This window comes from Seriola aureovittata, chromosome 1, assembly GCF_021018895.1.
Source record: "Seriola aureovittata isolate HTS-2021-v1 ecotype China chromosome 1, ASM2101889v1, whole genome shotgun sequence".
Lineage (NCBI taxonomy): Eukaryota > Metazoa > Chordata > Actinopteri > Carangiformes > Carangidae > Seriola > Seriola aureovittata.
The window spans coordinates 27,248,570-27,319,973 of record NC_079364.1 but is presented as its reverse complement, the minus strand read 5'-3'; the positions used below and the strand labels follow the sequence as shown (position 1 = coordinate 27,319,973).

General features: G+C 40.6%; 4 protein-coding genes and 1 long non-coding RNA gene across 7 annotated transcripts; 4 read left to right on the top strand and 1 right to left on the bottom strand.

The window, feature by feature from the left end:
- Positions 1-5,065: 5,065 nt before the first annotated feature.
- Positions 5,066-19,704, top strand: pnoca (prepronociceptin a). Of its 2 annotated transcripts, none has more exons than XM_056384233.1 (3): positions 5,066-5,204; positions 15,479-15,612; positions 18,009-19,704. In XM_056384233.1, exons 2-3 carry the CDS (start codon positions 15,493-15,495, stop codon positions 18,621-18,623), a joined length of 735 nt encoding a protein of 244 aa, XP_056240208.1. In that variant the 5' UTR covers positions 5,066-5,204; positions 15,479-15,492; the 3' UTR covers positions 18,624-19,704. The 2 variants fall into 2 exon arrangements, with proteins under 2 accessions (XP_056240208.1, XP_056240216.1); XM_056384241.1 differs by having other exon boundaries at positions 5,108-5,204; positions 15,482-15,612.
- A 1,848-nt stretch (positions 19,705-21,552) lies between these two features.
- On the top strand, positions 21,553-34,505 carry pdpr (pyruvate dehydrogenase phosphatase regulatory subunit). The gene is made up of 18 exons (XM_056384136.1): positions 21,553-21,672; positions 22,342-22,615; positions 22,933-23,066; positions 23,586-23,667; positions 24,256-24,419; positions 24,580-24,701; positions 25,125-25,242; positions 25,920-26,069; positions 28,446-28,638; positions 28,870-28,994; positions 29,649-29,804; positions 30,518-30,651; positions 30,769-30,917; positions 31,001-31,113; positions 31,792-31,886; positions 32,084-32,173; positions 32,303-32,485; positions 33,353-34,505. Exons 2-18 carry the CDS (start codon positions 22,353-22,355, stop codon positions 33,758-33,760), a joined length of 2,679 nt encoding a protein of 892 aa, XP_056240111.1. The 5' UTR covers positions 21,553-21,672; positions 22,342-22,352; the 3' UTR covers positions 33,761-34,505.
- Positions 34,506-37,642: 3,137 nt separating this feature from the next.
- Positions 37,643-40,540, bottom strand: mrps11 (mitochondrial ribosomal protein S11). The gene is made up of 6 exons (XM_056384255.1): positions 40,361-40,540; positions 40,073-40,177; positions 39,861-39,959; positions 39,261-39,390; positions 38,376-38,441; positions 37,643-37,825 (listed from the first exon to the last, which is right to left on the bottom strand). Exons 1-6 carry the CDS (start codon positions 40,447-40,449, stop codon positions 37,718-37,720), a joined length of 597 nt encoding a protein of 198 aa, XP_056240230.1. The 5' UTR covers positions 40,450-40,540; the 3' UTR covers positions 37,643-37,717.
- Positions 40,541-41,035: 495 nt separating this feature from the next.
- Positions 41,036-48,786, top strand: mrpl46 (mitochondrial ribosomal protein L46). 2 transcript variants are annotated; one of them, XM_056384210.1, is made up of 4 exons: positions 41,036-41,328; positions 43,060-43,264; positions 43,682-43,852; positions 47,814-48,786. In XM_056384210.1, exons 1-4 carry the CDS (start codon positions 41,068-41,070, stop codon positions 48,059-48,061), a joined length of 885 nt encoding a protein of 294 aa, XP_056240185.1. In that variant the 5' UTR covers positions 41,036-41,067; the 3' UTR covers positions 48,062-48,786. The 2 variants fall into 2 exon arrangements, with proteins under 2 accessions (XP_056240185.1, XP_056240194.1); XM_056384219.1 differs by having other exon boundaries at positions 41,054-41,328; positions 47,817-48,786.
- An 18,300-nt stretch (positions 48,787-67,086) lies between these two features.
- LOC130174447 (uncharacterized) lies at positions 67,087-68,373 on the top strand. The gene is made up of 3 exons (XR_008828594.1): positions 67,087-67,415; positions 67,501-67,628; positions 68,343-68,373. It is a non-coding gene; the product is annotated as an uncharacterized LOC130174447 (long non-coding RNA).
- The last annotated feature ends 3,031 nt before the right edge of the window (positions 68,374-71,404 follow it).

Genomic DNA, 71,404 nt, shown 5'->3' with positions numbered 1-71,404 from the left:
GGCAGGGGGAAACAGCTAGCCTGGCTCTGTTCAAAGGAAACACAAAAGGACGTGTCCCAGTTACAACTACATTTTTAAGAACAGTTGTGTCACAGCAGTGCGACTAGGCTGTCACATTTCAAAGGCTCCTTCAAGTGCCGCCTTCTTCTCCTGGACAACAAGGTTCCAACAGATGGATTTTTTGTGGCTCAACCTATCCCAAGATTCGTTGATCACCTATGATGAAAATAATGTGGCAGCAAACAACGTCAACAGAGAAACCTGTTTTTGTAAAAAAAAAAAAAAAAAAGTTCATACAGTCAAGGTTGCTAGGTGACAGGAGCAGTGAGACGCAACAGTGAGGGCGGCTGCAGGTGGTGACACAAAGCAGAAATCCTCTGAAGGCCAGACCTCTTATTTTGGTTCGACCTTCGTGGTCTATGATGGCAACGAAGACGCGTCCTTTGAAGAATGTGGCCCCTGAATTGGGACACAGCTCCTCTGCCTGGGCAGTTATAGGTTACACTGCTTCTTGAGCAATATTGTTCTGGAGTTTTGCTGGTTGCCTGGCAACCTCACAGTGACGACAAGAGTTGATTTTACACTTTTACAATTGGGTTTTTGTATGGGTGAAACAATTGAGTTATAACATGTTAATTACTGATGACTAACCCTTTACATTTAGACAAGAGTAGGCTAGCTGTTTTCCTCTGTTTCCAGTCTTTGTGCTAAGCTAAGCTAACTGCTTCCTGACTGTTTCTTGCAAGCGGTAGTGAACTTCTCATCTTACTCTCTGCAAGACAGTACATAAGCATTTTTCCAAACAACAAGAAACAAATGTCGTGCGTGTGTGTGTATGTGTGTGTGTGTGTGTGTGCGTGTGCGGGCGGGGGGCAGGTAAGTGTGTGTGTATGTGTGTGTGTGTGCGTGTGCGGGCGGGGGGCAGGTAAGTGTGTGTGTATGTGTGTGTGTGTGCGTGTGCGGGCGGGGGGCAGGTAAGTGTGTGTGTGCAGGTAGACTGAAGAGGCCGAACCACTTGAGTTTTTCGATCCCATCTCACAGAGCCTCTGTTGACTTAAGAAAACAAACATGATGCACACAACCTGAGGCAGGAAATATTCCAGAAATAGTAAACTAAGCCATCAGGTTGACATGAATCCTCATGAGGAATGACCACTTGAAAACCCTATTTTAGGCAGCGCCAGCTCCTCTAACTTGAGCTGTGGGTGAAATCCATGTAGACAGCCCAAAATTCAGAAAAGGTCTGATTGTTGAGCCAGGACAAGAGCATCGTTGACAAAGCTCCATCCTTTTGAAGATTTATGATTGTAGTCCTTTCCATTTCAGTCACATTATGTTTATGAGAACCTGTCCAAGAGGTGATCCCATAGGTACCCTATCTGTCTGAATATTATTGCAGAAGATTATTGTTTTAGTACATGTATCCTAAATGAGCATTTCCAATATTTTTATGTTTTGCTATGGTCTCTCTCCGTGGGCTGTCTAAGTACATTTCACCCACAACTGATTCTTTTGCAATTCCTGCATTTCCTAGAGCGCGATTACAATTACAACACTGAGATCTCCATATTTATTTCACCAGCTTCACATTGTGGAAATACAAAATCTTTTGGATCAGTGGGTTTTTTGTCACAGGCCCCAAAACTCTGCAGTCCCAGTGATTTAAATCAGGAACTGAATCTTATTAAAACACACAACGCCTGGCAGAGATTTCAAAACATAAGATTTCATACGTTATATCTACCAAGGATCCAACACCTGAAGTGTTCTAATATTCTGCTGTATATCACTTCAAGTGTCCTGGTTGTACTGCTGTGTGTAATCTGTCATCATCAGCCTAACTGATGAACCTGAGCAATCAGCTGGCACATCTGGTGTTCACCTGCTGTTGTTTCCTTGTCTCCTCTGCCTGCTCCTGATGATGTTTTTCAAAGTAAAACTGAAAGCATGAGAAAACTGCCTACAGGTCTCTGTCCGGACTCTAACATCCTTAAAACGTGGATTGATGAAAAATCAAAGGAATCACCTGAAAGAATTAGTGGAGAAACATAGTGAATTCTTTGACATCATGCATGAGGGGTCACTGAATGGTTTGATGTGCATGAAAATGATGTAAATCATTTTTTCACAGTCAGACGGTCTCAACCTGGGTGAACACCTATGAGAGACTTTGGAGCGATGTGTTAGATCTTCATCAGAACGCCGAAGAATGTTGTTCATCTCTTCAATAGAGATGCTGAGAGTTGGAGGAGCTGTCCTGAAAGCTTCTGTTGGCCCAACACCTTCAAAGTAACTATTACATTATTGATTTTTCCAACCTTCTAACCCGGCTTTACATTAGCAGAGAATAGAAACAGGCACGTCAAGCTGAACAGATTGATATATATGATGTTTACTGCTAACTGTAAACATGTGTTAGATGGTCAGACTTGCCTGTGATCAACTCAGAGTTTCCTCTGTGTTTTTCATGTAGGCAGTGGTGCCAGTGGTGCTGGTAGTATAATGACAGCATCCCAACACTGTGCCATGCAACACCAGCAGCTGGTTTTATTATTATTTTATTTGTCCCTTTGTGTGAACTGGAACTCAGTCAATATATTTTTAAAATCACAGAACTCAAGTTTTGAATTTTGAACTTTAATTTCAAACTTATAAAAAGACTCAAAAGTGGTCATGCACATTCATCAGGCACTATCAAGTAATTAACAATATGGCGAATATATATAAAGATTTATTATCTCCCCACCTGTTAATAGTGTGAGGAAGATATACAGACTGTGTACATACTGTGAGTATGTTGAAGATGTAATAAAGTTTGGGATGAGTTTGGGAATAAGGTCAGATCAGATATAGATAAAATGTACTGTATTGAGAAGTTTAAATACTCATCATCATCATGAAAATGTCTCTGTACACTTGAATGATAAGTTGCCATTCAAAGACCAAATAGTCAACCAATATTTCTCACTGTCTCGTTGGACTTAATTGAGAAGCTTTATAAAGTGATTACTTAGTATTATCTACCCACTTCAGGAGAAAAACAAAGATCTAAGATATTAAATCTGAATTTTACAGTTCCTTGCAGCTTGTTATTGTGATTTGTATATATAAACATATGAGCTATGTTCATTCATTGTGTAGTAAATTAATTTACTTGTACTCCTTCTCTATTCTAAACATCAAGCTGGAAAAAAATGTGAAATTGCTTCCATTTGCTTGAGGGAAATTAAGTTCATCTTTTTAACTCTTTCAAGACATTCTTTTGTGCATGTAAAGTCAGCTTCTATCCATCCTACTGGCTTAATCTTAAAACTGTGACCATGTAGTTTTAGTTGCTTCTTTAGTTGCCGTCTTCATCCTATTCTCATCTTGGTGTTGGCTCCAACTTCATTAAACAGCAAAATGTTGTATTTCAATTTATTTTTGGTGCTTCCAGTGCATCCAGTTCTTTTATATATTTGGTAAATTACTCCTCAGATGCCACACTTGAATGTGCGCATAATGAGTTTGTTAATTGATTAATTATATTACAGCCACACTTTTCTGTGGTAGTAACATGCGTTTCATTTTGTTTCAGCATCAATAGACACACATGCCTGAAGTAAAGTAACCTTAATCAGAGAGAAACAGGACACATCCTGCTGATAACGAGTGCTGGACAGACTCACAATAAGAAACTCTGGAACACACGCCAGTCGTGATTCTTTTGTTTCCAGCACTGATTTTTGTTTTTGAGCGGAGTGACAGTAATACAGTCCTGCCACTGCCTGAGGAGAGGTTGGAGGACATCTGACTGTTACTCCCACATCATGGCGGAGGCGTGACAGCCAGATGTTCTCCAACCTCTCCTCAAACAATCTACACATTGAATATGACACTTTCTTTGTTTTAATCAGGAGGGAACAGCGCAGTATATACTGTGTGAGTGTATTAACATGCAGAGGAGTAACTGGTTGTATATAGCTTCTGCAAATAATCAGCCTAATGGCACAATTAAGCAAAAAAAAAAAAAAAAGGTTTGTGCAAAACAACATTTGACAAAAGAAATAAATACAGAATCTGTACAAAACATTAAAGTTCCTCTGCACTCAAAGATGTGTTTTGTGTATTGTTACTTCACTTTGGATGTTTGATTTTCACTGTTTGAGGACAGTTTTCACATTTCTCTGTGCTCATAGGGTCGGTGGTTCGATCCCCAGCTCCTCCAGTCTGCGCGTCAAAGTGTCCTAGTGCAAGATACTGATCCCACATTTCCCCCGATGGCTGTTCCGTCAGTGTATGAATGTGTGTATGGGTGTGATGTATGAGTGTGTGAGTGAATGGGTGAATGTGGCAAGACTGAAAAAGTGCTTTATAAGTGCAGTCCATTTACCATTTATCTCAGTTTAAGACATGTAAATACATCACACACATTTGTGACATCACAACATGCTCCAATAGACGTTTACACAAATGGAACCTTGAAACCTCCAGGTCACATAAACTGAGACTGGACTGAGAATCAGTGAAGCAGGAGACATCTTGTGTCCGGTGGTGAAACTTTTCAACTGATCAAATATTTGCATGTTCATAGATTCTGTATTTTCAATGATAATAAAGGAGTAAATCTAATTTTAAGGATTTTAACTGAGGTTAGGTTTTTTTTTGTGTGTAAAAACCATATCAAACACAAATAATTAATCAAAGTATAGAATTTTTCATGTATTTGATTTGTATTTTTTGTATTGTATTTTGTTTTTAACAAAATGTTTATCAGCAAACTCAATCAAAACTAGTCAAAAATTAAAATATGTTGTAGCCAAGCATAACACCCACCAACACAGATAGATATCCTCCCTCCTCTCCTCTTCCCCCACTTTTATTTTTCCACCTCTCCATCTCCGCTCTCTCTTTCTCTCCCTCCCTCCCTCCTTCCTCTTAACTCCCTACCCTTGCTCTCCCCCCATCTCCGTTCTCCTCCCTGATTTCAGTCCCACCCTCCTCCCCTTTCTCTCCGTGATGAAAGAAAGAGTTTTGAGAGAGAGAGAGAGAGAATCAGAGGAGGTTGAAGGGGAGGGGTGGGACCCTATAAGAGCAGCTGACTCCATCCTCCACGTCGCCAGAGAAACCCACACTGAAGCTGAAGGAGGGAAACATAGGCTGACGAACCTCAACCTGCACCCGAGGGACCCTCTATAGGCACCCACTATCTCACGCCAACACAGGTAAGAAGACACTGGGGAGGAGGCAGGAGGGGAAGGAAGAGGGAATGAAATGGCTTGACCTCTGACCTTTGATACAGAACCTTTTGCATTTTTGTCAGATAGATATCTGACATTTTGCTACATTTGTTAAGTCAGGAAACAAAGACCGTGCGTCACTCTCTTCCTTTGCATCCTCTCTAATTGCTTTTAATGTTAGTGATGTTGCACAGCCTGTTAAATAAATGGCTATAACTCAAATGTGAATTCCCGTCAATCTAAATTTGTCAGCCCTGCTAAGAGTAATGCTTATTATCCTCAATCAGTCAGTGTCTCCATCACTCCATCATCCACGACTACTGCTGGATGATAATTGCTGCCGCTATATTGTCACTGAGACCCCCTGACCCTTGTGCTCTTTACAGCTGAGTGCCTGTAACAATGATAATCAAAGAACTTAAGCCTAATCCATAGCTGACCTCGGGGACAGACAGGTGGATGAATCACACAGAGCGGGTTAGGACAATGTCTGGAGTCAGTGTAGTTAACAAACCGCTGATGTGTTTCATAGGGAGCAACTACAGACTGTTACGTCCTGTGATGCCCAAGGTTAAATAGGTGTTTAAACACGTTTGGGTGAAAAACATAAGGCAGCAATGATGTACACATTACGCTCAATCTGCGGATTGTACACATGCAGTTTGCGCGTTGATATTTAACAAAGAGGGAAAGGTCATAAATACATCCTGATTAGTCATTAATCCTCAAGGCCTGGTTTGCTGCTGCGCTTTAGTGCGTTTCATGAATGGAAGGGGAATCTTCTTCAGTGGTATTTGCCTGAGAGGAAGTCAATATTTCGGTGCGCATTGAGACAATTCTCCTGCCAATTTATTCACTGTGGATAAAAAGTCTTAAAGTTAACAAAAAATAAAAAAATCTAAAATATTACACGAATAATAAGTGATATGAGCTTTCATACAACGAGCAGTGACATTCAGAACCTTCCAGGACACCCACAACAGGTAAACGGACGATAGAAAGACAGCAGTGTAAATTGATTTTAATGACCACATATAAAGCATCTGGGAACATCTGGCCCATAATTTTGCTGCAGATCTCTATGCTCTTAATGAACCTGAACTGTTCTGTTCCAAGGCTGGAGACTGAATGTGCGTGATTCAGAATAGGTCAGAGCTTTTATTAAATTTATTAAATCACAATGTTATAAAAGTGTAAAATATTTCTGTCATATTTTCTATATTATAGTTAGTTAATAAAGCAGTAAATAAAAGATAGAAGTTGTGCCAGTATTAGTGGTATTTATGGTGTATAAGCCTATTTCTGTGGTCGTTCTGCTAAAATTATTCTTATGCCCTCAGGCATTTATATGTAAATCTCATTATAAGGAGGTACATGCCTTTTTAAAGCTGTCAGGAAAGATTTATGAAGTAAATAGCAAACCTGAGTGTCACATTTTCATTTATTTATTTATTTTATATTGAATAATTGATGTAATGCTTTTGTTATAGCTTGGGGCTCACTTTTCATTGAAAGAAAGGCACAGTTCAAAATGGATTATGTGAGGTAAGCTGCAACAAAAAAGGCTCTTTAAACGACTATTGATGAGAACTTATTTTGAAAGTGCACATATGTGGCTGTGATTATCTCTATAACAAATCTTCTTGCGTATCATCATAAGGAGGCTGATGTAGGACTACAGATAACGCTCAGACTGAGAAAATGTCCTTTGTAACTGGGAAATCTAGAGGCTGCTTTCTCATTCCTTCGGGCAAACGCTCAAAACATTCCTGTGACTGCAACAGATTTGGGTTTGCTGTGAAATTTAACTCTGATTAGCTCTGGGTCTGATTAGCTTTGAATGATGTTCCAGCACTTCTGTATTGGCTGTCTTTATTGAGGCTGCATGGAGGGAATAGGACCCGGCGAAAATGAACTAGCTTATATCTGAATGGAGATAGAATCTTAAACGGAAATTTAATTGACTGAAAACTGAATGCTCGGACATGCAGCTGATTTTGGGTTTAAAAAACCCTAAGTATTCAGAGACAGGGATGTGGGTGAGATGACTAGATAGACTTGTTTTATATTTTAGCTGGATTGTAAATTGAAGCACAACAGCTGTTGGTGAAGAACGCTCTGTGTTGTTATTTTGTGGGCAATTTCACTGCGTTCCATGTGGATCGCTGGTCAAACAGAGGAGGCGACTGGGACCGAGGGAGAGAGAGAGAGATGAGATTTCAACACCTACTATAACAGAATTTTAAACTGAAAATGTTTGAGATGCCTGCTTTCGTGAACCTTTTGCTGCAAGTCCTTCAGAGAGAAAGGGGCAAAGTCTGTTTCACTGTCAGACTTGAAGATGACTCTCAGAAAGGTCTGTAAAGCAACAAGAAAAGACAAGTTGTGCTTTGAGGAAAGAGTGCCATTTCTTTTCTTTTTTTTTTTACTTACTAGACTTAAAATACCCCGATTCAATTCTGTCCACCTACACGTGAAATAGCTGAATGCATCCGGTTTAACTGACTTTATCTGAGATTTATAAAAACACATTTGGATATCAGCAGAAATGGCTGTCGTCCAACAGTGACGGCAGTTGTGGAGAATACTGATGAAGACCTCATAATTACTAATGAGACTTATGAGCAATGAGAAAAGAAAAGAAAAAGAAAAAAAGAAAATCCAAGAAAAAAGAAAATCCATACTGAATATGTGGTATTACTTGCAACATTAACCTTCAGCTTCAACCAAAAGAGAAGAAAAGAAAAACACCAAACATTAGGAACACGTTACTGAGTTGCAGCCCCATTTCCACAGTTCATGCCTCATGTGTCTTATGGCCTAAAAATCCTGCTTAATCCATCTCCTCCTCTCTTTAGTATTAGTGAATTTGTTGCTTTCCTCCACAACACGCACATCTCATTAGCTTTATGGATAAACTTCACTGACCACGGGAAAACCAGGAAACCCAGGAAACTGTTCTCATGCAAAGGCTGCATGTGGGAAAATAAAGGAAGGATAAGGATAGGTATAGTGCCGGTTGTGAACTTCTCTGGTGGCTGCACCGAAATGGCTGTTAATGTGTGGAGTTAATCCAGGCATACAATGTTCCTAACACAGCAGGGTCCCTGTCCATCCTTTTGTGTTGGGAGGATTTCATAGATTATCCTTCGTGCCTCCTTGCTGCCTCCAGCTTGCTCCTGTTTTCCCCTCATCAAAGGAGACATCCGTCCTATCAGATGCAGTGGCACTCATTTTGATGCTGGGGGGAGAAATGTACATTTCTTATTCTGTTGTCAATTGTCTGAGTAGAAAGGCCCTGACCTTTCTTCAGGCCTCGTAATCTTGGTCATCTAGGAACTGACGCATACGTATTTGATGGCCACACTGGAAGTTATGAGGTGTCAGTTAGGTAAAATGTCCATATATGTCTTGTGTTGAGTCAGTTGTTGCTAGTTGTCCCACTGCTGTTGTATGACAAAGAAATCCCTTGTGGCACATAAAAGCATTTTCCCCATACATACAAAAGTAGCTCATTCAGGCTCTTTCAGTAATGTGAGACTAGCAGTGGTGTTAACCATCGTGGAAGTTTGAAAAGTCCCAAGTAGGAATAACAAGAGATCTTCCTCTTTTCCCCCCATTCTGCTATTTAATGTAGTATAATGTGGATGTGCATTTGGGATGTACGTCTCAGAAGTAAACCAGGAAGACAGAAACTTTTTTGGTAAATGTACTTGGTGAGCAGCTTTCAATTAAATGAATGGGCACCATCTTGTATTCCAGTATTGATGATTTTATGTTAAGATGTAACAGCATCATCAATGGCAAGTTTCTATTAATACACCAGTGGCTAAAACTCATGAGAACACCAACATAATAATAATAATAATAATAATCATGACACTCTTTATAATATTCTTTATAGACATATATACACCTACATATAAAGCACAGGCAAAAACCATTTCTGAGCCATTGTGTCATAACATACCTGAATACCTCTATATTTTAGAAAAATGTAACCATGATTTGGTGGTGTCCAAATGTGTATGATTAGCATAGGTTATAGTGGAGTACACTAAAAGGTTAGCAAGGGATATGCCTGTGTTGTTTATTTGTTCAGTCACACTATTTTTTATTTTTTACTCTCACACAAACTAATGATTACAAATACGATGTCCCGCATGATGCTAAAGACCTTTAGAAAGGTAGGTAGATAATTCAGTGATTATATCTTTATCTCATTTTGACCTGTCACAGGAGAAAAAGCACAAACAAATAACATTGATGGCTCTTTCCATTTAGGTGTGTTGATGAGACAACAACACCTACACATAATGTAACCATTAGTATTTTTATTAGTTACACCTGTGTTCAACAAAGGCCTATCAGCAATGAGTTTGGAAATGTCTGTCCTTGCAGAGTCACTGCTTTGTCTAAATATTGTACCAACATGTGCTTTAGTTCAGCCACAGAGTAATAACTCATATTATAGAAATACAAAGGGGAAAACAGAGGGCAAACAAATAAAGAGAGAGAAGAGAGAGAAAAGTAAAACTATACAGGGCACCACCTCATCTCAGGACATGAACAAAAATCAATATGAAATAAATATGAAATAGATCTGGTAGGCCTGTGTAAGTGTGTGTGAGCACACCTCCCAACCATTAATCGACCTTAGGTGATTAGATACATTGAGATGGGTAATTGATTTAGCTGAGTGTGTCTTCCTGTAATGGCTTCAGCATGTAATCTACTGCCACGTCACACACAGTCTGACTGACAGGGAACATGTTGTGAAAGCACTAAAGGTCTCTTTTAAAGGTTTCTTCTGAATGGAGATATGTCACAACGCCCACTCTGCAGACACGTGTGTGAGCAGACAGGACCTCCAACCAGAGGAGAAGGAGCAGGGTCATAAGAAATAAAGGTTTTGGTAGTAGTTGTGTAGTTGCAATATTACTGCCTGGGCATATTTATGATGTTTTACTCAAATGAATATATGCATAATCACCGAAAATCTGATTTAATAAGAGGTGGCCATTAAGGAAAACTGTTTAATAGACATCTCATATTTTCTGCATATTGATGGGAAATCATTCATTGTTGGAGTTAGCTATCAAGGTTTTGCCAATGGAGTGATTATTAACATCTTGATACAAAAATAAAGGAGACGAAGTAGCAGGGAGAATAATGAGTGTGAAATAACCTTTTTTTTCATGAAATATAATGTAGTTGTTTTAGTGCAGTATTTTGTGTTTGTAATATGAACAGTGGGGCGGTAAGCCCCTTGTGCACTTCAATGCCAATGGTAGTAGTAGTTTTGTCTCGTTTTATATATGTGTGAAAGACAAAGAGTATGACAAGCTGGGGAGAGAAAGAGCTTGAGTGAGTGAGACGTGGTAACGACAGCTCAATCAGTAGGTAGATAATGCACATAGGTAGTGACGGCTGATTAACATATAGATTTGACATTTTTAATCAAACTGATTGGTAGTATAGATTTACTGTCCTGAAAAGTATCAAAAACAATGGCTGCTCTGCCATTTTGCTAGTTAGCTATCAATATTAGAAAAAAACAGCACAATGTAATTTGAGTGGGCCCGGGACAAGTTGTCAATCAAAGTGACTTTTCTGACGGATAAAGAAGTCTGCCATCTGGCTCCAGGCAGAAGACTAAATAACATTTAATTACTTGTCAAACTCTCATCAACTAACAAAGACAACATCATGAATACACTCTAATTATTCAATATTTGATTTTTTTTTCTTTAATATGATGGGCCTCTCTCCGTCAAGGGTTGAATGTTAGTGTTCTTCAGTTTATTTTTACAATTTAAAGCCATTATCTAAAGATGCAGTTTAATAGGTCATCATGTAGTTGTGCACAATAACTTCACGATAATAATAATTATAATAATGATTTAATATTATTTTTAATTTGGTTTTAGTACTTACCTAACTCCTATACCTGAAAATCTATTCAAGTATAATATCACAGTGATCTTTAAGTATGCATAGCCAATACAAAAATAAAGTGCGAACTAAATTTTTTATCATAGTTATTGTATCAACCTGATTTGTCAGGGTAGTCAGGGTTTAAACTACTTTGCACGTTTAAATGAAATTTTATTTAAGTCATGTCAGAGCCCAACTTATAATTGGATGCAAGCACTCTACCACAGAATACAAATAAGGCACTTGTGTGTCAAATGAAGTGATCATGAGGCCACATTGAACATCAATGCACAGAAAATTTCCATTCAATTATTTTTTGCTGTTACACAACTACAGTGTGTCCAGTTGTTCATCATTACAGACGAACCACAAATAAGAAAAGTTCCAGCCAAGGTACATGGTGTGTTGATGTGAGTTTGACATTAGGTGGTTATTACATTTAAGTTACGTATTAATCTGCGGTTCAACTTTTAAAAATAAAGACGAAGTCCACACCGCTCCTCTGTTCAGCCATCCGTGAATAATCCGGCTTTAAGTCGCTCTTCGACTGGAAGTAATTTATTTTGTACTTCCTGTTCTTGATGAGAAAAGGGCAACAATATAGAAAAAATAATGGTGGAAACAGTTGATAACATGGTGTGAGAGAGTTTGAGAACTTTCTGCTCAGAGTGACTTGTTGTTCTAGGACGAGGAGTCCATGAATCAGACAGGAATATTTCATCAACTTTAAACTTTACTTAAATGTAATGACTAGACAAACTTTTTAATCAACAACTTGAAGATGGTTGTGGTATTTAACACTTTCTCCTATTAACAAGGCAAAACGCACGTATAGATACTTTTCTGGGAGACAGACTACAGATTGCTGATGTTCCCACGTAGTTAACTGTCATTTATTATTACACTATAGTTATGTTTCACAGAACATGGATGACACCACATACTATTGCTTTCCTTTGCTAACCTTGAACTGACTTGGTTTAGATGTTTTTCAAGTAACAGAACGGATCAAATGACACAAAATCACCTCATGTAGTCACATGTTGACAGGTAACACATTGAAGCTGGATGAAAAGTATATTTCTGTTGCAGAAGTACTTCACCTCTATGGAGAGGTATTTCCTTTCATCTGAGAGACGGTCTTATTCATCATCTGCTGGAGGGTGAAACTTCCATCAGCAGCACCTCAGCACAGCACAGACAGTAATGACTTAATTAACTGGTTTATTTAGTGGTTAATCAGTTAATTAAAAGCAGGGTAATTGGGTTTTCAAGGCTCAGGAGAGAACGTGGCAGATGTCAGTATAAGACCACAGAAAACACTGGTCATTGAGAAGTAATGTTCAATTTTAGAGAGATTGTGACATCACAGAGTATTTTATGACAAGAGGACAAACAGATACTCAATGGAGTGCAATCTTGTGTGTGAATGTATTTGTGTCTGCACATATCTATATATTACCCTGAGTAAGGCCAGAGTGACTGCTTCCAGGCTTTATTCATTCTATGTTGTTCCGGATAGGACATTAGACATTTTTTCACCAGGAGTTAAGAAATGCCCAGATTTAACTTGGCCACCTGAATGTTTCCTGCATTTACCCCAAGGTGAAGCATTGAGACTGCTCCTTAAACCTCCAATGACAGCTGTCAAAATCTCTTTTGATCATGTTTTTCTAAGTTTTAAAAATCATCCTCAGGGGGATAGACAATGGTCCTGCCCTGCGTGAACCCTTGCAGTAAACATATAGCCTAAACATCTAATGTGATCTGAAAGGACTTGGTGTTCCCTTCCTTTTTCTTCCTCTAGTGCCACCATGAGGTTGACATTTGTGGTTTTGATTGAAATGTCTAAACAACTATTGGATGGATTGCCATGACATTTGATGTATAGTACATTCATGTCTCCCTAAGGATGGATTGTAATAACTTCCCTTAACCTTACATGAAGCCCCATCATCAACATTTTTAATTTCTCCAAACCTTTGGTTTATGGCCAACTACTTGCAATATATTTAATACTATTCCCATCAGCTCCAGCAGTACGTTGTGTTATGTGTTTTAATAAGCAAATGTTAGCATGCTAAACTCAGACAGTGAACATCAGTATGTTAGCATTGTCATTGTGATATTTGTTTAAAACTCTGATGTTAGGATGTAGCTCAAAGCAGTGCTGTGCCTCACAGAGCTGCTGGTGTGGCTGTAGACTCTTATACTTGTTAATAATAATTATTACACTTTGCTTTCGCTTTCACTTTAACTGTCTTCTGTCCTTACTAAATTATAGTGGCACACCAGTGTTTGCATCCTCTGGCCACACCTCAGTTGAGAACAGAGATGTGAAGATGTGGCTCCTTCAAGCATTAGGATGATGGCAGCTCATTTTTAGAGTCACACAGTCACTGACAGGAGGATGGACAATAAGATGCATTATGGCCAAATGAACACACCCAAGCTGTTTGTCTATATCCTCTGCCATCTCCCAGTTGGGTCCCGCCCTCAGCTGTCCTACAATATTTCTGTCTAAAATGGCTTTGCTGCTCTTTTGTCCTTCACTGACAAACACATTCTCTTTCCTACTAAAGTAAAAATTAATTGGACATGACACACACTTTCACTGTTTGCACATAAGAGGACTGATTATTTTTTTTAATTAATTTTGCAGAGTTGCTGTTTTATGGGTAGTTAGTGATTGGAATGAACTGTAGTGCAATTACACTTTTATCAGCCCTTAATTACTTTGAATAAATTCCACATTTCTAAGACATTACAGAGTAATTTTTGATTGAAGGCAAATTAGTTTTACTTTCTGCTATGTCAGTTCAATAGATAATTACAACCAAAAGTCAAAAGAGCAGAGTACTAGTGTGTTTGTATGTGTGAGTGTGAGTGTGTTTAATGTATTGTACAGTCAGCACACGCAGTGTGTACACTAGGCATGTGTAAGAATGCATGTATTTGTATGCATGCATATTTCAGTGCTGTGTAGCTTTGCTTGTCTGAATATTGTGTGTGTTTGGTGCTTGTGAGTTTGAGTGTGTGTTTGTCAGCAACAAACTGTGACTCAGTATGCTGCCAGAGGCAATAATTGAGGCATCAATTAAAGGAGTTAACGAGTTTGTTTAATGAGATGAAAACTCCGGTTGTGTCTCTGACGTCAGGCTCACCAGACTGGGCTGTTCCCTCCAGAATAAGGTCACACAAAAGTCTTTTTTGTCACTTTTTGTATCTGCTTTGCTCACTGTCGCTCCATCTGTCCCCTCGTCTCACTCAGAACTGAGCTTATTGTTTCTCCTTTTTCCATTAGTGTCAGATCCCTCCAACATTTACATATATACATAAAGTACTTCATCCATAGTAACAGATACATTCCCCCACACAATAACACGCAAACACACAGACATAACACAAACACATTTCCACTGAACCACTGAAGTGAAAGATATATGTTACAAATGACTCAGACATCCAATCACTCTCCTTCTGTCATATTGAGTTTTTTGTCTGAGATAATACTGAGTTGAGAAGCTAAGAAGACATGTAATGCTATGCTAACCCTGTACTAATGGGAATTTGACTCTGCACTCAATACCTCACCAAGGTAAACAGCTATTACTACTTTAGTATATTAAAAGTCCTCACTATGAAAAAAAAGCATATTGAAATATACTTTACATGTCACATTTATTTTTTTATCAATAGGAGCTAGCAGGTCTATAAAGAGTAGCCTATTAAAATTTGTATATTCATGAAGAACTTGTCTTTTCCTTTCCATAAATGGCAAATAACCTTAAAGGAGCTACTTGTATGTTTTGCTATTACTACATACCCAGGATTAGCATTAACAGCTGTTTACTGACCAGTCTAGAAGAAACGTTCATCAAACTTCATTCTTTAGCCTTTTTCCAGCAGTGGAAAGCAACACCAGTGTCTCTGTAAACTCTTGACTCTGTCAAGTTAGCATGCTAACTAGCTAGCCCCATCTTGTCACTTTCCAATAGCAGCTCACTGTAGCCTCCATCCAATCTGCCCTGAAGAAGTAGCGCTGCTCAGAGGTTGTATTATGACCTCTTGTCTTGTAGACGCAAGATGTAAACCACATTCAGCGTCAGAAAAAAACGTACAAATAGCCCCTTTAACTTGGTCAAACTTTTTCACATTCTCAGTATTTGTCTGGTGAGATATTGAATACATGTTGACACAATGACCTTCAACGGTGTTCAAAACGACCCACTCAGATACCACTGCATTGTAGGCAGGTAATGAGAAGGGTATCCAAACTGTTGGGCTAAATGTGTGTGTTTGATCTGTCCTGTGTTGTGCAGCAGACGGTGGGACCATGAAGACTGTGGTGGCTCTGCTGCTGCTCTGTCTGTGTGATCCTGGACACAGTGACTGCCAGGGAGACTGCCTGTCCTGCAGCAACATCCTGCCCAAACAGCTCAGTTTCAACACCATGGTGAGAAGTCCACACACGCACACACACACGCACACGCACACACACGCACACACACACACAGACACACACACACACACACACACACACACACACACACACACACACCACACACACACACACACACACACACACACACACACACACACCCACACACACACACACACACACACAGACACACACACACACACACACACACACACACACACACTGCAAGAGTGGAACTCCAACCCAAAACAGAGGGGACAAACTTCCATCGTGTCTTCAGGCATGAAAACAGATCCAAACAAATTTAGAATCTAGAGTACAGGTGTAAATAATAAAACTATAATAAACTATATAATTTTGCTGAATTCCATTCAGCTGCTTCAGTCTCAAGGTCCTGGTCCATCACAATGTCTGATGTGAAAGGCCAGTACAGACTGTTTTGCAGCATACGCGAAATAAGTAAAAAACAAATCATGCTCTTATTAGATAGCAAACGCTCCATCTAGACAAAACTGGACTATTTCCCCTACATAAACATACATACAAACACAATGTGTCCACAGGGCTCTTTTAATTTGGTGATGAAATAAGTGGAAACCCTTCATCCCACCTCCATGAATCTATCCTTTCCTCTCTCCATCCCCCTCACTGTCTCTTACTCAACACATTAGCCTTTTGCCATTTGAGTTTTAATTCGTTGTGGCTAATTGATTCCTGAGGATAGATGTGTGTTTCTCCTATCAGTGCTTATGCCTGCTGGCTGTTTTTCTCTGGTTAAAGACGTTTAAGTGCACATGGCTCAAAACATAAAACTTTGGCGTAGTACTTTAGCATAGGCACTTTTAATTTCAAGGGATTCTGTAAAGACATTTGTCTTAAGGTTGGCACCTCGCTGCATGCCATCTATTGATCTTCCTTTGCTTATTTAAATGGTTTTCTTTTTTATGTCAATCTCATATTTTACTTATAAATCAATGATTGACAAGAGCCTCTATGATTAGCCTGATTCATGTAAACAGTGGCAATCAAAGCAATACAGTACTACATCCATAGTAACAGATACATTCCCCCACACAATAACACACAAACACACAGACATAACACAAACACATTTCCACTGAACCACTTGAAGCGAATGATATATGTTACAAATGACTCAGACATCCAATCACTAGCCTTCTGTCATATTCAGTTTTTTGTCTGAGTTAATACTGAGTTGAGGAGGTTCCACTCAAACAACCCTCACAAGGTGCTTAGAGTAAAACTGTTTCATGTTAATCTTGCATTAATTAAGGTTATTAGTTACACCTGTGCTTTTCCTGTATCAATATGTGTGATTATGTTTGATGTGGAAAAGTGTAGGCCACATTTTCCGCCTCAGATGCAACCATGACTTTCAAAGAGAATTGTGTTACAAATAGTCCTTAAAAATTATTTAAAGGTCTTCGACTTTATTAGTTTAAGTTTTACTAGGAAGGACAAAATATTTGCTTCGTTGAGAGTTGAGTTTTAAATATTTGAAAAAGCAGCTTTAGGTGTGTAAAGCGTTTAAAAGAAAATTGGCCATAAGAAAATTGGGGATGCAGCCTTTGTCAGTTACCGCCCAAAGCTATGGAACACACTATCTATGGATATTAGAGAAGCCAGTTCACTAAGTATTAAGTAGTATTAAAGCTCAAAACTTATTTCTTCACTTAAGCCTTTAACTAGCTCTGAAATTTTGCACTTTGCTCCACATTTATGCACTGATCAGCACTTTTTAAAAAAAGTCTTATTTAATGATTTATTATGTTCATGTTCATTATTTTATATAATTTAACATTAATATTTTTTAATGTTTTTCATTTTAGATCAATGCTTTTTACATGTTTCTATGCTCATTTTATGTCTTTAATGTGAAGCATGCTGTAAAACACTTCTTGCTACATTTCTTTTATGAAAGATGATACAAATAAAGTTTATTATTATTATTATAATTATTATTATATATTATTATTATTATTATTGTTGTTATTATTATTATTATTATTATTATTATTATTATTATTATTATTAGTAGTAGTAGTAGTAGTAGTAGTAGTAGTAGTAGTAGTAGTAGTAGTAGTAGTAGTAGTAAAGTTCACCAAATCACAAAGCACATGTTTTTCTGCTTTCCCTTTGTGGTATCTACCTTTGGCTTTATTGGCCAAATTAGTGACCTACTGTGAGCAAAATGCTAACAATGGCATGCTCGCAATGAAACTGTTAACGTGTTAATGTTTAGCAAGTACAATGTTTACCATGCTCACCATTTTAGTTTAGTGTTAAAAACTGTCTACAGTGAAGTCTGTCTATTTTGCCACATGAATCAACTGATCTGAACTGACTTCAGAAAGGAAATGATGATGATCTCTTGGCTTTGTCTCCGTCAGGTGTGTCTCATTGAGTGTGAAGGAAACATCTCCCCGGCTTTCACCTGGGACCTCTGTCGTAAAGCGTTGTCTTCACCTATTTCCTCCCTCAGTGGTACTATGCGGAAAAGATCTCAGGAGGAGGTGGAGGCCCTGTTTCCTGAGGAGGGAGAGCAGATGGAGGGAGGTCTGTTACTACCCATTGCATTGCAGAGGTTTGATCATGTGACCCGCGCACTTGGAGTGGACGAGAGCGATCTGGGTGGCAAGGGCAACCACCTGAACACTGCCTACAATTCCCAGAATGCTTTGTCTCTTGATGATGAGTATGATGAAGAGGCAGGGCAGGAAGAAGGGGATGCTGATATGGCAGCCGGACAGGGTGATGTAGGGCTGAGCGTCTCCAAGAGGTTTGGCGGTTTCGTCAAAGGGAGGCATGGCTACAGGAAGCTGATGTCTCCAGGAAGATCGTACCAGAAGAGGTATGGTGGCTTCATTGGCATTCGGAAGTCAGCCCGCAAGTGGAACAACCAAAAACGTTTCAGCGAGTTTCTGAAGCAGTATCTGGGAATGAGCACTCGGGCCACTGAGTTCAACAGCGTGTCGGAGGATCTCACCAATCAGAATGAAGTTTAGCACCTTTAAACCACTGCTGTAAAACAATTTCCTGATGTATTTTCACTGATCTTGTTTTGTATTTCAATCACCATGTCAAACTCTAACTGGTGTCACCAAAGTTAACCTATTGAATCTAACTAATTTACCAAAAAGTGAAAATTCCAGTGGAGTAACTAGAAACTTTGGTCCCCCTGAAACTCTGTAACTCCTGGCACCTTCCAGGTTCCCTCCCTGTCCAGGTCTGAGCGTCCTGAATCATTCAGACCTCCCATTTGGTGTCCCCATGGGATGTACCAGTTAAACAATCGTGTTTCATTTGATTAGCTGCCCGTGTACTTCATGACATTTGAAGGAAGCCCCCAAAGTGGGAATCATTGAGAGTCTTGGAGTAGTTTGCAGCAAAATAAATAAAGTGTCATCTACTATATAAGTCAACAATAAAAGTTAGTATAATTATTGCTTTTCTGATCCCCTGTATTATACAGTATATTCTACGTATTAATTTCTGTGCTGGGTCATGTGTAAAAAGTGCTAAATCATCTTACATGGAGGCCTCTGGCTTTGGGGGGTCTTTGAGAAATGTGTAAGAACCTCTGTTATCGAGTCTAGCAGGAAAACTCTCTTTCATACTACCAGCTTTTGGCAAAATGCATAACTCAGTCTTTGTGAAAGAACAATGCCAGTGTTTTTTCATGTTTTGGCATTATGGTTAGGCAATGTCAGCAGTTAAGTAAAGTATACTGTATGTAATTTGTGGTAAATCCGTGAAAACATGCAAAAACAGCTAAAGCTCACTGAGTTATCATTGTGCCAAAACACACCTGAGACATGGCTACTGCAGCAGGTTTAATTAAAAGATCTCACCTTCAGTTTGGTGCAGTGGTGAACATACTACACAACACTCAACATTCATAACGTTATACAAGTGAGAATCATCTCTGACTGGCTCTTGTGTCAAAATGCTAGACTCCTAAATATATACAAACAGTATTTGGTATTTTTGTTTTAACTGTAATGGTCTGAAATGTTTTTGTTGCCTACAATGAGAACTTGTAAATAGCTGAATTTAAACATGTCAATAAAAATAGTTTACTATTTCCATCGTGGCCTGTCATGCAGCAACTGATTCTGTGTCTTGAGGTGTTTTGTTCTCAGTATTTACAGCAAAGCCACTAATGGGGGTGGGTTAAGATAATCTCTTGACTTCTTTAAAGGTCCCATATTTTATGCGTTTTGATCCATAAGAAGATATATTTGTGGTTTTGAGAGCAAAAAAACATCTAAATTAGCCAATCTGATTGGCTGACTTTTTTCTGAGTGATCTAATAAAAACTCAGCAGATTTCAGGTAAAACATTCAAAGAAACAGAGACCAAATCCTGCAAATTTTGATGGTAGGTCTGGGTGAGTGGGGCTTGGGGCATGGCTGTGAGCAGTGGCTGCTTTGTTGTGACATCACAAAGTTACAGAAGTCCTAACGGCTCATTTTAAGGCTCAGTTTCTGAATACGATCTGTGCATTTCTCTGTGGACTGAGTACTACTCAAAGTATTTTTTTAAGTTCTGTTTTTGGGCTGTTTATGTCTTTATTATATTAGCAGTGAGAGAAAGACAGAAAAGTAGGGGAGAGAGAGGATTCAAACATGGGCCGCTGCAGTAAGGACTGAGTCTTAATGATACGCATTCTACCAGGTGAGCCAACGAAGCGCCCCCATACACAGAGTAGTAATATAACACCTAGACCTGCTTTGTAATCAAAAAGGGCATGGAAAACTAAATTTATACAATATGGGACCTTTAAGTTACTTTTAGATGTTATGGAACACCAGTGCTTTGTAGAGCAGTTATAAGCCTTTTATAAGAACAGCAGGTTGTGTAATACTACTTTGATTGATTTGTCTTCATACTATTACGTAATAAGGCAGTTATAAATGTTGGTGATCCATTAATAAATCGAGACTATCTAATTAGCCATCATATTTGCAGTTGTAAATGTTCTTAAGTTGTTAATAAACAACTTATTCCCCTAGGGAATAAATAAAGTATCTATCTATCTATCTATCTATCTATCTATCTATCTATCTATCTATCTATCTATCTATCTATCTATCTATCTATCGATCTATCGATCTATCTATCTATCTATCTATCTATCTATCTATCTATCTATCTATCTATCCAACCTATTTTCAAGAGATCAGACACTCCATTGCAGGAGTCTACATGATGAACTTAAGAGCGAAAAAGACCTATTTTCCTATATTTGTTCGTGTAAATGGGTTATAACTGATCTATAAAGCACCAGTAGCAAGATTTATTAACCATTAATAAAAAAAAAACTCATAACCCCATTAGGAAGTGGAACCAATTGGTAAAATGATCACAGATGATTTGGTAACTGTCTTACAAGTAAAATTAATGCTAAGATACATAGCCTATCTTTACAATTCATCCAGTTTTGAATGCTCGTTTGTCACTCAAAGTTTCATCAAAACGCTGTAACAACCATGCAGACAGTAGGCGCCCCTCAGTGGTCACACCTGTAGCTGCCGGTCTACACATACTACTGCATTTCCCATATGTCTGATATTATGATATTGTCTGATATAACTATGCCTAGTGCTTATGCGTGGTTGTGTTAATAAATCCAAGTTTAACCAGTTAAAATAAAACAAGGGCTCCCATACAACCAAATATTGATCAAGGGATACACAAGCCTTATTTTGAATTCAGTGTTTTCAAAGATGTCTAATGGGTTTTAGCAAATTGGATATAATATATAACCACCTAAAATTATATAACTCTCTCTAATTCTGACGACACCAATCCATTGATTACACGTCCATTAATTAACCGACCGCTTGTTGGGTTATTACTGAAGAGAACACTCAAACAGTCTGGCGGCCTTAATTTTGAAGGTTTAAACCGGAAACGCCGCTTGTTGTTGAAGGTAGTTTGACATAGGACTAACTGCTACTGCACCCAAACAAGACTTTCTGTCTTATCGCCCAGTTACTGGTATTTACTTCTGTCTTAAAAATATAACAGCGTCTGGACTTGGCTGATTCCGTGAGTTTTCTGTTGTCAAAAACAATAAAAGAAGCGTCAGAGGAAAAAGTTTCCCCACACGGTTAACGTTTAGCTGCTGATGTAGCTAAATAATCAACATTAGCTAGCTTTTCGATAGCTTAAGCTACGTTCGCCAGTTACACTACCTCTAATGCTAAACGGTGACTGTAGGACCTCACAAGACTGAAAATATCAGAAAACTTTAATGAAACTGTAATTTACACGTCAGCTGAGCCTTTTTGCATCTAAGCTAAAGTTCCGGTATAATTTGACGTACTGCAAGCTAAAGCTAGCAGTGCTGCTAAATGTATAACTCCAGCGATGTTTGAAAGCTAACATCAGTCTGAAACATAATTGTGACAGCTGAAGGACTATTGAAAGTTAACCTTGCGGGCTTCCCAGGCCCCGTCTTCACCACAGCAAATGTTGAATATTGTATCTAATGTCATGCTGCGTTAGATGAGCTAAACCCAACAACCTGAGGAATACAGTCCGTAGTCTCCTAAAAACTACAACTGATATAGAATAACACTGCACCTTCATGCAACCTTATAGAAATAGGTAGTGACATTTGCAGTGTTGATAGCTCAATTTACCTTTATAGTAACCTTGAATTCTGAATACATGATCTGTATGTAAAGCTGTGTGTTTGTGTATATGTGGTTATAGAAAGCACAGCTATGTGCAGCTGTGTGCGGAGCTCCAGGGCTCTGTCCCCTGTCCTGCTCCCCAGGCTGCTGCTTCCCCACACCGGGTACAGGTTGGCTGGCAGGGGCATCTGGACCTCACCCCACTGCATGGCTGTCAGTGGAGACTCCCAGCTGCTCCCACTGCCCAGCCAGGCCCGAGTGGTGATCTGTGGAGGAGGTATTGTGGGAACATCAGTGGCTTACCACCTTGCCAAACTTGGCTGGACTGATATTGTGCTGCTGGAGCAGGGCAGGTGAGATAAACATCTTTGTGGTTTCATGTGTTGGGAATGTTTGCAGTTTTAGAGGTGCTGGGCAAGGTGTAATGAATTGTAAGGTGGCTCTTCAACTCAATGATCCATGGTTAAGCCCCAGGCTTGGCCAACCTTGAGAAGGTCACTGAATTCCCTCTAGCTGAACAGTTTGTGCTTTGTCCCCAACCCTGATCTCCTAAATCTTTGTGGAGGGGGCAAATAAGACTCTAGTCTCTACTTTAGCAAGCAATAGAGGATTAATGCAAATAGTTGTCGTTTGGATATTGTTCGGTTAATGCTATGTTTCCTGTTGGCAGACTTGGTGCAGGAACAACCAGACTATGTGCTGGCATTGTCAGCGTGGCCAAGCCTATTTCCATTGAGTGTCAAATGGCCAACTACTCCAATAGTCTTTACCAGCAGCTGGAGGAGGAGACAGGGATCAAAACAGGTTAGCCACTTTGACATAGTTTGCTTTCACTCATGTTTAACTAATCCTGATGTTATTCATGCAGACAAAGGTATATGATATGGCTATTACTATCCTCATTTCGGATAAGTTGCCTTAAACATCTAAAGATGAATATAACTACCTTGTCTTTATTTTATTTAATTGTTTTTAATCTATTTTACTGCTATTTAAACATTTATCTCCAAAGGGTTGTGCTGTCTATCCTACTTTTCAGACAGTGAAGCAAACAATTACTGCATATACTACATAGCATTGTGTTTCAGTGTATTCATTTTTATAGCAATGCAGTAATGCAACTAGTAGTGTTTGGCACATGCATGCATCTGTCTCATCATAACACTTCTGTATATTGGCCTTTTCCAAAGCTACAATGATCATTACCCTACAGTTTTGAGTTTATTACAATCACTTTGGCTCTGTATTTGAGTGGGGAAATAATCTTGAGTAGTTTCATACCTGCTGAGTCACATGATATGGGATTTGGTGTGTGTGTTCCAGGCTATGTGAAGACAGGGTCTTTGTGTCTGGCTCAAAATCAGGATCGCTTCATCTCGCTGAAGCGCCTGGCATCCCGACTAAAGTAAGACCCCAAACCTCAAGTCAATATTTAGTAGAGATACCTTTGGCAGAATATGCCTGTTTATGTGGATGAGATAGCTTTGCAGATACGGACACAGAACTTTTTTTTCCACACTTCTTTGCAAAGTTGGTAAGCCACAGATGAACTTTGTGTGAACACCAATTCAAGTCCAGCCTCAATTTCTTGGTTTAATTGAGGTCTTGACTCTGACTTGGCTGGTCCAGGACACAAACTTTGTGCCTGGTGGTAACATGATGCTTCAAGTGGCTTGCTCCAACATATCAACAAACCAGATAACTTTTATTCTTGGACTGGACAATTTTATTTCTGGTATAAAACCATATCTGTACTCAGCTCCCACATCTTCATCCTCTAAATTCAGGTGAATGCTCCTGTCAGTTGGTCTGAAGGTGAAATCAAGGCTCTGTTGCAGCTGTTAGTTTTATGTTTGTGTTACACTGCCCACATTTCTGATTTGTTCAGAGATTCAAATGTTTCAGAGATCTGGGACGAGGCTAGATATGTGGGCCTTTGAAATATAAACTCTGTTATAATATTAAAGCTTTGTCTGTTATTCTCTATTCTCAGGGTAATGGGGATCAGCTGTAACATCATTAAACCTAAGGAGGTGGCCAAACTCCACCCTCTTGTTAACATCCATGACCTGGTAGGGGCACTACACCTCCCTGCTGATGCTGTGGTGTCTCCTCCTGAAGTGAACCATGCCATGGCTGTGGCTGCTGCTGGACAAGGTAACTCAAATTCACAACTTGCAAATTCAAATTCAACTCATTTTACTGTTTTGTCTCCCTCTGCTCATCCTCCTCTTCATTCTCATCTCCTTCCTTCATCCTCATCCTTTTCTCCTTTTTGTCTCCACGTACATCTCCTCATCTTTCTCATCCTATCCAGGGGTTCAGATTCTGGAGCGGACCAGTGTTCAGCAGGTTCTGGTGGAGAAGGGTCATGTGATGGCGGTGGAGACTGACCGGGGCTCCATTGAATGTGAATATTTTGTCAACTGTGCTGGACAGGTAAACCTTGGAGTGGGATTGTGGGATACAAATCAGCATCAATACATCTCAGTGTCAGCCTAAATCAGAGAGTTTATGAGGGAAAGCCTTTGTAAGCGTATAGAAATAACCTTTATTTCTGCATTGATTCAATGTACAACTTGAACTTGATTCTTACCAACATTATACTATAAGATAAACACAATGTGACCAAACATGGGAAGGACTTGCATGACAGTAAATTAATTGTGTATCATTCTTATGACAGTAGTGGAGCCAGTTGCCAGTTAAATGGTGGCAGCTGAAGGGAACCTTAGCCCCTAGTTTTGAGTTTGAGTCCGTACTGTTAATAGTTAATCTTATTTAATAGGTTGTTATGGTCAATATACATGTCTTCTTACCAGCAGATAGATTTATTTTCTCTGTCTGTGTCTCTGTCTCCAGTGGGCTTATGAGCTGGGCCAGGCTAGTGAGATGAAGGTGTCGGTTCCTCTTCACGGCTGTGAACACTTCTACCTCCTCACAAAACCTCTCCAGGACCCACTTCCACCCAGCACGCCAGGTCTCACACATTAACTCACAGGAAAATTAACTTTTTCTTGCAGCAGGCAAAGTTACTAATTGATTTTAAATTCCAGTCACTTACTCTGTTTTACCAGCTAAATACTATGTCTGTAATAGAAAAGAATGTACTGTGCAGTTTAATACTGCAACAAGCATCGCCCAGCCTAAGATGAAGCCCGTAGTTGATACCCAGTGACATAAGGTGAATTTTGATCTGTGATTATATGCAATTACACTGTCAATTTCTACATCCAAACTTATACTTCTATAGCCAACAACTACATTGAATTAGAGGTTTCACCATCATTACAGTGGCGCGTTTGATAGTACCAACAATGTTAAATGCATCTAGTAGGAACTGGAGTAGGAATGCTTTCAGAAATACATATTGAAATGTAAACTCCCTTTATTTGTGTCTCTGGAGATTGTGTGTGTGAGTGTGAGTGAGAGAGAGAGTATAAAGTTTATGTCATTTATCATTTAATTTATTGAATTGAATGTCTCTTGATTCAGCCACTTGACTCTGTGATATTTTACAATATACTCAGAAAATGAAAATCATTATTTACTTTCAAAGTTAAGCTTTCTGCATGTTGATATTCATTACATTAGGTTGCAGGTTGGCTACACACTAGCCCAAGAAGGTGATCTAACCAACTTGTGTCTTGTCTCCAGTGGTGATTGATATGGATGGCAGGATATATGCACGGCCATGGCAGGGAGGCCTTCTGTCAGGAGGCTTTGAGAAGAACCCCAAACCCATCTTCACTGAGGGCCGCAACCAGCTGGAGATCCAGAACATGCAGGAGGACTGGGACCACTTTGGTAAAGAGGAGAGGGAGGGATGGGAGTCCACAATGAGGGGGAGAAAGGGGAGGTACAGACAAATAAAAGGAAAAACCCACATTAAGTATCGTAGTAAGGTATTGGGCCAGATAATGAACACCATTCTTCCAAAAGATGTTTCCTCATTTGGTGTTTTGATGATGAGTGTGGCCTAACACGTCAGTCTGAAACCTCTCATAGTTGTTGTGTGCAATTTGGTTTGAGATGTGGTGACTGTGATGGCCATATCATATGATTCACATCATTTTCATGATCATCAAACCATTCAGTGACCCCTCGTGCCCTATGGATGGGGGAGCTGCCATCCTGGAAGAGACCATCAGGATAGAAATGTTTCATCATAGGATGAAGGTGATCACTCAGAACAACTTTGTGTTGATTTGCAGCGACCCTTCCCCAATGGGGTCAAGAGGACTCAAAGTATGCCATCAAAAGGCGCTGCACAGCATTACAGAGGCAGTGGATCCCCTCAATGTAGGTGTCAGGCTTTCAGGCCTGTACTGTCCTGCTGCTGTACGCCACACATGCACTCGCCCACTTGTGGAGAATATGGTGAAGGGTGACTCCTCTGACCATATCACTCTTTTCCACATCTCTGTAGACCAGTGCCTGTGGTTTTCGCACCACTGAACTCTCAAATGTGCATTAATCTTTGTAATTAAGTTTAATGCACTGCAACCCTAATATTATATCCCTCTCTATGTAATTTTTGACAGACCGTTCTTACTAACAGTCTGATCACGTCCTGCTTTGACATTCTCAATGACCTGAGGGACAGTTGCTCTTCTGTTTTTCTTTACATATCACACTCATGCACAAGCATCACAGTCATCAAATGTGCACTGTCGACCACAATTTCTGACCTTATTTACTGACGTCTTTCATATAGATCTCAATGCAGATGTCACTGTAGTTATTGTTGCTATAGAAAAACGAGGCAGTTGAACAGTGTTTGTGACTGCTTGTGAAGTTCCTGCCCCAATAATGACCCCTCTTTAGATCTTTTCCTCTCTCCATCTTGATGCAAAATCAGAATCAACTGGGTCTGCTCAGCATTTTTACACATGATGCCACAGAGCATGTTGGGAGGTTAAGTGCTTAATTGTACCATGCACAGTGCACACACGTAGAAGCATCTGTATTTGTAATTTTTCTCCACTCATTTATTTGGGTTTTTCCTTTTAATTTGTCTTGCATGATTTGTTGTTTGATAGATAATTGGCCAAATGTAAATGAGATGTCACAATGCCATCTTTTCTAGGCAGCCTCATTTAATACAAAACAGCCAATCTGAGTGAAATGCAAGATCTGTGTGTTTTTATGTCATGCTCTTAATTGGACTTCAACTGTAAACAATGTCCTACATTGGACTCAGTTCAAAGTACACATTTAAACACACACACACACACACACACACACACACACACACACACACACACACACACCTGTCCTTTGGCCTTGGCCTCACGCTAGTAATTTGAGATTTGAGATGAGTAATTCCTTGTGCAGCGTGACAGATTGTCAGAAAGACAGCAGTATATCACCAACCAACTCTGACCTGCAGCAGAGTCACACTGATGTGTACCGGGTCATTCTACAGTTATTTTTCACATTTGCATATTGTATTTTAAAAGTAGTACTTTGAATAAAGTTTCATGAATGTATATGAACAAAAGGTATTTCAGATCATAAATATGTACTACTTTGAAGGTAAGCAAGGAAAGTTCAGTAATGACTGGGAAACAGTAAAAACTCTGTAAATACTGTGTTACAAGTCTGGGATTACATCTAAGAAACAAACTGAAATTGAAACTGAAATGTGTTATATTTTGATATCAAGAGATTGTCAAATTAATTTACGGAATTAGAGTTAACAAAAGAAACGTATAACACGGTGTCTGCTGGCCCTGCACTTTACATTGTTGCCCCTGGGTCAACTGAAAGAAAACCTGCTGGACTGTTTATAGCTCGACATGGGAAGAGGGTGCAGCTCCTGCTGTGCAGCTGGAGCTTTAGCTTGTTGAGGCTCTCGCTGTAGTAAAAGGTTTGGGTTGAGTGTTGGTTGAACAAAAGGCAATTAAAGCCAACCCCAGTATTTATATTTTCATTTATACGAGAGACAGTAAAGAGGGGCAGAAAGACATGTAGCAGCCTCATTTTGTGACAGGAAACAGAGTGCTTTATGGGAAATGTAGCCTGAGTGGCAGTACTGCTGGTATAGTTGCCTTTATCATGGCTTGGTTATGTAGCACTGTATGAAAGTTTCTGATTTGAAAATGCAGTACATGGATGTGGACGTTTTAGGGAATTTCTAAAAAGAAAATGTATATCAACCTTCCTGTCTTCTTCCTCCAGAGCCAATGCTCAGTGCTCTGCTGAGGAGAATGCCTGGTCTAGAGTCAGCGGAGATCCATCAGCTGGTCAACTGTCCGGAGTCCTTCACCCCTGATATGCGATGTCTGATGGGAGAGACGCCGGGTGTCTCAGGCTACTATGTGCTGGCTGGGATGAACTCCTCCGGTCTGGCTTTTGCTGGAGGAGCTGGCAAGTAAGCATGGGTATAAGTGTATTTGCTGGAGGCCTATGGTACTTTCGCGGACAAACATTACCAAATGGTTTTGAAGACTAGACTGAACTGTATTCTGTGCAACTGAAACATGTTTTACCCAGAAAATAATTCAGCCTCAGTTTCATAATGGCAGTGATCAGCACTGTGATGTGTGTTTTGATTTCATTACAATGAAGCACAAATGGCATGTTTGTCTGATTTTGTATCAAGGTACCTGGCAGAGTGGATGACCTATGGTTACCCCACTGCCAACGTCTGGCCACTGGACATCAAACGCTTTGGTAATCTGCAGAGCAGCCGAACCTTCTTGAGACATAGAGTAATGGAAGTCATGCGTGAGTACTAAACTGTGTTGGTGCTTCAGTGCTTGATTGGTCCAGAAAAATGTTGCTCTTTAAATGTCAGCCCTATATAATATATATAATATATATAATATAGCCTTATTGTGACAAGCTGGTTAAGATATTTAAACCATCTTAGTATTTTATTATCTGTTAAAGAAAATAAAAAAATTACACACTGAATGATTGACTCATTCTCTCAAGTCTAACTAGCTTATTAATTACCTGTCATTCATTCATCAAAGGTCATGCCAAGAGAAAATGAGTTTTCCAAATTTCGAAACTTTTTTTCTCAAGCACAAAGCCGGGAATTAAAAAGGGTCAAATTTAGGCCTCTGAGTGGAGAATTCACTGATTTGTTTCAGTTTTTCAGTGGGATTGTCTAATTTTTTTTTACAAACCAAATTTTATGACATCAGAACACTTGAAAGATGTTGAAAGATGCTATAATTATATAAAGATTCTAGTAGAAGAGCCGCACAGAACATTTGGTGATGACATTTGTAGGAGTTGCTACATAGTCATAATTTAGTATTTCCTTAACCTTAAAGGTGCTAATTATTGTATGAATGTGTGTTTGTTTTTCAGTTTTTGCTCTGGTCTGATTACGCCTGTGCTTTCAAAGTGTCTGTCTATGTTTGTGTCCAGCTCTGCTGTATGAACTGAAGGTTCCTCGCTGGGACTTTCAGACTGGGCGTCAGCTAAGGACCAGCCCTCTATATGACCGTCTGGACACCCAGGGAGCACGCTGGATGGAAAAACATGGCTTTGAAAGACCTAAATACTTTGTTCCTCCAGGGAAAGGTACAGAAAAGTCTTTAGTGAACCTCGAAAATAATTTTTTATTACATAAAAATACAAAACATAGTTTTCAGTGCAGTATAGGTCAGTAACTGTAACTCGTCATGCTCAAGTCATACATTCACGGATATTAGGCTACCAGTAGAGTTTACATAAAACCAGTAACAATTAACTAGTATTTTGCAGGTGGCTGCTGATAAATTTCTCTATCACTGTTAACAGCAGTAGTATGTTCTTAAAATACTGGGTGGTGTGGTAAAGTGCAACTGTCATTAGCCATCTTGGCTGAGGAGGAACCAGGTTTTCTTAATAAAAATGGCCAAAAATTTGTATCTTTTACACTCGCACAATCAGTTCCCTCCTGTACAAAACATTGAAATCATATGCTGCTTGGTTGGATTAACACCTTGTAGACCTGTTGATATTGTGCTGAAATGTTGTGCTACATTTTCTTTTTGAAGGATTTAGGAGGGCTCAATTGGAAAAGGCTGCTCACAAACTCTATAAAGGATTTTAAGAGCTCTTTTATTGCAGATTTCATAGTAGGAAGTGGAAAATTTAAATCTAATGAAGCGTAATGAATTAAATCATCTGGTGTAAAAACCTAGTTTCTCAGCCGTCCTCAGCAAAAGATGAACTTTTTTCCCTAAAGCATGCCTGGATTTATGTGTTGTATTTATGTTGTATGTAAGTATTATATATGTATGTGTTTGTAGATCTGCTGTCTCTGGACCAGAGTAAGACCTTCTACAAACCAGACTGGTTCGATATCGTTGGAGCAGAAGTGAAATGCTGCAAAGAGGCTGTCTGTGTCATTGACATGTCCTCCTTCACCAAGTTTGAACTGACTGTGAGTCATGATGCACTATTGATGACTAGGGTTAATCAACACCAAATCACATAGGACAGAAATACATTCGATTGCAAAGTTTTCCAAGTCAAAGTCTGGTCTGTCCTGATGTCCCAGTCCACAGGAGACCATGCCCTGGAGCTGCTGCAACATCTGTGTGCCAATGACCTGGATGTTCCTGTTGGACACATTGTCCACACCGGCATGTTGAATGAGAGGGGAGGGTATGAGAATGACTGCAGTGTGGTCCGCCTCAGCAAGAACAGGTTTGAAGCACCTTGAGAATAAAACTGTAGACATGCAGTTTATAAAGACCTCACATTAACTTACATTTCTGCCCCCTGTCCAGCTTTTTCATCATCTCCCCGACAGACCAGCAGGTTCACTGCTGGTCCTGGATAAAGAAACACATGCCCAATGACCCACACCTCCACCTAGAGGATGTCAGCTGGAAGTACACAGGTAAGCACACAGCACCATTGTTGAGGTCCTGCGGGGATGTCGCCATCTACTGCCCACACAATATTACAGAGTGAAAGCAATCCATCAGCATCACACATCCACTTTTCTGCTCCTAACCCAGTTATTGAAGTGGCCTGATTCTGGTTTTGGTGTTTGTATAATCAGTCACTCATGGGACCATGTGGGTTAATTACACATCAAAAATATAATTTTGTATATTTGTAATGTAATTACCTTAACTGTCGGAAATGTGAGCAACATTAGGCTTAATTAGGCCTCTATTTTTATATATAAGATAAAACATAAACTGGCAATCTATTCTAAATCTTACCCTTAGCACGATACACTGTGTCCTTACCCTAATGATCAAAATACTTTTTATGCTAATTGATATTAATTCCTGACAAAGTTACAAATAGAATAAGCTCAGGTTTTATAAAAATGATGATACACTCATGAAACACTGTTTTCTCAGGTTTTCAGACGTGAATCCTTAACAGCAGTTTAGCTAGAAGGATAGCTAGTGAACACACATGAAGCCATGCTTAGAACAGATTATTGTGAGTTAACATATTAACAGTGGTTGTGTGATCCACGTCAGGAAACGTTAGGGTAAAAGTACCTGACTATGGCTGAGCTCAGTTCATCTGGTGATGAAGTCTGATCTTTTACCCACAGCTTTGAATCTTATTGGACCCCGTGCAATGGATGTTTTGGCTGAGCTGTCCTATGTTTCCATGACGCCCGACCACTTCCCTTCTATGTTCTGTAAGGTAGGAAACAATGGCTAATTACAATAGCAATAGTAGAGTAGCTGAAGTAGCAGCGGCAGTTCTTTAGGTTGCACCTTTGGTTGTAGTTATGGAAATACATATTGCTAATTGCAGCACAGGTAACTCTTTATGACCGGTTATTAACCACAAATTTGCAGCTGTAGTAACTTACCATATGTGTGTATGTATGTTTACAGGAGATGAGTGTGGGCTATGCCAATGGGATCAGAGTGATGAGTATGACTCATACTGGAGAACCAGGCTTCATGCTCTACGTCCCCATAGAGGTGCGACCTGCACACACACAATCATTATCTTGTTACCATTCCACAGGATGGTTTGTAAAATCTTAGAAAGTGCTACTGTATATTTTGTACATCATGTCTAACATAGATATTTTCCTCTGCTCCCTACAGTACGCGCTGCATGTGTACAATGAGGTGATGTCAGTGGGTCAGAAGTACGGGATTCGTAACGCAGGGTACTACGCACTGCGCAGCCTACGGATAGAGAAGTTCTTTGCCTTCTGGGGTCAGGACCTCGATGCTTTCACCACCCCACTGGAGTGTGGACGAGAGTTCAGGGTTAAGTTTGACAAGGTCTGTTTCCAGTGCAGCTGTGTAAACACATCAAACTGCGTGATACCAGCCCACATGGAGTCTGAATTTTGCTTCTAGTTTTAAGTTACAAAAAGCTTTTTATTTGGCCTCATGGTGTTTCAGCAGCAAGTTTCCACTGTTACCATGGTTATTTTGGTGAGGAAGAAATTCAACGATAATATGAGTATTAATGCTTTGTATTCCAGTCAGTCAAATTATTATTGTACATGATGCTCTTTTGAAGGTCTTGGTTTTACTTGACCTTTTTTTTACTTTAAAATGGTTGGAGCACGAGAGAGGAGCAGAATAACAACAGGCTCTGTGCCATCTGCTTTACTGAAACCTTCAACATATGGGTTGTAGTTTTTGACGGGATGGAGAAGAAAATTTGTCACCAGACTGCACCTGCACGCACAACAGGTGGCACTTTATGGTAAAGTTTACCATCTTTTCATTTTGAAAAAAGTGCGCTGTCTGCTGCATACATCCATAATGCCAGCAAAGTATTACTAATGGAGCCCACAGTGTAAAACTGGTTTCACAGATTGCACTCAGAGGAGCAGTCAGCAGCAGAGTCCATGTCTTTATCATGTTTTTGAAAAATGTGTGAAGTTAAGAAGCTGTGGTTCCTGTTGCTCCTGTATTCATCCCAACAGAGCTGTGTCACATCTCAAGATGTTACTTGTTTGTAGGCTAGGCATCTAATGCTCCCTTGTTTCTCTCTTCTCTTCCTCATCTTTTGCCTCCTCTACTTCCTCTCCTTGATGTTTTGTCAATTTCCCACACTCTTCTTTCTTTTTTCTGCCACACCTTCCTTCTCTCCTGTCTTTTCTCTATTCCTCTCTCGTGTCGTCCTTCCTCCACCAGGACACAGACTTCCTGGGTCGTGAGGCGTTGCTGCAGCAGCGTCAGGATGGCGTGTTCCGACGGTTCGTCATGCTGGTTCTTGAGGATCACGACACTGAGCTGGACCTGTGGCCGTGGTGGGGGGAGCCCATCTACCGTAACAATCATCTGGCCGGGACGACCACCAGCAGCGCCTACAGCTACACCCTGGAGCGCCACGTCTGCCTTGGCTTTGTATCTCCGCCACCAGGCCAGGAGGGGCTCCCCACACCCATCACTCCGGACTTCATCAACCGTGGGGACTATGAGGTGGACATTGCTGGCCAGCGCTACCCGGCCAAAGCCAAACTCTACCCCTTCAGCTCCCTCTTCACCCAACAAAAACGCCGCAAGGAAGACATGGAGCTCAGCAACCTCCAGGGGAAGTGATGCAGAGTAATAGCAAACCCTCCGGTAGCCTCAGCAGGGGCTTCTGTGATACTCCTCCAGTTCACCAAATCCACTCCTGCACTTACCCCGCAGTGCCAACCTATCTTCCCTTCTCTGGCTCCTAATCAGAGGGCTGTTTGCACTATCACTCCTTGTTCCCCCAATATTTAACATCCACGTTGCATCGCTCTCTTTCGAAGTGCAATATTTAACAGGCATCAGATGCCTGAGCTATATCAAATACAGTTATTAAAGTCTGCAGTTCCTTTTCAGCCGTGCCCTGCTATACACTGTAAACACACTCCCCACAGTCTCAAAGGCTGCTTTACTGGGACAGTCTATGGTTAAGTGCCTTTGTCAAGGCAACATGAACACTAGCTGTTGAGAACTTATTCACTTTGTTCACTTTAACCCATCCGGAAGGGATTTTGAATGACAATCTTTTCCAGTAGTGCTCCAGTCACTGTGACGCTTCACACTGCACGGTCTGGAAAAGTCTGAAAGAAAGTCAGCGCTGATTTGCAAATGCCTACACAGTCACTGTAGATGTTGACTCTGTTGTCATTTTTCAAATTGTAAATTTGCTGCTGTAAAGAAAATGAGTGATGTGATGTGATGCGTGTCAGCCCCACTACATTATACTTGACAACGAAGGAACATATCCTGGAAAGGCCTGGAAAAGCCATGAGAAAGCATTAATAGGCCTGATATAATCATTAGTAAACCATTGTTTACCCCCCCCCCCCCCCCCCCCCCCCCCCCCCCCCCAGTCACTGCTCTTCCAGTCCTGTTGAAAAGGCTTCCCAGGCTCCTGAAAGCCTGAAAGCCTTTTCCCATTTTTATCATCAACTATCTGATGTTATTTTTGCTGTGAGTCAAGCTTGTGGTAATGTATTTATGGTGATATAATCCAACCTGTTATTTACAATGCAATCAGAAAATACTCAGACCGTCTAATTTTTCACATTTTGTTATGCTGCAGCCTTATGCTAAAAAAGAAATTCCAGCACAAGGCTGCAACATAACAAAATGTCAAAAAGAGTAGGGGTCTAAACACTTTCGGAATGCACTGTGTGTTTGCAGTAGACTCAGCATTGCTATTGTGATGCTAAAGTTTTGTTTTATTAATGTTGTTGAATGTGTGGCTGATGTTAGGTGACCCAAAGATAAGGGAAGCTAGGATGGGAAAGCTGCGACCTTAGCTGTAATCCCAGACCTGTTGGTTGGAGTCCATGATATCTTACATTGGTGATTTGACTTTTACCTGAGTTTAGATGTTTGTGTAAAGCAAGGACTTCATTGCAATTTGAAATAAAGCAATGTATTTTTATATAGCTAGTGCGTATAAAATCTCTATTTTCTGTAATGCACATTTTTTCTACATCTGTTTTAAGTTTAAGAGCAGCAGGCCTTGAGCTGATAGGGTGTGTGGGTCTTTTGATGTCAACAGGCTCTGCACCAAATTGCGTTCTCACCAGATGGGAACTTGCTAAGTCACTGGGCACATACACTGAGTGCCTTGCTTTAGAAGGGTAGAACATGTTAAGATTAAAGGCTGAAGCTTTGATGCAAATGTAAACAAAAGCCCCAGCACCACCAGTCTTGCAATCACTCCCCACCTGATTGAAAGGCGTATGAATACACATCTCAGCAGTGGGCACCGGCCTATCTTTGTTGCTTATTTTCCATTTACAGTGTATTCTCCAACTTTTTGTTTATACCTGTAGATTATTTGTTTGGGAAATTACAGATTAGTCGCATTTGCTCAGTTTAAATACAGTACAAGATTTATTTATTTATTTCCTTTTTCATATCTTGAGTAGCAGCAGCACCGTTCCAGCTTGCATGTTGCAGAAAAGCAGCTGCTATGCTGACAAAACAAGAATATAGAAGGCCTCATTAACTTTTACGCCTCCACGCTGGTGACAGCCCGAGGCATTATGTTTTCTGGTTGTCCATACCATTCTTGTGAACGTGCAATCTCAGTAAGGCTTTCTTCAAATTTGGTACAACCCTTCATTTGGACTCAAAGATTAACTGATTAGATTTTGGTGGTCAAACGTCAAGGACACTATGACCCCACAAAACATGTTTTTGACCATAAGTGAAGCATTTATATACTTCTTATGACACAATTCAAAACAAATAGGATAAAATGTTGAAGTGATGACATGGTATATCCAATCATCAAAGGTCAACTTCACTGTGACATCATATTTATCCTCGTCTTGCCTGGTTGCTGGAGGCATACACTCGAGAGGCAGTGATTCTAGTTGTACTTGTTTTACTTTGACTTGGGTATGAATCCATATGTTCAGTGTACAGTTAAAATTAATGAGCTCTTGCTCTTGAGATTTGACAGGAGCCAGTCTTAACAGTAGGATAACAGTGCAATTCTGTACATTTTACAACATGGCTGCTGCGCAACTGCTGCCTTTGCTTGTACAATGAAACCAGCTGCGAAAGGGAGTCAGATGTTGCTTATAAAGGGCAATTTTTTCTTGATGTGTGTGCTTGTATGTTTGTAAAAAGGCATTAATAAGAAACAAAATATTTGCATGTGAGAGTGCAGTGACCTATTATCCGTCTATGTGTCAGTACAATCTGGATTCAGTCAGTTTCAGGGCTGTCACCATGGTGCTTTGGCTCTTACCTCTATACTGTAGAACCAACAATTCTCTCGCACAGTGGTGCCCTGCTTTGGCTTGATGTGATTCACCTCTTTAACACTAACCTACATTAGACTGGAAGTCTAGTCTAATGATGCAATTTATCATTTCCAAAAATTGTGTCCAGTTCATATCACTACTGTATGAATAAGGCGTCATAAATAAGTTGAAAATAATTCATTAGTTCAACCAAAGCTTGTCCCTTTAAGTTCACGCACTTTAGACAGAGCTCAGCAGCTCTCTGTCTTTTATCATCGCAAAATGCTTCATATCCAAGAGTCCAGTGGTTTGTGGAGAGCACACACTGTTCACTGCAAAAACCACTGCTGTGCTGGACTCATCACATGACCTGTTAGTCATTTCAGCTGTGGTGATTTATTTCTTTAATACTTGCATGGTAAAAGTGAAATGGTCCCAAACATTTGCACTAAACGTAGGGTCACAGGGTTTCTGTACAGGTTTGAAATGATTGATAACAGGAATATTGAATGTATCAGGTTACTTGGATTTCAAAGGTTAAAAAAGTGGAGAGAGCTATGGTCGTATAAGTATAAATATAACATACTGTATATCATAAAGTTTAAAGTATTAAGAGAAATGGTCATAATGGATGTCCAGAATAATATACTACATAAAGAGAAATCGGTTGTGTTGATGACTGACCAGTCAGAGGGTTGTGTTGTCTGTCTGAAATGCAGAAAGCAGTTTGGTGCATGTTTGTCTCCTATCTAATGTTCCCATTTTAACACTTGTCATACTGGACTCATCTGTAAATGCCAGTGTTTGCCCCAGAGCTTTACACTGTTGTACTGATTAAACAGATGTTTGGCTGTCTAATGTAAAATATAAAGAGAACTTTGTTCATACCAGAAGGTTGACTTGGCTTGATGTGTTAATTTCAGGTGTGTGTGTTGCATGCACTCAGGAAGGCTCTAACACAGCCAGATTCAAGGTTTCTGTCCCCATGGCTACCAGCTGTGTAGTGTTGCTGGTGTGAAACCTTGCATTGTTTAATCTTCCTACACGGAGCCATCAGTCTGGTTCTGTGCTGTCTGCAAACATCAGTCTGAACGCCTGCGGTGAGACTGAAGGTTTATTCATGTGTCAACAGTCACAGCAGAGGACTGACACAGCTGTTCTCTGCTCATTAATAACACAATCTCATATTATTCCCACAAATGAATTGTGTAAGATCAGCTCAGAGCCAGGAAAGTTACACAGCAAAACACTTTATTAACATATTACAACACAACAGCTTCCTACTGCAGTGCATTCTGGTTTGTGGAGATCACGTCCTTCTGGCTTTACGCGGGCGGCATCCATTGTGTGGCACAGGGGTGCCGTCCGTGATTGATACCACCTCCAGGCCTCCCATTGTCAAGCCTTTGATTGCAGACTGCACAACAGAGACAAATTGATGTATTCATTAACAAAACTAACCGGAACAAATCACAATGTTTGTGGCTCCATAAACACTTTAAAATGACCCTCGTTGTAACAAGTCTGATATGAAGCTTATTTCTTTATTTGTGCTGACCACTGTTAAAACACACAACAGGGTCAGTAGTGCAAGATACAAAACCTGTTTCTTTCATCCTGTTGTGTTGCGATTCCACTGTGGCCCTTTTTACACTTTCTAAACTTTCACGTGCTTAACTGTAAATTTGAAACATAATAACCAATTTTGCCAATGAAAGGACAGAGTGCGAAATATAAACTGAGTCTCTTTAGGGTTTTTGACTGTTCGACAGACAAAACAAACACTATGAAGAAGTTGGATTGAGAAATGGAAAATCTCTCTTTAATTACATTTTTTAGACTAAGTAATTAACTGAAAAAATAAAATCTGTAGATTAATCTATACGAAAATAATCTGTAGTTGAAGCAGCAACAACTTTCAAGATTCTGCAGATAATGCAGACCCCCAATTTACTCCTTGTACTCACCAAACGTCCAGGACCAAGACCTTTGACCACAACACGAACAAACGTGACTCCCTTCGCTGTGGCTTTCTGTTCAGAGGAAGAAACATTATGAATTAATGTGTATCATCAATCTGACCCTCCTGTTCTAAACAGCAGAGTCAGATTTAGGACTGAAAATCTTTTGGTTGGGGACTGTTGGTCGCACAGACATCACATGGGGCTTTCACAGAAGTTGTGTATAGCATTGTTTCATGACATTTTATAGGCCAAGAAATTAATAATTTACAGAAAAAATAAAAAGATTAATAGGTAATGAAAATACTTGTTTGCTGCAGGCCTAAATTATAGTCAGTAGTGTAGAATAGCTTGAGGTTAACCAGCATTACTTTTAGTGATTTTTTAATTACTAACAAAACAAGAGACACTGTTCTTGTTAAATGTCTTCTTGCCATCTTTTTCATTTTCAGCATGACATGTGAAAACAACAGTTTAAAGGTCAGAATATTTTCACCACTTGACAATATATAAGACTAAGGCAGCCTGATAATCAAACTTAATTTCTCCAGTGTTTACTGCAAGGAAAAAAAACTGTATGACCTTAACTAACTAAATTAAATTAACTAAATGAGCTTTTAAACACCGACTGCTCCACTCTGTCAGAGTCCTTAGAGAGGGCTGCTAATTTACAACACACATTTAATATTCAGACACTACATGTTGTTAAACAGAGCAGAGAAACAGCAGGGCTGATATAACAAGGTGTTCTCACAATTAAAGACTGTCCTTTAACACAAAAGACAAAGCCCCAGCAGTTATGTGGTTGTTGTCCAAATATCCTTGAGAAAGACACTGGCCCTCCAAGCTGCTATCTCACATTAGGTTATGAGTGTCAATGTGAGAACTTACCTTTGCAGCAGAGATGCCTGCAGTCTGAGCAGCGATGGGTGTCGACTTCTTGATGTTCTTGAAGCCTTCTGTTCCGCAGGATGTCCTGACCATCGACTGTCCCGTGCTGTCTGTCAGCTGGATGTGTGTGCTGATACAAGACAGCACAGTTTACTAGGTCACTGATTCACAACTGATTGGCAAGTTTATTTTTTGAATTCTCAAAGCAAGCCTTATGTTCCCCACAACTGATGTGACTGCATCACATAACTGCTAATAAGAGGGCTGTCCTCTGTGAGACCTCTGTGCTTCCTCTGGTTTGAGTTCTGACCCACTCAGCTTGTACTACACTCCTTAACCAACATCTACCATTTGTTTTTATCTCACCTGTTTAGTTAAGAATAACTATTATTTATTAAAGACAAGGTCAATGTAGAAATGTGATTTCACTGTTTACTTTCAATTTGAAGTTTTATTCAATTTTCATTACATTTCATTTTCATGTTCAATTTCTTGAAATAGCAGATTAAAGTGTCCTGAATTCTAAATGTGCAGAAGATGATGCCCAAAATATTTGCACAAATATTCCTGTTTATTATCACTTGCGCAGTTTCCACTTACTTGTTGTATGTGGCTTTAATGTGAAGGATTGGTAACTCATCAAACTTTTTTCCACCCCAGCTCAGTGAACTGTCCTGACCCGGCAGTGGAGGAAAATGGCTGCAGGGTTAAAAAGAATGATCTCATCAGCAGTATTCTACTGCACCGAGAAGTGCATCTACTAACTAAGCAAACTGCACATAACATTAAAATGGAAATACTAGAAATCTGACCTGAAGTCTTTGGAGGTTTTCGCAGAGTCGGTGGCGGATGCTGCGCTCTGCTGAAGTCGGGCAGCACTGCTACATAATGTTCGTTGCAGGCCGCTGCTTCCACATCTATAGACACAAAGTTTCATTAGCAACACCTTCATAAACCAGCGTTCAATTCCTTTAGTTAAAAACTACCCTCTGCTCTGAACATATGTACATTTAAAGACATGTTGCACAACTGTCAGAATTGATCACAACTAGCCGTTAGCTAACAAGGTTGCTAGTAAAACATGTCAATGAAACACTTACAGAGAGCTTCCATTTGCATTTAGACTTGCAGCCAGCTGTCGACATACGTTACTCACAGAACTAACTAATATACAATTGAATTTATACATGTTTGATACGTTTATTAACGGTCAGACATTGAGCTCCTTTCCACACAACAAACGTGACATTGAAGGTGCTTCAATTCCCGATCAGACCAGTAAAAGGTTTATTTTTTCAGGGGTGGTGAAATCATAATAACATTATTTCTTACAATAACAAATACTATTTTTACTTGTAAATTTTATCGTAAAATGTGAGTTTTTAATTAATACACATTAAAATATATGTTTGTAGTACGTATAATGATGTATTTTTGTTTTTAAAAGGCATATTCATTTCATCTTACCCCACTTTTATCAGAATAGACTGTTCGTTTTTCTGCACAGGATTGTGGGTAATAATAGGAAAATGCTGCTTTCATGGACTTCTGTAAACTCTCGCAAAATAATGGTATTACCATGAACATTCACTTGAAGTAAAAATTAGTCTGCTTCACCCTCCAGAGAAATGACAAGAGAACGCATTTTATCAGGCACTAGCGTCAATATTTTATTTATAATTAATTGTTTTGTATTCTGGTGTCGTGAGAGGAGTAATGCGGCTAAAAAATCACGCTTCCATCCTGTTTTCATCAGTAATAGCCAGCGTCTCGATTTTCGCACATACCTTGAACGTAGCAGAAGAAGATGGCTGCACCGTGTGGAAGGATGGCCAGTCGACCCATGTTACAATTTCTGTCTTGTTTTAGCAGGGCAGCGGTTGGAAAGACTGGGTTTCGTCAGTTTTCCGGCACTTCTGTTTGTCGGGCGACTTTGCAGACCAAAAGTGAGACGGAAAGAGCGAGTTCTCCGTGGGCTTTGATGGCGGCGGTGTGTCTGCAGAGGCTGCCGGTCATCTCAGCGGACAGCACTCCGATAGAGCAGCGGTTCAGTGCGATGATACAGCAGGTGCGTTTGTTGGGCTGAAAGAGGAGCAGAGAGCCATGTAGACAGAAACAAAATGCTTTACTATCTATGGTGGACCACAGGTGAGCAAATTCCAGGAAAAAAATACTCACATTTCCCAACCAGGTGATACAAAGAAATGTGTGACCCAACAGGCGAAATTGCATGTAGGAAAACCTGCGAAAACCTGGCATTTGCTCTTATTTACAATTCTGGTTTACCAAAGCAAGCAACTGACGAAGGTCATAGACCGCTAAAACCTAAAGTTACTCCTTCTCATTTTTGCCCACACGATTTGCACATTTGTCAGATATTTGCTCCACTAAAGTAGAATATGAACCATGACGGGTTGTCCACCCTCTTGCCTTGTGTCCCTGGTCTTGGAGAACTACCCTGTGTAGAATGTTAAGACCTTAATAATTTTACTTTAAATTGTGTTAATTTGTTATACAGCTGTGTTTTATCAAATTTCTTGAGTTTTCCTCAGTGAATAATACTACCCTGTGTGTCTTAATTACACAGACGTTAATATTATTCAGAAGAGTACAAGAAGGCATCAACTAACACGTGTTCAGTTATTTCCTTCAATAACCAATTGATTGCTTAGTGTATAAAATGTCAGACAGAAGTGAAAAGTACCAATCATTATTACCTGGCTGAAGCCCAATTAACATATCGTCACCTTCCTAAAATAATGGCCTAAGTCATGTTTTGACAAAAATGTTTTTTTTGCCTAAATCACCCCCTCATGATGCTGGCCACCTCTGGTAAAATCGCCTGAATCCTCAGTTGAGGGGAACATGCAATTCTACCCCCGGTTGTATAATGGCCTATGTCAAAAGTGTGACTCTTTTGTTGAGTTTTTTGTGTTTCCTGAAAAACCTGAAAAAATGACTTAGGCCATTATTTTAAGAGGGTGTCGATATTCAGATGTCGTTTTTTTCTGACCACCAGTCAAATACACAAACATGTTGTGTTTACTGTCATAGAAAACTGTGAAAGTAACCGATGTCAGTATTTCCATTTCAGAAGTTGGTAGAAGTGATTTATCAAATATCAAAATAGTTTCCAATAAATTTACTGGCAACCCACTAATTGATTAATCAACTAATCAGTCCAGCAGTAGTGTATTTCTTGGGGATATAAGAACAGTTTACAACTGGGGACACTAGTGGCACAACAAAATTTTTTCTCCAGGGCCCTGTAGCAGGTTAATCTGACCATAACTCATAACTCATGAAATATGATTCAAACACTTTTCTGAATATTTGCGGAAGTCATTCCAGCACATCACTTTTACCCTCTTCCTTTTGTTGTAATTATATCCTGAAACACTTCAGAGTTTAAATTAGTTGTCGTTTTAAATTAGTGATAAAAGACAAATAAGAGACTGTCTCACACTGGGACATATTAGATATGTTTTATCATGCTTATTATCATTAAAGTCTTTACAGTAAAATCTCATATGCATATGCCTTCAAGTGTCATACTAAATTAATGATGGAGTAATGTAGGATTATCATGCTTCTTATTTTCTCCATATATTTCTGTGATATTATCACTTTATATTGTTGTAGACCATCTATGCTGACAAACTCTGTAATCAACTGTCATAGTTAAATGCTGAGCTTGAATATGGGCAGGGATAAGGGTTCAATGTCAGTCATATTTCTCCACCACAAGAGAAAAATGTCCTGCAGTTTGACATGGAGACCTGCCCTGACTTGATTTCAGATGGAGTTGGAGAAAAGCTTGCTGTCGGATCACGAGCTGCAGCTGCTGGAGGATGCGGAGAGGATGAGTCGCAAGATGGCAGGCGACTACAACTTTGATGAAGATGAAGACGACAACAAGGACCAGAATATCGTGTTGGCTCAGGACAAGGAAGACTCCTGGGAGCAGAAGTTTAGGAACTTCCAGCCAGCACCGAGGGTCAGAGGTCAGTATGAAAATATTAACTCTTTCACCAGTGCAGTATAAGTGAACCAGAATATACACATTCTGAAATATACTTAAATATTATGAATGTGAATGATGAAAAAGCTGATATATTAAAGTATGCATCCTTTGTTTTGTTTCAATCATTAATCAAAGACGAAAGAAAATTGGATGATCTGAAGGCCTGTCACACAGCTGTGTTTAAAGTAGATCACCAGTGAGGGAAGAGACTTGTTTTACTCTCTGCAGGATTCTAATGTTTTTCTGACATTCAGAAAAACTATTTGCTGCAGCTTTTCCAATTTGCCTTATACTCCCTGTGACATTTCAAAAGTTGGTGTAAATTTTGCTCGACAGTCACAGAGAGACATCGCTGCTGTGAAGCAGCTGACGGTTCTGTCTCTTGCCTCCTGTTTAGCTGATGTGGATAAGGACTTGACCTCAGTGGAGCGCTGCCTCGCCGACTCGCTGGTTCTTCTGGCTGAGCAGCAGGTTGGCAGTGCAAAGCTGTGGCTGCTGCCTCAGACTCAGTGGCAGGAAGGAGAGACGCTACGACAGACAGCTGAGAGAGCCCTCGCCTCCCTGCCAGGTAACATGAACATGTTTAAATGAGCTGCTGATATTTTATGCTAGGTTTTATTTTAGTTGCTCAGTGTTTTCCTGTACATTCTGTCAAATCACAGAAAAACAAAACACTGAAATAACTTTTTCAGTGTTTTGTGCAGCTCCTTAATGCAGAGACACTTACCATTAACTTGATTTAAAATGTTGCACTAAAAAGTTAACGTCAGGTTTTCCAGCCTGAAGAAATGTCAGATACTTCAGAGATAGACAACATAGCCCCCATTTTTATAAATTGTTATGTGATTATACTATTATTAAATTACTGTAAATTACTAAAATAGAAGAAGTTTTGAAATCCTACAGACCAATTAACCTTCAATTACAGGCTCATTTAGCATTGATATATACACTGCACTAAAATATAAACGCACTGCTTTAGTTTTTATTCCCATCTTTTGTGAGTTGAAATAAAAGAAAGAAGACTTTTTCCACGCACACAGACGGCCGATTTCTCTTCACAAATGTGTTTAAATCCGTGTTAGTGAGCACTTCTCCTTTAGATCATCCATCCACCTGACAGGTGTGATATATCAAGATGCTGATTACACAGCTTATTGCACAGGTGTGCCTCAGGCTGGTCACAATAAAAGGCCACTCTAAGACATGCAGGTTTATCACACAGCACAACGCCACACACGTTGGGACGTTTTGAGCTTGTGTGCATTTGGCATGTTAAATGAAAAACCAGAGCTGTTTCCTGTGAATGGTCATTTCACAACCATAAACTGTCTTCAATGTTGTGCCTGAGAATTTGGCAATAATGCGTGGTGACGTGTGGTTACAACCGCAGACCACATGTAACCACGCCATCCGACTTCCTCACCTGCTAGATTGACATCTTTGAGACTGGCCACCCAAACAATTTCCGCAAAACTGCCTGAAACCGACTCGGGGAAGCTCATATGCATGATTGTCGTCTCCACCTGGGTCTAGACCTGACTACAGTTTGTCATCGTAACCGACTTGAGTGGGCAAATGCTCAGCTTTGATGGCGTCTGGCACTTCACTGATGAATCCAAGTCTTCCCTGCACCGGGCAGATGGCAGACAGCGTGTATAGCGTCATGTGGGTTAGCAGTTTGATAATACCAGCGAGTGCCCCATGGTGTTGGTGGGGTTATGTTCTGGGCAGTAAACAATAAACACAGGAGCATTTCATTAATGGTAATTTGAATATACAGAGATACTGTGACGAGATCCTGAGGCCCCTTGTCGTGCCGTTCGGTTGCCGCCATCATCTTATCCTGCAGCTTGATGATGTGCGGCCCAGTGTTGCAAGGATCTGTACACAATTCCTGGAGGCTAAAAACTTTGCACCACATGAGGCAAATGGTGGACACACCAGGTACTGATTCGTTTTATGATCCACAACCTTCCCAATCAAAAAAAAAATCTGTAGCCAAAGTCGTCCATAATCCATAGTTCAGTGGCAAATAAATGTTTTTTCAAAATAAAACTGCACATTTTAAAGTTGCCCTTTATTGTGACCAGCCCAAGGCACACCTGTGCAATAACCATGCTGTGTAATCAGCGCCTTGATGTGCCACACCTGTCAGGTGGATGGATGATCTTGGCAAAGGAGAAGTGCTCACGAACCCATTTGTGCGCAAAATCTGAGAGAATGAAGCCTCTTGTGTGTACAGAAAACAACTCGGAGCTTTTATTTCAACACATGAAAAATGGGGGCAAAAACAAAATGTTTATATATTTTATAGAATATGTACACACACAATAGCCTGGTGTCGAGACAGCAGTGAACGCACAACATTATATTAAGTATATCTAACCGAAGAGGCTGATATCCTTCAGCTATTTGTATTGAATTACTAACATTGTCTCTATAATGTAAAGCAAATGGTAATCCATAACGTGTGTATTCACAGAATTATTAAGGTTTACCTTAAAGAGTCATGAGCATGTTTCATTCATTTTTATGAATGAAACATGCTGCAATCGGTGAACATTTTATCCTGAAAACAACTTCAGATTTCACTGCTTTCTGTGAGACCTACCACTTATTAACTCTGGAATATATTCAATTTGACTTTGAATTCATTTATAATGAAAAATGTGAAGAGAGCTTTTTTCTTTAGCTGTGGTCTGTAGAGGTGGGTGACTGGCTGATGTCAGGTTTTTAAAGCCCCCATGCACAGAGCTTTTATGTGATTGTATCTAAATTTATATTCATAACGGTACTTTTAACTCATAGAGCCTTTTTCCAGATTCTCAAACACGTTTGAATCCTATGAAAAGGAGCTTTAATAAAAGGTCTATTTGTCAATGATACATCAGCAAACTGAGCTTTTGTGTCTAAATACAGTTCATAATTCACAAAAATAGAAATAGGGGGCAGGGTGCGCTTTAGAATTCATATTTTTGAAAGAACACCTGCATCATGAACTAAGGGTGTAGGGTTTCAAAGATGAGCACATTTAATAGGTTAGGAGTGTCTGTCCGCTTCCTTTAACTGTTAAACTGTAGTTATTGTTAAAACATGCTGCAATCAGCCATCACACTATCCCTAAAACAAGTTTGTCCAACGTCCACAGCTTTCCATGTAAAACACAGTAAAAAACGTCTGTGAAAGTATTTCCTGTACTGATGCACGTTTATGTCAGTGCATTATATTCTTATTTATTATATCAATGCACTAATGCCACTTAAAATCATATTTAGTGGAACTGACAGAGACCTGATGCTTTATGATAAATAATGTTTTATAAACAACAGCGCTGTTCTTAACTGCCTTACCTTGACTTTATGGTTCTATCCTTTTTTAATTGAACATTAACTGTAATCAAAACACAGAATATTGAAGGAGAGCTTGTGGGAATCGGTTATAGTGTATTTCAGTGAGCCCAAAAATCATTGCTTAGAGCAGGATACCAGGTACTATTCATACAATAAATATCAGCTGTTATAGGTTTTGTTATTGTCAACACGCTTCATTTGCTGCAGTCTTACTGTATCTACATCCTAATCTCTTTTAGCAGTAATGACCCAGTTCTGTCCCACGGATCATTAAAGTTTGATGTGATTTTATCTCGAGCACCTCTGTGGTATTAAAGCACAATCATCTTTTATTATCGACAACAAGAGGGACAAACCATCTTTAAACCTCCAACCTGCAACTCATTTACATACACAGCATTTTTAGACCAATGACATTCCAGTAGTTGTTTCCAGCCTGTCATCTCCACTTAAACCTCTGATGGCTTCAGTTCATGAATCAGCTGCATTATAAGCGACTCATAGGGAGGGAGTTAAAGGTCAGAGGTCACAGCTGGCAAAGGATGGAACAAGTATTATATCCAGTGACCCTGGTGTGTTCCCTCATACAAGATATTTAACCTCAGCTGTGAAACGGGCTGGTTCTTCATATTTTTTTTTTGCATGTGGTGGAACGAAGCCTTTAAGCTCTTAAGCATTTAAATAAAACCAGTGAGTGAATATCTTAAACTGTTTCACAACATTGCTCATGAACTATTAATGTGACAACTCCATCAATCACTCCTCATAAAGACTTTCCACTTGACATTAACGTATGCCATTAGGTGAAGGGTTTTATTTAAAGAGTCTTACAGTAGCAGGGCTTGATCCATTTTTAATATAGCTGGACTGAGTGGGGATTGAACGTCTAACATGGCATGTTGAGCCAACTGGGGCCTTGGGATTTAGATGACATGAGATTAGATTAAAACTTAATTGAGAGAAATGTGTTGTTGCCCCGGCAGAGAACGAGAACAGTATTAGAGTAATATAACACTTAATTACAGCAGTCAAACACTGAGAATCCAGAGGAATACAGCAAAATACAACTGCAGCTTCATAAATTCTGTGCAACTGCATAAAGTTTAGGAACATCTGCACTTAAACTCACCTTTTGCCTCCAGCTGCATGAACTCACAGCTTGTTCTCTTCCCACAGCAGCCGGTTTCAAGGCGACTTTCCTCAGCAATGCCCCCTGCGGAGTGTACAAGTACAAACTGCCCAAAGCTGCTCGGACAGAGGGCTCCGTGGGAACAAAGGTGTTCTTCTTCAAGGCCGTCCTGTCAGACAGTGGCCCCCCCGCAGCCCCAACCTCTTCTTTTGTGTGGTTGAAGAAAAGCGAACTGCAGCGCTACCTGAAACCAGCCTACATGATGAAAGTCGACCGCTTCATCCTCGACCTGTGAAGCCTAAACTTTATTCCAGAGACACTGACTTACAGAACAATATTTAAGAGGCCCAGAAAGTTATTTTTATCACTTGTCTGTTGCCTTGTATCATAGAAAGTTCTCTCAAGTCAATATGACAAGTGTGTTTCATTGTATGAATAAATTGTTTTTCCACACATATTGTGTGCATCATGAGTGTTCAGATCTGACCTGTATCTTATATGACAGTGTAATATCTACACCAGTCTGTACTTTGACGTATGAGTAAAGAAAATCTTTATATAGCCTTATATAAGGAAGCTGAAAGTAACTTTAACCAAAGTCTGCTTGTGGTTCGTAGTTGCTGACTGCTGATTCCTCAGTGTCGTAAATAAAGGTCATGTCCTCCCTCAAGCACCGAATCAGCCAATAGCAGGCCTCCCCAGGGTGAAGTGTCATCTCTGCACGACATCAGCCCTCAGCCATCAGCTTCATGCACACCTGTTCATGATTACAATTACCCATCATGCATTGTATCCAATACAATATTCAATATATTGAAACATAGAGAGGGAAGCTCATGTAAGATGTTGGTTCATAAAAATGTTAAATTAGTAAACAGGGATCGTTTTGAGTGGTTATCTGTGGAGGTGCAATAAAATATCTGGATAATTGAAGTGTGAACAATAAAAAAATAACATAATAAAAAAAATTAAAAAAAGAATTTAGGGATCAGTATAAAAATAAAACATTTCCATACATTGTTCAGTGTGAAGTTGATATATTTAGTATCATTTTAATTTCTCATTTCTATGTTTTGGTCTTCATTGTCTGTCAAACTCACCACAACTATCGTATTTCAAAGTTTAGCTAAAATAATAATTATTGCCGATATAAATGTGCATAAATGGTGTGTGTATAGAGACAGACGCTTATCTTTTATTAATCTGAGTAGCTGCTGCCTCAGCTGGTGACTCCTCACTCCTCACACAGGAGACCTCTGAATTTCTGTAATTCCAGAGCAGAGACCAAGTTTGAACTCAGAGGAACATTTATGAATGACACAGATTCTTAGTTGTAAGAATAAGAGCTAAAGCATTCAGGGGTGAACAGCAGATGACTGTGTTACAGCACAGAGGACACGCTCTTTCCAACATAAATATTATTTTTGGAAAGATACAAGGTCTGTTCACGTAATCACAACATGAACAAGGTGAAATGATGTAATTCATGACCTGATGGATCCAGCACAATACAATTAAATGTTCACACACAGGAAGAAGTGGTTCTTCCTAATAATCACATTAGCCACATTTATATTAATTATAATTAGAAAATAATTCACTTTTTCTATTGAGTGGGTTATGAAATAAAGATATGGTTTTCAAGAGCAACAGTGAATGAAAAAAATGACAAATGAAACCAGTTGTAAATAAATTACCCTGTTTTTATGGAAAGGTTTTCTTTTTTAGGTCAAACCCTGAGCTGCCACTAACAGTTCTCACCTCAAATGGTTTACTTTATCCTTCCTTTACTAGTTGTACATTTTTAAGAATAATCTCCCAAACATTACATCTGACATTGTCAACGTAAGTGCAGTGTGAATTATTTTGAATAGGCTTCCCTCTTGAATTCCTCTTGATATTGAATATAACATGTTGGATATAAGAGCTGTGACGGGACATCTCTGGAGGCCTGTTATAGGCTTGAGTGCCTGCTTGAATGAGGACATTTGGAGTAGACATGATTGTAGTCCTTATTTAACAACCCTCTGGAGTCACTGCACCCAACACTCATGAAGAATCACAATGGACTTTACTAAAAGTTCCTTCAGCTTCATTATGCAAAGCTTCTGAGTTCTGCTCTTTTTTTATTATAAGGTTTTATACATACTTGTCCTGTTCAATCATCAGTCAGAAATTCAGTGGGCAAGAGAAAAATTGTTAGCTTAAACAAATGCCACATTAACTCAGAGTAGTAGCAGTTGTCTTGTTTTGTTTTTTAGTGCTGCGGCTCTTAATGAGGACACATCTAACAATGAAAACTGAACACCACATGTTGGTGCAGTGCTGAGTGCACCCACACAGTGGGCAGGCCTGCTGGAGATGAACTGTTGAGCCTCAGCAGTGGGCCAGTGCTCATGCTCCAACAGTAGATGGCAGTATTTGCACACCTGCAGCAGAGGAGCACAGTGAGAAGCTGTGTAATTAGGCCTGTGTGTGTGTGTGTGTGTGTGACCTCAGAGGGAGACTGCAGAGAGAGCTTTTCTGATCAACTTGGCTTCCTCTTACTTATACTGAAAATATCCATCATAGCAGGCTAATGTTCCTTCGGAGGAGCTATGATAATTTGTCTTAGGTAAGAGCATTCTGATGTTCCTGACCTATTCTTCGCCTGCGATCTGCCTGTTCTTTCTATTTGTGTCTGCTGGGAAAAGGGGTTATTAATGTTGTAGACATTGGTATTAGACTTTTTTCCATCTTTTATTTTCAGGGATTGTTGAAAGCCCGAGCTGTCTGTGAGATTGGCTGAGTGCAATGCAACTGTGATCTGTCAGATGAGATGTGAGGTGTGAAGGTCAGTGCGAGCTGATAAAGGCCATTTCTAACTTTTGGGTAATTTGGACACAGAACCAGAGTTTATAGCTCTGCTCGCTGACAATGGTCTCCTGCTGCCCCCTGTCCCGCTCTGGTACCTGACGTCAAATCAAAGTGCAATCACAGGTACAGAAAGAGCAACAGTCGCTGCTTTCATCTCCAAGGGGAGTCTGATGAAAGTGTCTTTGACCAGTTTGCAGTGAAAGGGCCTTGGCTTGGGATCAGAAGGTTGCCAGTCCGTATATCATGAAACCATCATGGAGTTGTAAGTGACCAAATGACTCTATACCAAAAAACCAGAACCCTAGAGCAAGGCACTTAACTCCATTTGTTCTTTCTCACTGTACAAGAGAAATAAGTAGTTGCTCATGGAGGGATTTGACTCTATAAGGATAGGTAAAGATTAAAACGGTACTCCCCTAATTCTACATGTCAAAGTCAATTTACTAGTCATGAGGAGAGCTCTGTCAAATCTTAGGAAATAACCCCTGTTGATGTCATTAATGGCAGAATAACCAAGGATCAAACTAAAAGACCTTGTCAAGTCTAGCAAGGGAGGCGTAGAGGGGGATATCTCAACTACTGCTGCTTCAGATTTTGGTTATTCTTTTTAAAAAATCTGTCTTTTGTAAGTCCCCCAACGGAAGTGCAACACTAAATATCACGAGTACTCTTTAAAGGGTCACTGCACAGAGTCCACAAGATGTTTACTAGTCATGAGGAGTATCATTGTGAAGCCTGTGAAATCAGTTGCAAAATGTCTTCCATGTCTCTGGAGGAGCTATGGCAAAATAATCGTGAGGACTAATTAGGAAGGGTCTAACTAAAACATGCCGTCGAGTTGCATCATGGGACGTGTTGAGCTAAAAGTTAGGATATCTCATCCTCTGCTGCTTCTTTTTCAAATTTGTCTCTTGTAAGTCATCAAGCATCGTGCACCCCATTCAAAAAGCATTTTAAAAAATGGTCAAAATTGAACCAGCAGAGAGGAAGTTTAAAAAACACTGGATCCTACATTTCCCATAATGCAAATCAATATTATATTTTGTTAGACTTCCCCATCATTTTAAATGCCCAATGCCCCTGTTTTTTTGTTTAAATCTGTAGCCTTACCCAATCAGAGATTACCCTGATGACATCACAATGACATCATGAGGGTCACTTTAGAAAGATCCCTCTGAAGTGACACAAGACACTATACGACTTTCACTTTTCACAGGCTGAGTAAGCTGATATTTATGTCTGAAAGCAGTGGAGAAATAAAGTCAAACGTTTTACTCATTTCCTACAGTAATTACTTTATTCTGTATTAACAGAAATTAGCAAAACAAATTTGAATATGTGAAAAGTTAGTTTCTAAAATTACGAGGAGGTTTTTCCCCTCTGTAATGTCGACAAACATAAATCAGCTGTCATATGAAGGAACGGACATGCAAATGCCAATGCACCTGAACAGGTAAAGACAGGGAGAGGTAGAAGATCACGACTTCATTCCAGTAAAGTATCTCACCTCCTCTTCCTGCCAGAGAATGGCCCGCAGTCTACCTCTTCATCCAATTACATAGCAGATGATAGCACCAGGATAACAAATGTCAAAGGAAAGGTCTTGCAGTTTTTCGCCACTGGAAAGGGTAAAAGAGAGACAGTAAATGCCGAGGATGAGGCGTGTGGCTTGGAGGTGGCTGATGGCCGCTTTTCAACCCATGCTGCAGCTTTGGAAACAGTTGCACGTAGAGCAGGGGATGTTACTACCGCTGCTACACTGTCACATTCACACTGGCCTCGTTCTCACTGGGGATTTCAAACTGATTTTAAAGCAGACTGAATTTTTTAACCTTATTCTTGTGATCCTTTGAAGTTCAATGCACAAAGTGAGGCACTGCCAGGCTGAGGGGCTCAGCTCCATTGGGGTGACCTGTGCTAATAATAGTACACTCACTTGTGGGACTGTCAGGCACTATCAGGGGTAAAAGCTTCCACCAAATGGTCCTCATATCTCCTCTTACATGACACTGCTGGATGCAACATCATGTTAATATTTTGCATGACAATTCTCATATAAATATGTATGAAAATATACCATACAGATCAAATCTGCACACGATATTGCAGTTTGACAGGGCTGTGAGAATGTGCTCAGAGTAACAGAGCACACAGTCAAACTTCTCCACTCTGACCTGTCAGTGTCATCGGTAGTTATAAACAAAGCCTGGCTCCAGAAGACAGCAACCATCTGTAGAAAACAGGGCAGCTCTGTTTGGAGTCAACCTGACTTAGTGAGAATAAAGGACTGCTCCACATCTCAGCTCACATAAAAAATACAGCAAACCCCCACCCCTCCCCTCTCCTCTCTCAAATGTGTTTACACACTGCAGCTTTTTTTTAATTTTATTTTATGCAAATCTCTTATGACTGAGTGGGACGTAAGCAGGCCAGTCGTTCACAGCAGCTTACCACAACGTTTGATAAAGAAGCTTATTAAGACTCTTTATGTGAGACACAATAAAGCACAGGAACATGCAGGTAAGGGAGTGAGCAGGGCTTCTGGATCCCAGCCGAGCCAGACCACCTTAAGCGCCTTTACCACCACCCTCCTTAGTTCCACTCTCCCAGCATGCAATGCTACTACTGCACTATATTTCTTACCCTTAATCATTCAGTGACAGTCAGCTAAGCACGCACACTTTGAGCCCCATCCTGCTTTGCCTTATACAGCTGCACATACTGAAACAGACACCTGCTGTGGGAGTTTTGCCTTTTTGCTAACCACGTTTCAAGTGCGTTCACCCACCAGTGTTCCTACAACAGATTAGATTAGATTCTGCTTTATTGTCAATGCACACAGTCAGTATCAGTACAGAGTAATGCAGTTTAGCTTTGTACCCGATACTGCAAATCGTGGCAAGTGTATTTAGAGATGTATAAAGATAAACAGATGTGCAGTAATACACAATACTACCCCAACGCATCCCACGCTGCAAACAATCCCTCTCTTCAAACATGCACTCTGTAATCTTCAGAAATTTACTAGTTTCAAACTCTACCAGGGCGGGAAAAAAAATGACCTCATAGAGATTTATTAAAGCTAGCTTAAAAAGCAGGAAAATATCTGACTTTTATACCAATAAAAACAGAGATAAATATAGGCTATGAAAATTCAGCAATTCCTCATGCAAGTACGCTTTAAAATAGATCTTTTAATTCAGCATATTAGGAATTATAGCTCTGCAAACTCTTGTGTTGATTATATTTACTATTCATGACCAAATAAGCAACAATCCAAGTTAAACTAATTTATTTCTTTATTATTAAGAATCTTCCACTCAAAAAGCTTCTGATTGCTGAATCCTGATTGGTGCACAGAAGAGCATGACATCACCTTATTCTAACTGCACATCAAGCACAAAAAAAAGAAGAGAAAAGCAGACAAAAACACAAATACGTTAATATGTTGCGTGAAATAATGACAACTGTTCTAACTTTGGCGGAAGATGTTTTCCTCATGTTGGATCTCACTGCTAATAATAACAAGCTGATTAAGAAAATATGTTCCAGGGCCTTTAATGGCTTAAACCAGGACAGAGTAAGTCTTTGACAACCTTCAAAGAAGACATGACTATGTGGAAGACAAAGAGCTTCACCAGGAAGATATTCTGACTGTCATGATTTCTTGTTTTTCCACTGCACTACTACCCCAGCACTGAGTACAAAACCCTCAGACCCCACCACCACCTCTACCCCAGAAGCCGGTTTTACAGCCTCAGAACACAGTATTTCTGTTCCGTGTTTAGAGAAAATGTAACAAATGCGGTACCTGCTGCGTAGCCGAGGGATTTAAAACAGCCAAGCTGGCAGACTGGAGGAGGAGGAGGAGGAGGAGGAGGAGGAGGTGGGAGGTGGGAGTTGGGAGGAGGAGCTGGGATGAGGTGCTGTACACTGAGATGGTGGGGATCTATGACTGAGTGGGGGGGGGTGGGGGTGGGGGCGTGATGTGAGCATCTGAACTCATAGTCTACCATCCATCAAGCCAGAGAGGCACCAACAGGGGCAAGCAAACAGAGAAAAACAAATAAAAAAATGTATTTTGCGGCGACCTGTGGCTCTCGCGAAGGTCTGTCCTGTCGCAGAGATGTGATTTCTGTCTCTCCACCGGCTGGGAAAACATCTTCATCTCCAGTCAACGCAGAGTCTATTTTCCTGGATATAAAAGCTGTGGTGTTATTTGGAGCAGTGTGGTGGTGGAAATTGTTGAGAGGCAGGTCATGGATTTCATCATTGAAACAGGCCTCTACAATACTCAATATGTATTTGTGTTGCAACCCTATTTGCTTCATTATTCATTCTTCAATAAAAATACATCGTACACACATTTATGATATTAGTGGGAAACATTATCTTGCTATGAGGAATGTATAAAGTATATATCTTACACAATATAAACGATAAAATGAAACAATACAATTCTGGATCAACATTTTTAAAGAAAGGTTTCCCCAAAGAAAAAACATTTTCCGGTTACCTCTAGAGGTATCATACCATACAGATAGTTGTGCCTCTGAAACCTTTCCTTTCACTTCAGTATAATGTTATTATTTTTTACTTAAAAATAACGTTTGCAGCACATTTCCTCAGTTTCTATGAAAACTCTTGACACTGAGGTCTTTTTCTGGTTTCTTTTTTCTGTTTTTGACTTTTTAATTTTTTCTTTCAGTGTCGTAAGCAGTAGAAGCAAAACACATTTCACCTCTACGCTAACCTTTACGCTCTAATGTTGGATAATGATATCAAATTTTACAGCTGGATACTGTGTAACTGATATTAGGACCCTAATTTGCAGACTTGATGGCTCTTTTAGTTGTAGAAAACCCATAGAAGACCTTGATGTACATCTAAGTTGACACAAAGTAACATTAGCATCCGTTTGAAGTCGAGTCGTGTGCCGACCTGATGCATAAAACACCAATATTCAGTTTTCTTTTAGCTTTGGTTTTGGTCTCCACCAAGTCCTGAGTAAAAATGATCTCTTTAGCTGCTTAACGCTCCACTGTGTTCACCAACTAGTTGCCAACTATGTCTGTCTGCTGTTTGGTCTTGGACAGGTAGTGTAATGTTACAGTGCGTTTTTAAAGTGTTTTGATAGTGCTGATGAGAAGGAAAAACAAAATAGTCATTTTAAAAACTGGAAAACCAGAGCAATGAATTACAGGAGGCTAAATGCTCTGTAGTGCTATAGGAAACTGCAGAGTTGGGTAAGACATTATCAGTGGGTTTGTCACTATAAGCAACACTTAGTCCTTTGATTCATTGTTAATATGAAATATTGTCGAAAGCAGCTTTAAAACTGTCTCAAGAGAATCTTTCCAAATGAAAGCTAATTCGATGTGCCTGTAATTACTGCTGGTGGTTACATAGTTGTGCTAAAAGAAAACTGTGTAAAGATGTTAAGGGGAAGTGGTCAAAGCATTCAAATGATCCAGTGATCATGAGAGAAGTCATAAACGGGTTAATATCAGCAATTAATGTGACTTTTTTCTGGATCATATATTTTAGTCTACAAAGGGCTTTTTTTTTCAATGGTTAAGTTTAATGCTGAAAAATTTAAATGTGTGAATATATGCGTGAATGTGAATTTATGAGAGAGGATTTTTATGCGACAGAGTTAGTCTACCATGATGCTGTATCTTTATTTGAGGCTCTGCATTAAATCATTAAACTAAATGTTCATATTTCACTTTTGGCTTTTCCTGCTTTGTGAAAGTCCAGCTTGAGTGAATCTGCATGGATAAAGAGAGAGCGAGAGATTGTGTGCGATGTTGTTGGGAGGGAACAGTTGGAGATGGCAGACGCTCCTCCTGCTTCCTCCTGTCCTGGTCTCCACTCTGCAGGATGAAGCTTTAGTCCTCCACACCTCCGTCTATGCTTCCTTCTCACCCTCCTCCCTCTATCCCTCCATCGAAACTTGTGTCTCACTCAGTCATTTGCATTATAAATATATCACAGATTCAACATTTTGTAAAACCTGTATATGTGATGTAATCTATCTTTTATTTTGTAAGTGTTAGAATAGAATATGTAAATTTCTTGTCTTTTCCTCTTTTTACTTATTTCTTTCTTCGCTCTTATTTATTTTCTTTTTCAGTCTTTCTCTCCACAAACACATTCAGCTCTCCTCCCCCTCATCCTGTCTTCCTCGTCTCTTCCAACACACACACTTTGCATTTGCACACACACACACACACACACACACACACACACACACACACACACACACACACACACACACACACACACACACACACACACACACACACACACACACACACACACACACACTCTCATGCAGATCCGTTCATACTGTGTCTGGCAGGCAGACCTCCGGCCTGCAGGGCGAGTCCTCCTCCCCTCCTCTGACTGTCTGGATCTGCCACCTCCTTCGCATCACCCAGATCCTTCCCCCTTACCCTGGGATCTGTCAATCCAAAACAGACTGTTGAGTGGGTTGGGTAGGGGGAGGGAGGGAGGGAGGGGATGGATGGATGGATGGATGGATGGATGGATGACAAATGTGGTGCTGGGGTTGGAGGCGGGGTGAGGAAGAAGAGAGTGTGAATGCACAGCAGGGAGGGTTAAGGTCACATCCTACTGGGCGGCAAGATGGCATCGTGTCAGGATGGACAGCCCCTCTGCTGACCGCGACTTCCTCCATCACTGTCACCCCTTCGCAGCACTCCTCCTCCTCCTCCTCCTCCTGCTCTTTGTAGCCTGCAGGCCATCTGATTGGCTGCTGGGGCTAGACCTTCACTACCAACCACCAGCTGGACCAGAGCATCATCACACCTCCAGGTGACTGGTAGCATATGGAAGGAAGGCTGGAACAAGTTCACTGGTTCAATACTGTATAATAATGTGTAAAGAGAGGAGACAGAGGTGTTTGATTTTAATGTGATCAAACAGCTACAAATGCAGAACAACTGCAGATACAAAACCAAATGAAGCAAAATCAAATCTGATAAATATAAAAATGAAAACTTCCCACATACTGAATACACTCACATGCAGTATGTTCATCGGCTGGTGTGGATATTTTGCTGGCAGTGGCCTGTGAAGGGGCGAGTCCCCTTCTAAAGACCTTTCTGATGACGATCAGTGCTCCCTCAGGGATTTCTGAACGGCTACGCTTTGGCAGCAGCTCCTGTGTGATGTCCCCTGAGACCGGAGGGACAACAGCTGCTACAGCAGGACCAAACATCTGGCAGAAAGGTAGGAAAGTCAAAGTCTCGTCCAGAAGGTTGTTAGGAGAGATTGAGGCACGGAGGATCATGTTAGACGGCGCTGTCATCGTTAACAGAGACTGCAAACAGCACGGCGCACTTCTCCCCAGACAGAAGAGTCATCTGTATCTTTCCTTCAAAGTGCTGCGGAACATTTCTGCAATGATAAAAGACACAGCAGTTTTGATAGGAAGGCCTCGGGGACAATGTTAGGCTGTGTTGCATACTGCATGCATGGTGGCAGCCGGTGTTGAAGGCCCATTTTTTTTAACTGGCTGCCTGAACTACGGCTGCTCTTCAGCTTCTTCCCCCTCGAGAGGCATCAGCAAGGAAATTCAGTTTCTATTCGTGTACTTAGAGGTGTCGTTTACACCTTTGAGATCACACGTGAGACACTGAGGTCATGTGAGTCACAAGACGTAAGGTGTGATTTGTGGTGATTAAAGCTTGCAATTGCGTGAAAGGGTGTATTTATGATCCACTTGATAGGTCAGAGAAACACAGTAAGAGAGAAAAATAGCAACTGGTCAATACCTCAAGGATTTTGCAATCACAAGGACAAAAAAATCGTCCCATTGATACACGATATATACTGAGACTGATATCTTTTATGTTTTGCAAATAGTCAAACACAAGCAAATCATATCTTCATCAATATGGCAACAAAAAGAAACACTGAAGATAAAGAAAATACAAGCAAACTGAAAAAATGCACAATAGAAATTTGGCTATCACTAAAATAGTTTTCATCATTAAGTATAAGTGTTTAGTCAATGATATGTTTGGTCAATAATATGAACATTGAAAAAGCAACCAACGCTCCAAAAGCTTAAAATGTAATCAGTACGGCTGAGTTTCAATTTGTAAGTGTTACTGCAATTCATTACAAAGTAAAACACAAAAACGGTTGCAAATTTGAACGCACTCTTTTGGAAAAGCTGCTGCACATTCCTTCATTCTGGGCAGCAGTAATCATAAAAAAAAAAAAAAAAATGGAGTGAGATCCTGGAGGGACTGGTGAGATACTTTCAGCTCAGCAGAACTTCAAATGCTTGATGTGAGGCAACACCTCATGCAAGACATCTGCCAGAAAAAACAGCCTGGCTACAAAAAAGATCAACTCCAGGCATTTACTCTGCCTTTGATAACGATTTCAAATACTGTTTCTGGTGATGTCAATGTCTTGTAGCTTTCATTTCATCATACACTATGCATTATTATAGCTAGTCAATGCATTTCCAGCCATTTTTATTTCATTTGCCCTTGTCAGTACTTACCCTTCTTCACTCTGATGGAGAAGTTCCACAGGAGGTTGCTGAGCATACATTCTTAACAGAATCCCTTTTCAAATTAAATTTAAATGACCCCCTCAGCTCATAAGCAGAGGCTCTCCTGACAACTTAATTCATAATTCAGTGCTGAGCCAGGGCCTTGAGGGCCATAATGGCAGCCTAAATGGAGGAGAGATGCTACTAAATGGGCTGTTTGTTTGCACCTAAACCTCTTTACAGGCTGCAAGTCCACAGCTCAGCACTGTGGTGGTGAGGAGGAGATGGGCTGATGTAGAGAGGAGGTGGAGGGCCTAGACAATTTGCTGACCAGCCTCTTTCCTGTCTCTGGGTCACTGTGGGCTGCTTGACCACAGTGAGTTTTGCAGAGGTTTTGCGTTTTTTAGTGTATCTTCATTTGTTAAGTTCAGTGTCAGTTAATGGCTGCGGTTTATTTGTGTGCCGGCGAAGGCGATGAGACAGAAACACACTCATGAGATATTTATATCAAGGAGAGGATGGTGTGAATGGTGACACAGTAAAGCTACCAAACTAGGCTGACAGTTACAAGAATTGGATAATGGGGGGGAAACATCTGAGTCTGTCACACAGCCTCCAACCTGTGACAGCTGAGAAAAATGCAACGTATAGATAGATGCATGAGGAGTAGGTGGAGGACCATTCTGAGGAGGCCGTGATGGTGGAAGATGAGAAGGAGAACGCTGCAGAGGAGAGGATAGTGTAAAGGATGTGGAGGAGAGTGCTGATAGAGCGATACAAACAATAGAGGTGGAGAAAAAAACAGAGGAGGTAGAGAACACTTGTGTCAACCATTGCTATTAAATGCAAGTATGAAAGTGACATGTGCTGTAATGGCACCAAGCAACAGAAGCAACACACTGTAGCCTACACTTGTCTCTTGCTCTCGCTCTCAAAAATAAATATTTATATGGCATGGCCATTCCAGCAGCAAAACCTGACGTGTTTACTGCTGTGATGTAAGAACCCTTCTGCAACTGCCCTAACATCAATTAAAAGGTCTACAAATAAACTTAGAAAAAAGGTGTCTAAATAAATAAATGTAAAAAAAAATGTGTGATTGCAAACCTACCAACTATGACAGCAACCCAAAATGATTATCACTACAAACATGACAAAGAGCTAAATTGTGAAGCACAGAGAAATGTGATTTGCATCCCATTTGAGATCATGTTTTCCATGTGACTGTTGTGTTTGCCTGTTGGTGTGCAGTAATTTTGTTTTGTGCAGATGCTCTCAGGGTGGAATCTGAACATGGCTCTGCTGCCCTTCTACTGGTCAGATAAGCTGCTGGTTCTGTTTATTAGGAAACTGTCTTAAGAGCTCTGATCATGGTTATAATAAGACAGTTTGATGTGGTGCTTATCATTGCCGCTAAATTTCTAAGTTGTTACTAAGATGAAATATACCCCAGTGGCCCAATAATTATTTTCCCCATAGACAACCATGGTAAAACTGTTGGAAAGACACCTTGAACTGCAAATAAGGTTGATTATTACTCTTGTATTATTGAATTTGGCGCCTTCAGCCACAGGCTCATCTTCCCCAAGTGCAAGACGGAGTGATTCATACTGTACAACAGTGCCTGAGGCCCAGAGCCACTTCCTTTTCCTTAATTGTTCACTAGTTTGTTAGATATCTAGCAAGTTAACTTGCTAGCAACTAAAAATATTATTTGGTGCTAACACCAAAGCCTCATTGGCATTAACTTACAGTTTGAAAATGGTTAAAGTCTGGTCAGCGTAATATTTCTATCTGCAGCTCGCAAACTGTTAGCTAACGACATCAGTGGCTCACGTCCTCAAGTCTCTGCTCCTGTAGCTAAGTAGCAGCTAACTATCCAGCTTGTTTAATATACTACTCTCTTACCTTCTGAGTTTCTGACTTAGATGTATTAAATATCTATGGATGAATGCTAATGTTAGTTTCTAATTTTTGCCATAAGTTATACTTTAGCTAACTAATGTTAGCTGGCTGATAGCGCACCCTTTCATTTCCAATGTTGGCTTGTCATTTCATTACCAATATAAAATGTCAATATTATCAAATTTTAGCAAACACTGGTGCTCAGTTTTGACATCAATATAGAGTTTATTATTTCATTTGAATAGTCTTTTTTATGGCCGTGGTGGTTTAGTTCATCTTTTGCCTTTTTGATATTAGCTTTTCTAACATAGTGGGGCACATACGCAAACCGAATGTGCATTCTATGACTAAAGCATAGAAGTTTCAGCATATAATCTGCATACACCATGGTTTTATTTCAGATGTGGAGGCAATTTATATCTGACCTCTGGTGACCTTGAGAGGTCCTTGATCTCAGCATTGCATTTTTTTTTCCAGTTTCTGCCTCATTTCTTCATTATAATCATGTATATCTTTGCCAAATTTGCCTTTTTGTTCTATTAAAGATGCTTATTTGCTGCTATGGCTGTGTAACTTAATTTTGCTTAGAGCACCAATTTTGTGTTACGGTAGCTATAGCTTGTTAAAAACACTGACAACTTCTGCTGTTTGTTCTATGGGATTACGTGACTAGCTAGCAAATTAGTGAACATTCTATAATCAGAAGCTAGCATGCTAGTTTGGTCTGGACCACACTCATTACTCCAGGGGCCTCTGCCCTGTCCTAGGGGTCTCATCTTAAATGCTTCCACGTCTGAAAATAAACTTCATGGTTAGAAGCAGTGGAGAAAGTTTCATGCTTTAGTCATAAAATTCACAATACCTTCACAAGCTTATCTGCAGCACTAACAGTCACCTCCTCAGGAAAAGTTTTACCTGGTTGGGTAATAGACTAAGATTAAAATCCATGTTTAATGAGGCTAAGTAATTGTTTTAGCAGTGGTGGAAAGTAATTAAGTACATTTACAAGTACTGTACATAAGTACAATTTTGAGGTACTTCTACTTTATGCTACTCTAGACTTCTACTCCAACACATTTCAGAGGGAAATGTTGTACTTTCTATTTCACTATCTGACAGCTTTAGTTAAACAAGCAAGATACTGTGAGGACTGTAACACTCCAGTTCACTGAACCAAGCTGTAACCACACGCACCTGCACTGCAGTGGGTTTCCTTTCACCCTGGAGAAAAAGTTGACCGCAGTCTTTCTGGCTGCAGTATAAACACCTGAGTAGCTGCTGAACAGGTAAATGTTTTGTCAAAGCCTTTGGTTCTGTAATGGTTCACCTGAGTTGAGCCATATCAGGACACCTCTGAGTGTGTTACTATTTACTTTTCCGGACTGCTAAAGACATAATGTCTGTGCACACTGTAGGAAATGAGGGATTCAAGAAGTGGCTGAAAACAACTGCTTTCAGAAGCTTTCAGAAACATTTCTCCTCATCCTGGACATTTTTGGAAAGACAGCTCTGTGGTCTGTGGTCAACCCATAGACTGGATCAACCATAGCTGAGACTCACCATGACTCACTAATCTTACTACTTCTTACTTCCCTAAAGACCATACAACTACAACTACATCTAACGGAGGCGCTGGCATTAGGGACTGAGTTAAAAGACAGACAAGTCTGCATTACAGCTGACAGTGGGACAAATATAATGATGGCCATTTAACTAAACAACTGGGCCCGGCTGCAGTGCTTTAGGCAGCGGCTGCACTCAGCATTTGATCTCCTGTCTTACTGCTTCATTGCCTCATTGCCAAATGTAGAGTAACAATAAAAATGGTAATAAAATTTGAAAGCATGTATGAGTGCAAAAAAGATAATGCAATGTTTAAAGGCTTAACACAATTCAGAAGGCAAATTATATAATTTATTTTAATGTTGCGTCATCTCTGTTTTATTATACTTATTTTGACTTAATGTTGTTTTACATTTTAATTTACTTTTCTTCCTCGAAGAGCAGATAAAGATAAGAGGATGAAATAAGCTGTTGACGTCTAAGAAAAGAAATGGTGGATACTTTCACTTTCTCCTGGAAACAGATTGCCACTCAGGGAGAACTTCATCTGCCTCCACTAAAAGCTGGCGGCAGAGTCAGTAACCAGGTGGGACAATCATCAAAATACGACGCTGAAGCAACACAAGGTCGTCTCATTAAATGTTGACAAGGGGACCGGGCACTTGATGTGCCTTAAAGGGCCTTAAATTCACTGCTGGAGTTGTGGTGAATCATACCTAAGTGTGTTCACCTCAATGTTCAATCAGAGAGAATGAGACCGAGGAAGAAGAAGAAGGCAGCTGCAGCTCTAAGAGGAAGATGGCATCACTCTACAGTTTCCGCAAGAGAACACTCTGCTGGACCTCAGGACGCGGTGACACACACAGAACTGACAGACAGCTTGGGAAGTAGATACAGATGGCTGGAAAATAAGCTTCAAAGCTACAAGTCTGACAAAAAGCAAATGATGTGTACTGGCAAAATTTCAGATTTTACATTCGAATATTCTCTGATACACTCCTTTCCACAAAGACTGCATGTCCAGATTTCAATATATCTGATATTTGATTTTTTTCTTTTGAAGGTTGCTATTGTGCAGAAGCCTAAAGAAACTTTGCTGAAAGGATCTGGGATTTTATTTTGTTTTGTGTCATAGAAATAAAATGAATAATCTGACTTTGTACTTCTGTTGGCAGTCATGGTCATTTTTTCATGCATTGAACACATAATCTGTTTCTACCAACTTACACATTGTTCTGTCTTGAACTGTCAGTAGAGTATAAATCTCACTACTGAGTAAAAACACTCTGGTTGACTTCTGGTGATAGACGGACGAGAACGCTACCTGTAATGTGTTGTTGTACCAAAACAAATCCAGAAATCCAGAAACTTGTACAGGTTATTAGGATGTTTTAGGATGCAATACTCACAAGTTTGGGTGACATCCTGGAACGGTTAAGCCAATAGACCCACACCCAAACAAACCTGGTCCAACAAATCTTATTCATAATCAGCAGCAGTCATAATGTCTTTCCTCCATTCACAGGAATCTTCAAGCTCAATGTAAATATTGACTAAATACATATCAGTATTAGAAGAAATTTAATAACTGTAATAAGATTTTTTTGTCAAGAGAGTCAAGAAGAAAGGAAAAATAAAAGTTGCTGTGTTGGGTCATTGAATAGGTGAAGAGTGAGGTAGCCAAGCAGGTCCAGAGTCAGCTGCAGTGCCTCCAGCCCGAGCCCCAACCAAATGAATCTGAGCACCACAGGGCAGCCCTTTAACAGTTCAGCTGGGTCGGGCCAGATGGGTCAATCCCTTTTAAATTTCTTTTTTTATTCCCCCTTTATTATAGTTCATACTCCTAGATGTGCCGCTTGGACAGTCTGACAGCGGTGATGACCACTGGAATGACTGCCCCACCTTTGAAAAAAAGTATTCACACCTCAGGTTTTCAAACCTCACCTAACAGCACCTGCTCATTTGATGTTGGAGTTGTTGAAGTGTCCGAGAGCAACACCTCTAATTTATCCAATGGAGCTGCTCAGTGGCAGTTGGTATAACACTGTGGTTATACTGGTCAGCACCCAGTGTGACTGTGGGTGTGGCTGTGTGGGTGTGAGGCAGAATACTGCTGACACAGTGATAGTGCTTTTTTTGGCTCCATGTCACACTCTGATATGTGATATATCTCTCACACATTTACCACTTCAATGGTACAACACACATCATAGGTATTTCTGCGTTAAAAAAGCCAAGGTGTGTTTTTTTTGTTTTGCTTATGTGTGTTTGTGTGCTCATTGTTGCATAGACCCTCACTAACAAGAAAAGAAGAGATTGTTCTCAGCAAATTTAACTTGAATAAATAAAAGTTAAGATAGAATTGTGAAACGATATATTCCTACTATTATTCCTCTAGCTCTGGCGAGTTACTGTTATGATTGTCCAGTTTCTGAGGCAGTGTTTATGTATAGCCAACATATTCTAAGCTCCATTGCATGTGGGTTTTAATTAGTTTAAATGGTTTTTCAGCTTGCATGGACCTACACAGTGTTTCACCTCAGTTGGAGAAAAAATGCCATGCCTTCATAACAGCAGCTTTTATTTCTAATTTCACTTTTGTTTCATCAACCACTGTTTTTATCTTATTAGTTGGTAATAAACTCTCTGCTTTCTAATCTGTTCCTTTCTGCTGTGTTAATTTGCCATTTCTGCCATTTGCCAGCAATACAAAATCAACACAGCAGCCCTGTTTTATAAAGAGCAACTTAACACCACGCTTTAGATAAAGAGTACCCCCTCCACGTGTCCAAAAATACATTCAAATCCCCCAAATAAAACTCAAAGCAACAGTGGTGAGGTGTTGCACCTACACAATGAATGCCGTGGGAATGTACATTACACTGAATTAACCATGATAATATTTATTTTCCAGAAAAGTTAATGTTTCCCTCGCTTTATTTCCTGTCCTGTGTTTGGAACAAGACTTTATTTGGTCGTAAGGACCCAGGCTATTATGGTTTACAACACGAGACCTTGAATAGCATCTTTTATTTGAAATTCATTCTTAATTTCAAAAGTCACATTTAGTTATATTACAGCGAATATATTATTTGTTTTATTATTATCCATGGAAATAAAATGTATTATTATTAATAATACATGCGTATTAATTATACGCACGTTCACATGAACTCATATCCCAAAATGAATATGATATAAAAGTGAAATGAACTTATAAAAGTATTAAAAAGTAAAAAAAGAGAGTTTTTGTAAATTCTTATTTCAGCCTTGGGACAAAAGAGCTGATGTTGCAGTCTCAGCCTAATCCAGTCTATACATTTACAGAGTCTCAAAGGGCCCTATAGCAGAAGCATTAGTCAGCATTGCATTGAATTGACATTTTTACATTTATATTTTTTAGGAATTTATCAGGGCAGACGAGGTAGAGATTCAGTCACTTGCACCAGGACAGTTTACCGCTACACTTTGACTTTGGCTCTTCATGAACTGAAGCTTAAAAATCTGTGTCTAAACACTGGACTGGCCTGCTGTCTCCCACACACTATGAAAACATGTCAGTGACAGGATCTAATATTATCTCTCTTATCTTAGTGAATGTTGTGATGTGAGCAGCAGCAGGAAGAATACCTTAGCACCATTTCGACTTGTCAAGCACATTGTACCTGCGTTGGATGACAATTTGACCTGATGTGGCTCTGTTTCAGCTCAGGTTGGTGTTGCTGTTGCTGGTGAATGCTCACTAATTGTTTCTTCATCAATGACCATTTTATTAATTACATGTATATTGATGCAATTATGTCATCTTGACACATACATTTCTATGCAGATGACACTTTGGTGAATGGTGACAAAAAACAACATTTCCAGAGCCACAAAACTTGATTATAACATGTAGATATGAACTTTATTGTTGAGAAAGCTACCTGTGGTAGATATCTGGTATTCTGGATGGTTTGAAAAAGATTCCTCACCAAAATTACAACAATAATCCAGTGAAATACAATAATTTACAGACACAGAACCCTCATGCCCATGTTATAACACAGGTCTCCAGTCGCCTCCTCATCGCCAGTTCTTCAATCATAACCTCAAATCCTATAGAACAAAGCACTGTGAGCCGTATAGAAGATAAGCCTTGCCTTCTGATTATCTAAAAAGAGTTCAACAGAAGTATCTGTATTTCTTTTTCAACTTTCTCTATAAACCTTTGTTGATAAATGTAAGTCACTACTCTCTCACTGCTAGACCTGATTACTGTACAGTACAATACTTAATAATGGAAATGGTTTAAGTTCCAGATGTTAACTTAGATATAGGACACTTTTAATTCTCAATTTTTTCTAGCTTTTAATTTCAATATCAAAAAGTCTTCACAGATTTGGCAGCATAAGTTCCTCAGGCAAGTCGTGGTTTCCAGCTGAGTGTACAACACAGTAACACAGAACCGATTGTAGCAGTATGCTGGGGCTGATTGAATTTAAGTCTGCCGCTCTGCACTTTACCTGGCGCTGTAGCCTATTAACGTAGAGGGCGAGGGAATAAAAGGGGGCCGTGTCCCTCTCTTGTCCTCTCACTTCCTGGCTCGAAGGCCCTCCCGCTTCCCGGCCTTCCGCTTCCTCCTTTGTACTCGAGACGGGTAGGTGCACGGCTGCATTGTTTGCAAGTTGTTTCTTTTAGCTCTTATTAGCCTCTGCATTGAACTGTTTAACTTTGTGCGTAGTGGTCCATTGTGGTTAAGGGGATGGTGGCGATTCTCCCTGTTTGCCAAAGACATTAAAAGGACAAGGTATGGACACCTTGGCATTTATGTTTAGTTCCAACCATAGCTGCTAGCCAAGGTGTTAAACACCTCACCTGTCCATTTTTTATAGCTGATCCCGAACGCATCACGCACCACAGACGCTCCAGTGAAGTACGGAGCGGTGCCGAGGCTCCTCGTCACTGTCCTCCTCGGAAGGGTTCCTGTTGTTCGGGACCCGTGGCTAACGGTGGATATAAAGTAAGGTCCAGGAACACTGCTGCTTCGCCGACCCGCAGTTTGTGGTGGCTGGGTGCTGTGGATGGCTCTGTTGCCCCGTTAAATAGACTGTCGGTTGTGCATCTTTTCTGCTTCGCTTGCTTCTTGCTCCGCTTGCTGCCGCTGCTACGGTGACGGTTTCTGCAGGCTGCTGCCTGCTCCCCCAGGTCGCCGGTGTCCGGCCCCCCCTTCTGGGCGCCGGGCTTAGCGAGAGCTGCCCCGTCAGGACTGAGTGTGTGTGTGTGTGTGTGTGTGTGTGTGTGTGTGTGCGCGGTTGTTTGTTTGTGAAGGGATGAATGGTCATATTCATTGACTGGCTGTGTGGACGAGTGAGCGTGTGCAGGGGTTAGATGGGACCAGGTATTTTTATGTTTTCTTTGAATGTATTGTTTTGAGTTAATTGGTTGGTCATTTATTAATTAGTTTATTTTTATTGAACGACTGTGTCCATTGGTTACTTTCTTTATTTCTTTCTTTTTTGTTTGTTTGTTTGTTTAGTATCTTGTTTGGTTTGTTTGCTAAATTGTCATTAAGCTAATGGTCTAATTATTGTTTTCTTGTTTCATTGAGTTTCAGTCCTAGACTGGTAATATTGTTTTGTTTTGTTTTTTTTGGACAATTGTTAGTTTACATTTTTATAAGGGATTTGTGTTTATGTATCTTGTTGATTAATTGTGTTTTCCCTTCCCTCCATAGTTGCTGCGAGCCGACGGTGGTGGCGGTGTCCAGGGTGGTGGTTCCTCTTTGTGTGCTGTGATTCTGGATTTGGTTGCTTTGCACTTCACCTTTGTGTGTGTCACGTGAGCGTGGGGTGCCTTTTCTTGTTTTGGACTCCTTCCCCCCACATTGTCCCTCACCGTTGGTGAGCCTCAGCTATTGGAGCAGGGTGTTAATTATTAGTTCGGTCGTGAACTACCCTTTTTAACTTGTGAGACCAACTTCCAATAAACGTGTTCATTATTTTTGCTACCGTGAACCACGTCTCCTGCCCTTCCTTGTATTACTTACCTGTGTGCCTTCCTTTATAGTTATATTTATTTACAATTCCCTGGGTGCAATTCCCAGGGTGGCGTTGTTGGTTTCTTTGTCCTAAATTTAATAATCGTAGTATAACATTCTGAGCCCTCGCATCGCCACAACTTGGCGTTGTTGGCAGGATTTACTTAGTGAAGGCGGACACGTGTGTTCTCTGTAGTTTGTTTTTTTTTTTTGTTTTGTTTTTGTTGTTCCTGATTTGCCCATCTTCTGGATTGTGATTTGAGTGTGAGTGGATGCATTGAGTTTGAGGCGAAGCAGCAGTGGGTTTCCTGTTAAGTGTTGTAAGATTAGCGTCCAGGGATTAGTGGTAACAGTAAAGTAATGGAGGGGGAACTGCAAGAAATGAGGGATTTGGTGGCACAGTTGAGGGCGGAAAATGATAGGTTGCAGCGGGAGCAGGTTGCGGCCGTACCTGGTCCTAGCGCTGCACCTCCCATCTCCACCGAGCCTCTTCCAGCACCTTCCACCTCTAGCGCTCCTGTAACAGAGAGGCTGGTCCTGATCCCCAGAGATAGGAAGTGCCCAGTCTTTAGGGGTAGGACAGGCCTAGGGCTAGAAGGGTGGATAGAAGAGGTTCAGGCCTGTATGAGAGCTCGCCACCTTTCCCTGTCCGATCAGGCATTTTTTCTTTTCGACCACTTGGAGGGAGAGCCGCGGGAAGAAATAAAATATCGTTCTAGCGCGGAGAGAAGTGACCCGGCTAGAATTATCGCTGTTCTGCGGGAGCTGTATGGTTGTACAGACTCTTATGTTGCCTTGCAGGAAGCCTTTTTCTCTAGACGCCAGCAAGAGGGGGAAACGCTTCAGGAATTCTCCCTTGCGCTGATGAGTCTGATGGCTTCTGTGAGACAAAGTGCACCCAGTGACATGTTAAATGCAGAGGTTTTATTGCGAGATCAATTTGTCGAGAGCGTTATTGACGGTTCCCTTCGCCGAGAGTTGAAGCAACTTGTGCGCAGGCAGCCTGCTGTCTCTTTGCTTGAGGCAAGGGCAGAGGCAATCAGGTGGGAGCGAGAGGGGTTGCCAGGAGGTGTGCGGGGTCGGAGCCACTCGGTTCCCTCAGTTCTGGGTTTACAGTATGGTGTTCAGAGTGCCCCTCCGGTGGCTAATCGACCTCAGGCTGGTGAGCTGCTGGAGGTGAAAGAAATGTTAATGCGCCAGCAGGAACAGCTTAACAGGCTCACTGATAGTCTTGCTCAGCTGCAGACCAATCAGCAGCGTAATCATTCCACTTACCGTGGTCCAGTAATTTGCAGACGGTGTCAGCAACCGGGCCATTTTGCCAGAGAGTGCGAAGGAGGGCGTGCTCTTCCCCGTCCGCGACCTTTAGCGCCCGCTTCATCTCAGCTGGGCATGCAACATAATTCAGGTCAGCATCCGGGAAACTAGCGCCCGCCGAGCTGCAGAGCCAAAGTTCGGGGGGAGCCACCACCGGCTCAAAAGTTTCTTCAGGGGCTGGGGAAGAAGCTAAGCTAGTTGCCGCTTGTCCACATGTGGATGTGGTCATGGGAGGAGTAGTGGTTCCTTGTCTGGTGGACACGGGGTCTATGGTGTCAACCATTACGGAGAGCTTCTTCCGGCAGCACTTTGAGGCTTGGGGCCAAGAGAGGCTTCGGTCCTGCCATTGGCTGCGACTTCGAGCGGCCAACGGGTTGCCCATTCCCTACCTGGGCTATCTGGAGCTTGAAGTCGAGCTTTGTGGCAGGTCGTTGCCGGAGTGTGGGTTACTGGTGGTCAAGGACCCCCCAGCTGATGAATCTCCTCCCGCACCTGGTGTGTTGGGGATGAATATTTTGCAAAGGTGTTACAGGATGCTGTTTGGGCAACATGGTCTCGCTCTGTTTGGTCTCCCCATTGTCACTGAAGCACCAAAATCTGTTGTGCAAGCACTACAAAGATGCCACCAGGCTTCCGAGGATCCTCCCTCTGAAGCCGCTGGTAAAGTTAAGGTGCGAGGCAAGAAGGCCTGTCGCATCCCTGGTGGCACCATGCAGGTGGTTTTAGCTACCTGTTCTGCACATTGCTCTGGCGCTACGGTGCTCTTTGAACCCTCAGATCAGGGACTTCCTGCTGGACTTCTGGCTTCCCCAGCACTGGTTCGAGTCGAGAGTGGTACTGCATACATCCCCATTGTGAACGTGGGTTCTTCGGATGTGCTGCTCTACCCTCGAACAGTGGTGGGAACCTTGAATGAGGTTCGTGTGGTGAGTTTGCCCCCTGGTGTTGAAGAGATTCCATCTCAAATAGCCACCTTAGCATCCCAGGTTGTGGTCCCCCCGCTTCCAGACCAGGTGGATGCAGTCGACCTGTCGGTCTTGTCAGCTGAAGAGCAGGAAGAGGCGCGAGGTCTTCTGCGGAAACACGCCTCAGTCTTTTCGTCACATGATGGTGACTTGGGTTGTACTAACTTGATTTCCCATGAAATCCCGCTTTTGGATAACACTCCTATCCGTCAGCGCTACCGGCGGATTCCGCCATCAGAATATGAGGTGGTCAAAGAGCACATTAACCAGCTGTTGGGTGCGCAGGTTATAAGGGAAAGCAGTAGCCCTTTTGCCTCCCCAATTGTGCTGGTTAAGAAAAAGGACGGCAGTCTGCGCTTATGCGTAGACTACCGACACCTTAACAGCAGGACCAGGAAGGACGCCTTCCCCCTGCCACGTATTGAGGAGTCGCTGGATGCCCTGACCGGAGCCCGCTGGTTCTCCACCATGGATCTA

Bases quoted from the DNA above. Each gene is read 5' to 3' on its own strand.
- pnoca (XM_056384233.1), top strand. From the start codon at position 15,493: ATGAAGACTGTGGTGGCTCTGCTGCTGCTCTGTCTGTGTGATCCTGGA. The intron at 15,613-18,008 runs GTGAGAAGTCCA...TGTCTCCGTCAG, and splicing joins AGCTCAGTTTCAACACCATG to GTGTGTCTCATTGAGTGTGA.
- pdpr (XM_056384136.1), top strand. From the start codon at position 22,353: ATGTGCAGCTGTGTGCGGAGCTCCAGGGCTCTGTCCCCTGTCCTGCTC. The intron at 24,420-24,579 runs GTAACTCAAATT...CATCCTATCCAG, and splicing joins TGTGGCTGCTGCTGGACAAG to GGGTTCAGATTCTGGAGCGG. The intron at 31,114-31,791 runs GTAAGCACACAG...TTTTACCCACAG, and splicing joins TGTCAGCTGGAAGTACACAG to CTTTGAATCTTATTGGACCC.
- mrps11 (XM_056384255.1), bottom strand. From the start codon at position 40,449: ATGTATAAATTCAATTGTATATTAGTTAGTTCTGTGAGTAACGTATGT. The intron at 38,442-39,260 runs GTAAGTTCTCAC...TCCTCTGAACAG, and splicing joins CAGGCATCTCTGCTGCAAAG to AAAGCCACAGCGAAGGGAGT. The intron at 37,826-38,375 runs GTGAGTACAAGG...TCTGTTGTGCAG, and splicing joins GTCTTGGTCCTGGACGTTTG to TCTGCAATCAAAGGCTTGAC.
- mrpl46 (XM_056384210.1), top strand. From the start codon at position 41,068: ATGGCTGCACCGTGTGGAAGGATGGCCAGTCGACCCATGTTACAATTT. The intron at 43,265-43,681 runs GTCAGTATGAAA...CCTCCTGTTTAG, and splicing joins GCCAGCACCGAGGGTCAGAG to CTGATGTGGATAAGGACTTG. The intron at 43,853-47,813 runs GTAACATGAACA...CTCTTCCCACAG, and splicing joins AGCCCTCGCCTCCCTGCCAG to CAGCCGGTTTCAAGGCGACT.